We start from the raw sequence: 70,467 nt of genomic DNA, 5'->3' as shown, positions 1-70,467 counted from the left end.
GTTTCACAATTGTAGCCAACCAAGTGTAGTTGCCTAAACAAACTTTATAAAAGAAACTTTATTTGGGGTTTTCAGCATGCCAGGGACCTATATAAATGGATATTTTTAGGACAAATAAACTTCATTGGAAATCTGTAGAACAACAGGCAGAGCTGGTGGGTTCAATTAAACATGTCATCAGCTTAGAATCCTTGCATTGCTACAAGATATCCAAGTCCAGTCCCCCTTAAATTCCATTGACCCTTATCTGGTGCCAATTCAGTACTGATCATTAATTGACCAGATTCTTGTGTATGAATAAATATTCCATGCTGCAATTTTATGAATGTATCTGATTTTTTGCACCTGACAAGATTTCAACCAAATATTTTAAGTAGCTATTGGTTGATAGGAATAAAAACATCAATGAAATAACATCAAAAATACCAAAATTATATTATGGTAACCGACTAAAAATATAGTTAAATACAAAATATGGTTAAATACAAAAAAGGCTACAAGTGTTTTAAAAAAAGAGCTATTCTATTTAGCGCTATTCTAAAATGGCTCAATAGCTTCAGTGTTCAATAGCTTTCTGGTTTTGTAAAATAAGAAGCTATTGCTATAGGCCGACATTTGCTCCAGTTTAGAAGATGACTCAATTTAAATGATATTAATGTATTCCACTCCAAATAGATCATTGTGTACCGAGTATGCTTATTAAATGTGTTCCTAATGAAGGCAAAAACAGAAAAGTAGGGAAAGAAGGATGGAACAAGACCTCTTGAGGTGTGCTAACAGTTATTCATCACAAGATACAAAGAAGAGGAGCCCATCTTGTACACCACCTTTCATTACCTTCTTTGTGGGTTAAAATAGGGAGCTTCTTCTATTTTCTGGCTTGAATCACAACCTATAGATAAAGCCCTTGAAATAGAAGTGCTGGTCTGCATGTGTGGTGAAAATGGAAATAGAGAAAAATACAGTAGCTTGACTGTAATCTTTCCTCCTTGCATGTGGTGGTACACAGCTTCTCTGAATGCCAGATGATGACAATAGAGTGTACTAGAAGAATGCATGACTGATCAGCTAGAATAAAATTAGGAATGCACCACACATTGCTACTACCTATGTATATTCCGATATGTCAGAAATCCAATGATTTTTGTCATAACAAAAGGGGTTATATATTTGCATTGTTTTGACATAGCAATTTGCATTCTCTTTTGAATACTTTATTCAAGACAGAACAGTCTATTTTTGAACAAATGTCTCTTCAGTCATCTGAGAATTCGAGTGCATTTAAGGAAAATTTTTGAAGCACTCAGAAAAGAACTAGGCAACAATTATAGAAAATTTAAAATTAGCAGTAGTATTAAAGTCAAGACCATTTATTGTTCTTAGATGTCAAAACATACCTCATCAAAGTCATCAGCAACTCTTCTTGTGAGAGCCTCTGTGATTTCTTGGGCAATATCTTGTTGCTCAGTGATATCTTGCATCATGTCATCAATTTTGTCCAAGTCCCTAAGGATAGAAGGAGAAATTCTTTAGTCAATTTGTATATACTGTAGATAAGGATGGCACAGTAGATTCCAGTAAAATTCTGAAGTTTTCATAAAAATGAATAATCATCAAAACAAAAAGCAACAGCAAAATAGAGATTTAAATTTTGTGGAGGGGAATATTAAAAGTCTGGGAAAATAGCAAAGATATATTATTACAGTAAGTTATCTACTTTAATAAAACACTTCAATAAAATGAAGCATAATGAATAAACTCCCACTCTTTATAAGCCATTATCTGGGCTTATTAGGGCATTTAAAGGGCCAGCAAAGATAAGTTTAGCCTATGATAAGGTTAACATATTCAAGTTCCAAATTCCATAAGAGCTTTAAATTCTATAAAAGCCTTTAAATTGCTTACACAGTAGTGAATAGAATAACATAATAATATAAGCAATTGCATGCAAAAGAGATACATAAATAAAGAGCAATCCCAATCAGTTTTCAAGCAGTTTGCCTATTGGAGATTTGGGGAACTCTATTTGGGAACTTAAACATGGTATCCTAGAGAGGGTTAAGCCATAAAACAATTCTGTTTCATGCTCAGAACATCATGAACCATTTCCAATTTTGAGGATTAACTTGTGGAAAGTCACTGTACTATTTTTGGAATGGCTGAAGTGGCAAGGTTTACAGAAGGACCCAAATGTTCAGAAGATTTATGGAAGATTCTATTTCTCCAGCATGTATGCCTTCTAGATGTATAAACTTCACTTCCCATAATTCTAAGGAATTATCACTGTAGCAGAAGAATTTTGGAATTTGAAGTCCATTTAACTTCAGGTATATTCAGTTTGGAGAAAGGTAGTATAAAAGGAAAAAAGATGCCTACTGATAGAGCCATGCAGAAATTTCAGCAGAAGCAATATGTACAGTTTGCTGTAATCTATGGTTCAGGCCACACTAATCTTACCTGCTGTACAGAAGGTAAATCCAAGAAAAGAATATAATTTTAGATTAAAGTTTAACAGTAAAATCCTAGCAACTTTATCTATATGTGAAGACAAACATTAGCATCATATACAAGAATGATAAATAGGAATAAGAATCTCGATTTTTATGTAAGAAAGAAACCCACAAAATAGGTGTAAATGTAAGAGTTAAGCTTATTTTCTGTGGAGGTTGACAACATTTTTCACTTACATGTTTTCATGTACTTTTTTCATGGCCTGAGCAGCATAGCCCATATTCTTGAACACTTCTGTATTTGTGTGGGAATTTTCAAGAGCCTCGCGCTGGAATTCAATAGTGGAAAGAGTCCCATCAATTTGGCTCAACTGTTTTTCATACCTCTTTTTTCTTTTCAGTGCCTGCAGTGCAGCTGGTGAAGTAAGAACAAGGAAAAGTATCTCATAAGCCAATGCAAAATGTACCTATACGGATGCTTTACTTCTTAACATCAAATCAGAGACAGATTTCCACATTTACTGAAGCAAGCAGTATTTATTTAGCTTCATTGAAGCTAATAGAGGATTGGAAAACCTATCAAGACACCCAATAGAGGGCACCCAAGTTAAGGAAAGCTATACTAATCTCCAAACCATTTTCAAAGCTTACTACACTAGCAAAAGAAGTTGGTGATTCAAAGCAGGTTAATTGTTCTTCCTTCTGAAAGGGACTATTATATTAAATTTTTTCCCCATTTAATAATAAAATTACTGCTATAAATCAATCAGCAATATCTTTGGCTGGACAAGGTTAAACGTTAAGAGATGTGGTCTCCACCATGTATTTTTAGAACAGAGGTCCAATATAATCTCTTCCCATTGGCTATAGTGGCTCAAGGCATCAGGTTACTTTTAAAACAAATGGAGGGCAAGAAGAATCCAAGATCATTTTGGATAGCAAGATGAGTAGTATATACATTTAATTAATAAATAAATTTCCTTATTAGGGCTGATTGGAATTGTGTTAATCAACATAGCAAATTTAGTAACAGCCCCCCCTCCCAATTAAAAGAAAAAGACCACATGTGATAATGGCCATGTATGAATACTGAGGCATATAGACACAGCAAAAAGAAATAACAGAAGCAGTTTGTAACAGATTGAGATATAGAGAACGCTGAAAATATCTTGGATATATATTAGATCAGGAGTGCCAAACTCGATTTCATTGAGGGCCACATCAGAATTGTATTTGACCTTGGGGGGGCATCTTTACATCACTCATGTCAGGGGGCACCTGTGATGGCCCAAGATGCACAGTTTCTGTATGGAACATCTTCTCTTTGCTAGAAAGTTATTTTGAATTTTTTTCTCCATCCTATAAAAGTGATCATGACTGAACTCTTCCTCCAAAAGAAGCCAAACTCTAGCATCATGGAACATCTCTCTTTTTTTTTGGGGGGGGGGGTGTTTGGAACATACTGGTTGGAAAAGTACAACAGCTTATGACAAAGACTGGTGTGCAGAAATGTCAACTCATAAAATATTTCGATGGTCTTTTTAGAGTTGCCAATTGCCTCCATTCACATTCAAAACCTGGAAAGATGAGTTAAATGTGACTATAGCTATCACTAAAAAAAGAAGAATCAATGGAACTACTAGGTTTATAGGGCCCTAAGTATGAGAATTCCAAACTTCAAGAATTTTTTAGTCATATTGGACCAGGTAAACAACTACCACATGTCCTGAGGTCATGTCACATTTTTCCAAAGCATTACAGTATGTAACTTGTGACTTCAAAATATGTAGAAATAAATGGTAGACTACTTTAAGTTGAACACATCTGTAGTTCTTTTTAGAATAGACAACATTCCCTGATCTCACATATTAGCTCCCCAGCTATCCAGTCAAAACTGAATAGTCAGAGTTACATGACAATGAGATGGGGAACCTATAAATTTAATAAATAAATAAAATATTAAATAACTTCCTAATCATCTAACTGAATGAGATTTTGGTAATTTTGTCACAAAATGTATATTGCTGGAAATAAATTATTCACCATGATTTGGGTAAATATAATTTTAGAAATTGTAATTGGACACAAGTGTCATTTTGTGAGAAATTGCCACTCCCTGTTCTGAATGGATAGGAATATACAGCTACTTTGCTTTTATGCAATAAATACTATCCTTAAAATTTCCAAAGTTTAATACCAGTTAATGAACAAATAAGCACTGCAAAATCAAAAACTGATCTATTGAATTCAGAGTAATAAGTGTGATCTACACTAGGGATGTCAAACTCAAGGCCCAGGACCCACAGGATACTTAGATCTGGCCTGCAGACTTTGCTGATATTGAGAAACACTACCCTAAGGGTTTTGATAATACCACTACTTTATTTATATGGTAAATGTGTATGTCTTGTTTATTGGACCAGCAACATAACCAAGCCCTAACAGCTAGATTTGACAGTACTGGAAATAAACTTACATCAGAGAAACTGAGACTCGAAAAAGAAGATCCCCACTTCAAACAGTCAGAAAAAGTAGAGAGCCAGATAAGGAGAATCATAGACTAATCTGAAATAAACATAATGCCACAAATCATAATTGTACATAATTTTGTTTTAAAAACAGTGCCATGATTTCTGACCATCTGAAAATCTTTAATTTTTATAAATATTATAAAATTATAAAATGTTATGATTTACATTATAAAATTTAAAGATTTTCTCTCTCTCCTCTCTCTTTCTCTTTCTGTCTCTCTGTATCTGATATAAACTTTTCCCTTAAAAACAAGTATTAAGCAAGCACAGGATTTACCATAGAGATTATATTTATAGACATTTTGGGTATTTCTCCAGTTAAGAGCCAAAGAAAATAAGATCAATGGGGTTTTTTCCCACAAATAATTCCATTTAATAAAACTACATTATAACTATAATTAATGCTTTTTTATCATGATATAATAGAAGTCAGATGCCAGGAAAGATACATAAAAATTCAGAATTTGATTAATTTCTGCAAACATGGCAAAACTTCCTAAATCCCCATAATATTTAATTACTGTTATTTGTTTAGTACTATAGGCTGCTTTATCTGCAAATACTCTAAATAATCTACATTTTGAACTGATGGGATTAGAAAAAACCAAATACAATAACATAAAAGAAAAGCAAATAATCGTAACAGTCTTCACCCAGATCACAGTTACAATAGTATTTCTCACAATAAAATCCATACTGCAGAGTGAAAACCCTTATGTCAGTCCCTAGGAAATAGCCCACTTATCAACCATTCTGGGAGGACTGCCAAGACACAGCAACAGGTTTTCCAGAGAGAAAGGACAAAAAGCTCCTTTCCATAAACAGACCTGGAATTCTCTAATTTCCACTATTATTTGCAAGTTTAAATTGCATTTATTTCATGCTTTCCTAAAACTAACTAAATAGAATACTGGACATCAATGGACAAACGGTTTTTAATTTTACCTATGAAAACTGTATCAAGTGAAAATTAAGCTATACCTTGAAAGGAGATTCTGGAATTTTGTAGTAAATAGGCCTTGTTCCTGACAACCAATGTTTTTATAAGTAGACACAGAACCTCTTTAATTATCTAATTGACTTTGAATATCTAATGAATATCTAACTGAATTTGAAAAGCGGTGGATGGACTATAAATCTCATCTATGAAAATGTTTATTCCCATGATGCTTATGTTGTGATTGTCTCATATGTGCCCCATGTACAGGCTCCTACTCAATTAGTTTGCAAGATTATTCGTGATTTAAATATTATTACATAAAGGAAAACTAAAATGATCATGATTGAAATTATAGTTCATCCATAATTCAAAAGTTTTTGTTTTCAATTATCACCAAAACTAAAAAAAAAAGTTCTTTCTTATTTATTGATTTATTTTTGAAGACATTTTGCTTCTCATCCAAGAAACTTCTTCAGCTCTGACTGGATGGTGGGGAATGGAAGGATTTATACTCCTTGCAGATAAGTGGTCATTTGCATTCTTTTTAGAGTGCCATTGAGGCCACTTCGAGGTTTATCTGTGTGCTTAGAAGTGCAAATGGGTGTGGAGCCTTCTTGGTACTGCTGAAAGGATTGTGTTGTAGACTGGATGATGTCCACATTTTGGACAGAGATGACCACTGGTTTAAAAGAGGTGTCAAAGAGGCCATCTATGTCAAAATTGAACAGCCTTCTCTCAACAGATGAGAAGGGATTTAACATCATCTATCTCCAGTCTACAACAGAATCCTTTCACCAGTTCCAAGAAGGCTCCACACCCATTTGCACTACTTAGATGCCTCAAAAATAAACCTCCAAGTGGCCTCAATGACTCTAAAAAGAATGCAAATGACTAGTTGTCTGCAAGGAGTAGAAATCCTTCCATTCCTCACCATCCAGTCAGAGCTGAAGAAGCTTCTTAGATGAGAAGCAAAACGTCTCCAAAAAGAAAAAACCAGAATGTCAGTTGCCTCTCTAAAAAGCACCTTTGGGACAACCATGACCTGGATGACTCAAAATTTTCATAGACAACAATAAACAATATGTCCATTTTATGTCCAATTATTTTCTCTCAAGACTAGGGGAAAAGTGGCAACTAGAAATATTTTGCTATACAGCTTTCTACTTTGCAATCTCTGCTTTTGAACATGCAGCCAGGCTTGTTCTGTAGTAACTTGAAACTCTCTACTGTTACTCAATTTCAAATAGTAACAACTCATGGCAGTGTCATCATACACAATCATCATCAAGGGATTTGCAACACATTTATTCATAGCTATCTTGCTATCACCACTGGGGCATTTTCCTAAAGTTTACCAAAAGCACTTGACTATGCCTCTTAGGGACAAAACTGTTGATAGTATTCATGAGAAACACAATAAGTATCCTATAACAGCACATTTTCCTGGATTTCAAAATCATCTAAATTGTCTTCAGATATTCAAATCTTTGGAAGTATGGAGAGGTATTAGGATATATTAGGGCTCTGTCCATTTGTGTCATTTTTGACACAAACGGAATTTAACTTTTTGTCTGAATGTGGGGGCAGGGTTCTCAGACTGCAGGTTGGCAATGGCAACTGTCGCTGGGACTGGGCTGGGCTGGTTGTGACATACTAGGGGTGTGATGGCAAACCTATGGCACACATGCTGGCAGTGGCAAGCAGAGCCATCTCTGTTGGCACACGAGCCGTCGCCCCAGATCAGGTCCACTGCACATGCCTCCCGCCAGCCGATTGTCAGGTATCTGCTGTGCATGCGTGGGACCGGGCGCACAGGGGGAGATACGCACACATGCACAGCGGCATAAGAGCGTGGGGAAGGCTCACGCATGCATGCGCAGGAGGGCAGGGGCATGGGGGACATGCACAGGTCACAGGGAAATCACACACACATTGCATTATGGATGCAGGCACACGTGCGCATGCACATGCACACTTTGGGCATGTGACAACGCAAAGGTTAGCATCACTGTTCTAGGGCACAGGTGTAGGCTTGCCAAAGGGCAAAAATGTAGGGAGATGGGTGCAGTGAGGGATTTGGTCGCAGTCCTTTATCTTAGAGGCTCAGGGCTGGAAGGGACCAGGCCTGGCATGGCTTGATTAAAGCAGGTACTTAACAATTCACAAATCTAGATTAAAATGGCCATAAGGACTGCTGAAATTGCAGTTGTTAATTGATACAGTCATGTGATATCTCGCTTTATCACTGCATGACTTAGTGATGGAAATTTTGATCTAAACTGCGGTTGTAATTCAAGGACTACCTGCTTTTTGAACTTTCTCACATTCTTCTATTTACTGATGCATTCGTTTCAATAGAGAGTTGCACAGTCAATCAGATGTTCAGACTGGATGTGACATTTTTGTTCGCCTATTGAGTCCTTCCCAAAGGCGAATAGGAGGAGATGTGGATGTTTGATGATAATTAAAGATAATGTTGAACATGTAAGCTGTTCTAAGTAAAGCTGGAAATAAGTTATGTAAAGGGGGTTGGGCTCTGTCTGCACCATACATTTAGAACTGAACAAAATGGAACCAAATTTGGTGTGGAGAGAAAATCAGCAAAACAACAACCGCTGGACTTTGGAAAAAGACATAATAATCCTGAAAAAAATTCTCTATGGGAGACACAACTGGGCTGTGATGCAGAATGATGGTCCCGGCATTATTTAAGCCCTCCCCGTTCTTCCCTCCAGGTCATGTGACCCAGTGAAGTTTACATGTAGTGCACCCAATGCTTTCCAGTATATACATACACAGAAATGCATATAGACATAACACAAAAGTGATAACTGAAAAACACATACACGTATATATTATTTTGTTACACAGACAGCTGACAAGGCCAATGCACATAAAGGTGTCTGAAAAAAACAATGTTCTGCATATTTTTCCTACCTTTCTTTAAAAACAATTCTGCTGTAGCTTTAGCATGTTTTCTCATTTTATATGGTAGAAAACATACCTGATCATGGTTGAAGTGGGTTTTACAGCTCAAAAAAAAAAAAAAAAAAAGGACTCGAAAGGAATGAAGGAAACTTGGAAGTCTTGAATCCAAGACTTTGCTCGCTTACCCTGCCCAATCCTGAAGATTCTCTTAAAAGAGTTTTTAAAGTCAGGCCCTTCTGAACTAGGACACAAACTGCCACAAGGAGTGAAATATCTCAGACTTCCCGGTACACAATTAGAATTTTCCCTCTATCCTTAGAGGGCAAACATTTTATTTGTCAATGCAGGTACCATCTATCTCTCTGTCTGAATGACTCTGGCCAGTGTACAGTTAAAAACCAACCAAGCCTGATTGTTAAAACTAAATTGATTTTATAATATCCAGTGTCACATAGTTCATAGTGGGATGAAATGTAATCTAAAATTAGAACTCTACAGCTGTTTTTTCTGTACTTGCCGATCCATTCTTGCTACCCAATAAAAATAGTTTCAGGAAGTGTGTATGAAATTTATATAATTGTATATATTATAACAATGCCTTGCAACAATGCTCTCCTAGCTACCTTCAATATAACAAAAGCATTGATTCTACTTTATTGAAAAGCTAAATAAATCTATTTTTTATTAAAAACTGTACACGTATAACTATTTGTTTAACGACTGTTTGAAGTAACAATATCACTGAGAAAAGTGATGACTTATGACTGTTTTTCACATGTATGACCATTGCAGCATCCTTATACTGCCCTGGGGACCATAACATTGCATCTTTAGACTACTGCTTTAGTAGCACAATGTAAAACACAATGATTTATTTCAAAACATATCTATTTCATTTTTTTTTCCTGATTGCATTTAACCACAATACAAATATACAGATGACGTTTTTTCTTTCCTGCCCCAATGACTTTGCTATCACCTCATGAGTGAGACAGCCCAACCTCATTCTTAATCATACCCATGTCAAATCAGTGCTTTTTCCCCAATTTCAACATTATCTTCAAGTTTTTTTAAAAATGTTAGGCTTTGCAGCCCTTTACTTTAAAAGAAGATTGATGAAAGGGGCAGGGTAAAAAAATTATATAGTATGGCAGGTAAGTAAATAAAGCCCCACTCCATTTTCTATATGTTACACATGCATTTTTACATTCACCACATGTACAAAAGAGGCAGACTTTCAATTCTGTGATGGCAGCTGCCATCTTGAGTTTCTCAATATACCCCACTCCCACAGATGTCTTATCTTGGAGGGAGTTGTTTAGTTCCAATGATTTGAAACAGAAAAGGGAAATGTAATGATATATTTAGTATATAATCTTATACAAATTACTTAATTCTCACACAAGTGACATTTTAAGCATTCATATAAAATTTCACACCCGAATCCTAAAAACCTAGATGGTTCCATTGCTTCTACTTTGTTTATACCATGAATAAATGTTATTTAAAAAGAATGTTGGAATACCTGAAAGTCCAGGTTAGGGACAAATGTCAGTTGGAAATTTATCTATGTCAGGGGTCTTCAAACTTGACAGCTTTAAGACTTGTGGACTTCAACTCCCAGAATCTTTCCTCCAGTCATGTTAGCTCAGGAATTCTGGGAGTTGAAGTCCACAAGTCTTAAACTTGCCAAGTTTGAAGTCCCTTGATCTATGTGGACACTAAGAGTCAAAAACAACTCAATGGCACATAATTAATTGAGAAATACATCCTACTCATGAATTGGATTTGTTAAATCACAACTATCCTTACATAAGGATCCTTAACAAAGGCAGCATAAGCAATGCCCTAAACAAGATCAAAACAAACTTAGGTGTGGTAATTACAGTAGTAGAAAACCTTAAAAGCTTTATTCCAAAAACAAGACATTATTCTGAATACAATTAAACAAAGAGAAAAAAAAATCTATTACTGTAATTGCTGAAGTCAACTTATTTATTTAACAATCCATAATCAAACCTTCCTAGCTGGTATTAAGTGCACATACAAAGCAATCTTGAAAGAGATAGAAGCATTCAAAATAGCTCAGGGGAAAGGTGGAGAAGTCTTGTGGAAGTTTCTATTCCTGGGAAATAAATTGGGGGGGGGGGGGCAACATAGGAAGGATTTCTGGTAATAAAGCCCTCAGGTTAGCATTGAAAAGTCTTTTAATGTAGGGGTGGTGATTACCTTTAGAATTAAGCCCAACAATGAAATATCTGGAATGTAAGAAGGGGGCACACAAGATCTTTAAACTCAGTGTTTAAATTTATTTCACTGAGGCTGATATCCCCTATGAGATGTGAAAACAAAAAAGGAAACATTATACATAGGAAAAAAAGCATTTTCATCCTGGGTAGAGCCACACATTATGATTGTCAAAGGGGAGGGTGAGTTTCAAATATAGTAACAGCCAAGTCCGAACTCACTGATGGAAAAACAACAATCTCCAGCCCTAAATTATAACTTTGTTCAGTCACGTGAACAAAGCCAATTCTTACTGTGACACAAATATCTTTCAACAACTGCAGCCAAAATGTAAAAACTAAGTACAAGCAATGCAATTCAAGCACCAGAATTAAAAACGACCGTGACCAACCTCCAACTTCTTGCAGTGTATTAAAAAGAAACCACTGAACCAAGTTGTAAAGTTAAAGTCTTTCACCTAGTTAAGGAAAAAGCTCCCGATGCAAGATTTTGCAATACAAAGTCACTTTCTGCCTTTCCCCATACCAACCCAACAACGATACTTTTTAAAGTCGTGGACAACTCCCTAAAGCCCAAGAGTTCGAACGATGATTTATCCGATGAGGCTTTTTGTACAAGCTCGAGGGGCTCGTTTCCTAAAGCCCAAACATCTCAGCGATCTTTATCACCTTGATTTGCCAGATTAAGGCCTGCTTCCTGAAGAAAACCTACCTCGCTTGTCTCGGGTGCCGTGCTTCTTAGCCAGGGCCAATTCCTTGGCGACCCTGGCTTCCAGGTATTCCTGCTTCTTGGTCAGCATTTCTTCCGTCTCCCGCAGCCGCGCTAAAGCCTCCTGCGGGGTGGGCCCCCCTTTCCCCTTCCCCTTGGAGTAGCCAGACCCCCCGCCGCCGCTCTTGAAAAACTTCTGGATCTTGCTCATCTTCGGTCCGCCGAATCGCCACCGTCTTAATGGAAAGCGGCCTGAATACCTCCCACTCTTTCGGGGGGGTTTTGTTTTGTTTTCCCCCCGAGAACTAACGAGCGGCGGGCAACTCTATCCGCATTCCCTAATCCGGTCCGGTCGCGTAAGCGGAGAAACGCCTAAAAAGGAAGGAAGCTGGCGCGGCTCCTAAGACCGACGGCAGGTCCACGTGACCCAAGCGCACCTGCGACAGGTGTTGCAAGCGGAGATGTGTCTCACCCTTTCTCGAGCGGCAACCGCGACCGCGGAAACCCTAAAATGGCTCGGGAAGGAAGCCGCACGCCCAGTAAAAAGGAGAAACGGTGACTTTGTAAAGTGGACAGTCTGGACTTGCTCCCCCCACTGGAACATGCGTCCCGAACTGTAACAAACTCCTGTTCCTGAAGTTTGGATAAATAGTAATGTATTTTCAGCATAGGTGCAGAAGCATGCTGTTCCAGAGTTAAGCAATACTTAAAAGAGAGTTTGTATAGTTTATTGTAGTGTATGTTGGAGGTGGTGACCCTTGAGAGGTGTATGAAATTTAATTTTAATGTATGACGATTAGTGTGCATTCAAGTGACAAAGTTATTCTAAATCTAAGTCTTTGCTGTAATTCACAGAAATCACAGGCCTGTTTCAAACCCCACCACTGTTGCATTTTTACTGTGAAACTTTGAACATGGGGTTAAAGTCCAATGCACATTGTAACTAAAAGTAAAACTTGATTGCCATTGGGATAAACGAGATTAAAAGCATTCAACTACAGTCTTTAGTGAAATACTAACTGAAAAGTTAAAGATTTATGATGGGTATAACTTTCTTCACCAGTTCTTAGTAGGCTGGTAGATTCTGTAGATTCCACACAGGTAGCTATGTTGAATCTCTTGTGAAAAAATTACAACACGCTTTAACATTATCTAATACATAGCAAAGTCCAGGAAGACTCTTAGAATTAATGTGTTTTAAAATGCAAGAAAATTTATAACATTTTATAAGAACTGTAGCAGTGGAAGGTATTTTAAGAATTCAAACTGAATCATCCCAAACAGATGGCTGTCCAGCTTCTGTTTGAATACATCCACAAAAAAGGAACTCACAATTACCAAAGGTATTTTTGTCTCTCTAATACTCAACTGGAATTTTCCTACAAGTTTATTATTCCATATGCTATGCTTTACAATAATGAAAAAGAGTTTCTGATGTTCTGTGCACTTTGAAAAATGTGCTCTATAGTTTTCATTAGATATTACCTCTCCTGGACATTAAAAAAGAGTAATGTATTTCAATGACATTATACTGCTTTATAGCGCCACTTTAAGGAGTTGAGTCATAATGTAGTTCTTTAAAGTAGCAACATATGTTTAGGCTCCTTTAATGCACAATAGAGAACTGAACAAGAAAAATGAACAATTTTTTCTAAATTATTTTCAAAGACTATATGGTTCTAAAATGCATCCAGTTTTATATTACTTACTGGTCCACTGATTCTCTACTTTTGTGCCTTGACAACTTATTTCAGGAACTTCTCTAAATCTTTCTAAAAATATAGTATATATAGAACTGAATGCAATAATGTTCAGCTGAAAGTTGACTAGTACATAATATAGAACTCTTCCCACTTTTTACAAACTACATTTTGTCAAGGCAGCGGCTTTGCTGCTGATTCATATTAAATTGTGATCAACCACAATCCCAAATTCTCCCCATTCCCGTCTCCCATATACTATTAACAAGCCAGTTATTTGCTTTATTAACAAAAACAAAAACATATGCACTTTTCCTGAGTGATTTTGAATGTTTATTAAATTTTATTTTTTTAGTTCACAAAATAGAAACAATCCGTAAGGCAATGGATTCTTGTTGCATCACAAGTTCATTTCATAGTTTGTCAGAAGTGAACGAGAGGCTTCTAAGTAATCCTAAACTGAAGTCCAGAATGGGAAACCGAAAAATCTCCGGAAGGAAACAAAATCAGTTCGCTGTTGTTGCTGGGATAACTACATGGAGTCACCGCACAAGCTTTACCCTTCGGTTGATGTCAGGGGCGATCCCGCCTCTCATTAGGTTCAAGCAATGGGGAAGGGAAAAGGAAAGGGGTGGAATACAGACTTCAGTGTTCCCGGAAGAAAGTGGCGGTGTGCACATGCGCCGTTGAGAAACATGGCGGAATTGGAAATCGGGCAGCATTGCGGGGTTGAAGAGTGTAAACAGCTCGGTAAGAGCGTTTTGTTTGGAGGTTTAGCTAGGAGACTAGGAGTGATCGGCCGGGAGCAACTTCGGGATGGAATTGGACCCACATAAGTATTTCGAGGGCTCGCAACTTTTACCGCGAAACATTTTTGCCTCTGAATTGGCTACTTGTCACCGTGGGAATTTCAGCGTCAAACGATTCCCACACTTGGCTTGGTGTTTCTACCTTCCCACGAGAGCTAGTCGAGTGGAGGCAAGGCGATCGGAAAGCCGAGGGCTCTTTCTATGAATCTGCCTGCTTGCCTGCTGGTTAGATGCAGCTGAAGGGCGTTTGTGGTTATGAATGTAGTGAAAAGCTAATTTCTTTTTTTAAAAAAAAACCTTACAGGAATGACCACACGTGTTTTTTTTTTATTTTTTATTTGTCAATTGCTTACAAGATAATAGGTATAAGTAAAAACATAGTTATGAATACATGGATACATATAAGAAAAATGAAACAATATAAAAGAAACAATAGGACAGGGACAGTAGGCACGTTGGTGCGCTTATGCAGGCCCCCTACAGACCTCTTAGGAAAGGGGTGAGGTCAATAGTAGACAGTCTAAGGTTAAAGTTTTTGGGGTTGGGGAAAAAAACAACAGTCAGGTAGAGTATTCCAGACATTGACCACTTTGTTGCTGAAGTCGTATTTCCTGCAATCAAGTTTGGTGCGGTTAACCTTGAGTTTGTATGTATTTGCTCTTGTGTTATGGTTGGTTGGTTGAAGCTGAAGTATTCTTGTTCAGTTCTCTATTGGTTGAAGCTGAAGTATTCATTGACTGGTAGGACATTGCAATGTATGATTTTAAATACTATACTTAGATATATATATATATATATAGTTTTCACGGGTACTTACATGTATGGCATTCAGCTTCGTTCGAGTATTTTCCCACGTCATTGTAGTTGTGCTTTTAAAGTTGTAGCAACGTTTCGGCAGAATCTCATCTGCCATCATCAGGATATATATATATATATCTTCTCTGAGAAGCACAGAGCCGAAGACACAAGCCTGAAGATGATGAATGAGACTTCATCGAAACGTTGCCTAGATACTTCCAATCTTATGCGGGAGAAAACCGAATAACCAAAGATCCACATACTAATACCCCCGAGAACCTCAGAATATATATATAATATATATATAATATATATATAATATATATTAGATATATATTATGATTTGATCTCTTTTATACTTGTTTTAAAAAGTCCTTAACAAAAAATAGATGCGTGTGTAAAACGTAGAAATAAGGAACCAAGTGAACTCTGCCTATCTTTAGTACACCCAAAGGAGGCCTTTTAAACAGACATGTATTCGCAGTTCTAGCCTTAAAAGTTTCACTTTGCTTCCATCTTTAGCTTACTTTAGGTGGTATGAAAAACCCATTTTTTCTACCTATTGATAACTTTAACTCTGATCTACTGAAAATCATCCCAGTCATTCAAAAACAAAGCACTTGTGGGCCAGAGGTTTTATGAAAATTGGACAAGGGAAGAGTTTTATTCACACATATTTGACATTGTAATCCTGCCTTTCTGCAAAATGTTCCAAAATTAGTTTACATTTATCATAACATATTGTTCTTTAGTATTATTTGTTCATATTAGTATTTGTCTAGTGTTATTTTGTTTCAATATACACTTTTATACCGTATTATTGAAAATTCTCTTGGTGTCTTATTAGATTCATAACCTGCACGCTCTTCAAGAAAGTTATACAATGCTCCCCATAACAACTACAACCCTGTGAGAATTTAACACAGGGACTATACAGCTATTGAAAAATTATGTTCCTGTAACTATAAAAAGATAAAATTAGGAAACAAAAGTGACTCTTATTAAACCATGCAAGATGGAAACACCAATTTACCTTTCTTTTTTTGTTGTTATTTAAAAGTTTTAAAGACAAAACCACAATCCACTGCAATTAAATTAGTAAATTGTATTTCAATAAGGGTAGCATACATGTCACTGTACTGTATTCTATGACATTTTAAAAAATTATATTACATTTTTTCAACCTCATTTCCAAATGCCAGTATACTACTCAGAATTTATGACTGAAACCTCTTTAAATCCAACAAATTAAAAACAGCGTGCTTAAGAATACCTAGTTAATTCTGCAGTTTGGCCTCAAGTTTATTCCATTTAGCATAGAAAATTGCCCAGTAATGTGTTCGTATGGAATAGATCTTCCAACTTACGTTTTATCAGTATGATAATTATACCTATCTATTTCTTTTATATTAGATTTTCTCCCTTTTGTATGTGATGGCTGCTCAGGAGTCTTCTGGTAATTATATTATTAATTATTAAGGTATAGTCTAGCAATATAGACTATTTTTAGAGATTTGGGATAGTATTGTAAAGAAGAGTAGAGAAAATATATGGAAATGAGAAAGGAAAGAATAAATTTTAAGTAGTAAACATTACATGATACTGTTTCATTTCAAGTGGAGTTTAAGAAAGACTAAGTCACTCTTTCATAAAATCCTATTATTACTCATAATGATGGCATTTTCTGTTTCTGTAAAACTTTTTTTAAGCCTTCAACACAGAAGTCTGTCTGCTCATGGTTGTTCTGAGGTAAGCTAATAATTCAGAATTAATTTGTTGCAAGTTATATTTATGAACATTTTACCTAGTAAGAGAAATTCATATTCTTTATATTTGTTTAAAAAAATTTTGCAAGCAAAACTTTCTTATCCAGGTTGTCGTATTGCTAAATTATGCCTGCAAAAAAAGGTCTCTTAGATTATATAGTTTAGAAGAGCTGACCAAGTGAGGACATTATTGTGAATTAGACTGTGAACATAGTCTGTTTGCAATGAAAGTAATATTTTCTTTCACTGCAGCAGTTGAAAACAGTTTTCAGCTAAGCCTCAAAATATTATGTGGTACAGTGGTTAGAGTGCAGTACTGCAAGCTACTTCTGCTGACTGCCAGCTATCTAAAATTTGGCAGTTCAAATCTCACCAGGCTCAAGGTTGACTCAGCCTTCCATCCTTCCGAGGTGGGTAAAATGAGGCCCCAATTGTTGGAGGCAATATGCTGGCTCTGTAAATTGCTTAGAGAGGGCTGTAAAGCGGTATATAAATCTAAGTGCTATTGCTATTTTTCTAATCCCATCTTTGGGGAAGAACAAATAGTTTGAAGGTCAACTATTACCTGGCTTCCTTTACTATTAATTATACTTTCCTGTTGACCAGTTGATGGAATTCTAGCTAGCAATTTGGATAGACAGAGCACCAAAGGGAGACCAATTGCCAGAGTCAGGGAACTGCTCCAAAAAGTAAAATGGTAAAACCAAAGGTTTCAAGTAAATAGCTTAACAGTAGTGAGGTTATATATCAATCCACAGTGTTTTACAGCACCCTCTGAGCGGTTTATAGTGTCAGCATATTGTCCCCAACAGTTTTACCAATCTTGGAAAGATGAATCAATCTTGAGCCCCATTAGGATCGAACTTCAGGCTACGTCAGTGTGCTTGCAATGCTGCATTCTAACCACTGTGCCACCAGGATTTGCAAAAGATGGTTTGCAAGATACCTGTTTTTGCTATGTAGTTTAGTTATGGCTTGTGTCTACCCTACAAAGAGCTATTAAGTCAAGTTGTACTCCAGGTTTGTAGGACAGGTATTCAAATTATTTTGATGACTCTTATATATCCAGGAGTTCACAGGGGGAGAAGGAGCATCTAAGCAAAGGATTAACTGGTATAGTTTGGCATTATATCTAAATTTGAACTAGCTACTTCCTCTCAGGTTGTTGCCACCAGGTAGTTTATTTTAAATAGTGTACATTTAGTTTAAACTACGAACTTTTATAATTTCAATATATAATTTGATCTTTGAAATAAGATTTTAAATGGTATTTTTTAATTCACTTAGGCAAATCTAAAAAACAAAAATATGAAACTGGATTATCACAAATCATTTCCATGCATGTATAAAGGTTGTGATGGAAGAGAACTTGTACCCGTCTTATGCGCTTACTGTGAAAAACAATTTTGTTTAAGGTGAGCAAAGGCAATGATCTGAATAAATCTTATCTATTGTTCTGTAAAGTATCTAGTGAATATTTGGCAGTCTATTATTTCCAGGCACCGTCATCAGTCAGACCATGAGTGTGAGAAATTGGAAATCCCTCAAGCTCGTATGACTGGCACTCGGCAACTGATTAAAGATATTGTAGGTAAGTACAGAAGGATTTTTTAAAATATTGTTAGAATAGAGCACATATCCAGTGATCCATGCCCTCTAGCTGAATAAATCCTGCTTCAAAAGTATTGCAGAGGCTAAGCTGCGTTCTGTAAACTCAGTTGACTATAATGGGAATTTGAAGCCTGTCTTCTGAACTGAATGTAGCAAAACAGTACTCCATTCTTCATACTTCAGTGTTTACCTTTTTTCCAAGTAGGCCCAGAGTTATAATCCCCATATAGTATTTACAATATAAATAAGGATTACATTGGAGGCTGGAATTTGTTTTCCAGCATGGCAATTTCCCGCTTCTTTAAAAAAATTTAAAAAATGAAAAGAAACACATGGCACTCTGGGAACTTGGGTGTCCATGGACATCATGCTCCCTATCTTTGCTACATATTGAAATCTGCAAGAATAGATTATAGTATAACTCAAAGCCTTTTTTCATTAATGATACTGCCGTTCCACAGTATTTTATATTAAACACAGTAACATAAAAGCTTCTTTTCTCCTACTAAGGAATTCCTAAGCATCTCTTCCTTTAGATTTCATTGCTGTCACTTCTCAATCACACATGTTGAATATTGGCAACTGTCAGGATTTGAAGATCAGGCAAGAGACTGCATCTTAAACACACAAGAAAGGAGAGGCAGCACTTTGTTCCAAGACAACTGCCCACAACATTTTGAAAAAAAAGAGGGATAGGTAATTCAACCCAGTAAATGTCTGTATATTTTTAGATTCTAAAAAAGAAGTGACTGCAATTAAAAAATGCAGAGGAGCCAAGAACCCTGAAACAGCTGCGAAAGTGGCCCTGATGAAACTAAAAATGCATGCATGTGGAGAGAAGTCTGTTCCGCAGGTAAATCATGCTTATGGATTAAACAAATACATTTCTGAATAACTACAGTATTCATTCTCTAACATTTTTTTCCTAATCCCTCAAACTTGTTTCAAAAGTGGTAGGGGGCACTGTTGCTTGTCTGTAAGATGTAGAATAGAATTCTTGATTGGCCAAGTGTGATTGGACACACAAGGAATTTGTCTTGGTGCAAATGCTCTCAATGTACATAAAAGAAAAGATACATTCTCCAAGAGTCAAGAATCATAAGGTACAACACTTATGTAGATTTTCTGAAGTGAAGAGCAAAGATGGAATTTGTCTTAAAATTATAGCTCTGGGGTGAGCAATTTATTATGCACTGGTGGAAAAATGCAAAAGTTCCTTTTAAAGCAATAAAGTAAATGGAATATGCAACTAGGAACTATTTTAACACTGCACCTTGTTTTCTTCTCTTATAGACAGACAGAATATATTTCCAAGTATTTTTACCCAAAGGAAGCAAAAATAAAAGTATACCCATGTACATTTGCAGCAAATGGAGCATTGGAAAAGCAATAGATTCTGCAGCCTGCTTAGCAAGCCTTAAAAATGACAACAACAAAACCACAGCCAAGGTAAATCAATTGAAGCAATATTGTGGGAATTCCAAATATTTGGATTTAAAAGTGATTAACTTCCTCCCCTTCCAATTTTCAGAAATTAAGACTTTGCCACACAGAATCTGGAGAAGCCCTGCCTTTGGATCAAACAGTAGAATCGTGGATAAACTCTAAAAAATCGCCGCTGTATAATGGTGGGAATGTAATCCTAGAATATCTTGATAATGACACTGAATGTTTAGCAGATCCAGATTCTTATCTATAGTAATTATGGAAAATATTGCTTTTGTATTTATTGTATCAGATTTAACTTTTTGTTTTGCTAGCTCTATGGTACAAGAGTGATTTTTCCTAAGAAATGAAAATTCACTTTAAAAAGAAATCTGTATTTAGTCTGTTGTTTTCTGAAGTGGGCAAATACATTTGTCATACATGTCATCTCCTGTATCGAAAAATAGAGTTCAGACTGACAGCTACTAAACTGAAAAGTCAACCTGTGGTGCTTAATCTGTGCTGCTGCATTCCTACATGTAGGTTATTATCAATTTAGTATTTAAGTACAGCAGATGATTGTGTTATTTGCCTGCTGTTTTCTGAACCAGATAAAATAAATGAAGTTGAAATAAAATCGCAACAGGGTGGGATTTATTAAACATAGTGGAAGATTATGTCACAAAATTTTGCCTATTTACTATCTCTTGCTACAAATAGTCTTGAAAAATAATTTTTCAGAGTTGTCTGAAAATGTTCTACTGTATAAATGTTGTAAATAAAAATTTTTTATCAAATAATGATAGGAACTAAAACATTCTCAGCCAGAATGGAAATACCGTACATGATAGTTTTGTTAAAGAGTACTTCAGTAAGTATTGCTCATTCTACTCCTGTGATCCAGCTAATGGAGAGTGACTCACATATACAGTTTAGATAGTAGTGGTGCTTTATTAATACAAAAGCAATTTATAGAAGCCACATTCTTCAGTAACGGTTTCAACCAAAAAAAGTTTTAATTACACAAATTCTTCAAATATATTTACTGAAGATTCTGACAATGCCTTATGTAAAGTCAGTCAGTCATAGATGCTCTTTTGGAATTTTTATATTTATTTTGAAAACCATTCTGTATTTATTTATGGTTCACTTGCATATTTAATTTTGATATTCGCTGGATTTGGGATCAATTAAATGGTTCAAATGTCAATAGGACATTATGATTGTGTCTTACAATTGTATCAACTATTAACAATTTAATCTTTTTCAACCCTGAGTTTTATTTGTCAAAAATATTTGAAGTAATGTAATTAATGTTTTCAGATACATGCACTACTATGACAGTCAATTTGCAATTCTATCAGCTATGGAAGTAGAAATGTTTCTGTTATAAGCTGTGTGTAGTCATACAAAAATCTGGAACAACCAAGCCATTTTTTTTCATATATTATAATGTATATTTTACAAATCATGTTAAAATATCATGTTAAAATATTCCAATATATTTTCTCTTTTTATGAAAAAGGGGATTTGGAATTTGGTTTGGTTGATAGGTGATATTGTACATTAGCTGTACAGTTATGTTTGGCTAATCTAGTACACAATATAAACATTTCAATGTTTCTCAAAGAAGGAAAACAAATGAATCACAGTATTGGGCGTTGGACATATACCTGCGTGTTCAAAATATCTTTTAAACATTAAAATAATAATTGCTCATGGGCAGTTTGAAAAGACATCGTGTTGAAATACATTGATAAGCAAGGTTAATTACTTTGAGTTTTATATTTATTAAAGTAATATAAGACTGGGGGGGGGGAGGAATCATGGCAAGTGTGTCCAGCAGCTCCTTTTTGACGACGAGACAATGCCCAATGCTATTTTTTCGTAATTCTATTGAAATATTTTTTACAATCAAAAGAATACCGTTCTCTCCTTCTAACCGCCCTTTATCTCCATTCCCTAATACACTCAGCGACCCAGTCCAATTTCGAAACAGAATGAAGCAATTAAAGGCGCAAATTGCTAAAAAGAAAACGGACCTCTATCAAAACTGCTTTTATTTTTTCCCTTCGTATTTGCAAACAAAGTACAAATGATCTACTCGCCTATTTGGTGTGCCCGATTCAGGCTGAATCGAAAGGTAAACATGCCCGAATTTTATGCAGCTACGCAGAGCCCTCGGCTAAATACGCGTAAGAAGAAAGATTCATTTTCCGGGGAAGGGGCCGTGGAATTTCGCCGCGCCCCCACGAACATCCGAACTCTCGGCAGCCAATGGAAGCACGATTCTTCGCACGAGCCCGGCCTCGCTCTTTCAGACTCGCGCTGCCTGGATCATTATCAGACAATTTGCAATGGCAGCGCAGGAGCAGAAGGGACGGCTGAAGACCTTAAGTCTTTGCAGCGCCTGCGCAGTGGGTGCTGCTGAGGCGGTGTCTAGTCAACCGGCTTTGCCAGTACCCGGTAGCTGCTGCAAAAAATTGGCCTCCTAACGGTAAGTCCCGGGCTGGCGAGATTGCCTGTTCTAAGCGGGGATCTGATTTAATTCTAGGATTTTTTTTGCGGGGGGCGGGGGGTCTTTTCTCCCAACTCTATTGCTTTGACACAGCAGCTGGTAGGGTTCGGAATCGATTGCGTTCCAATACGTTGATAACTCCCTTATCACGGTGTCATGTATGTTAAGGTCGAGCTTTGGGTCATAGAAAATCCGACGCTGGATTTAATGGAAGCAGGAAAACGTGCCCGCCCCTCCCCCGACAGATCCATTGAATATGCAAGGCCGGAACTTTCAAAAACCATAATTGCAGCTCAGTTCTGTTTAAACAGCAGCCAAACAAAACAGGAAGTGATAATCCTAAACCGCCCCCCTTTTTTAAAAAAAAAAATTCTCAAAGCTACAAACGTCCTCGTTGGATCCTGGAAACTGATTTAGCATAGATGCCCCACCATTCCTTGTATAACTGTCCCCTAAAGGCTTGAATTTTATTTGAAAATAGGCACTGAGAAAGGACTGTTTGATGTGCCACTTCTACTTTTAAAGAAAATGTACACTAGGCTAGATCAGGCAGTTAGGCAGTAAATGGCATTCAAGAGCACAAAGGAGCTTCGTCAGCCAGGAATTATCTCTCCAAGATCACTTACTCTGCTCCGAGGGAAGATCAAGAAGTATTGAAAGAAGAGGATCATTAGTCCAGTTCCACCCTCTTGCTGACCTTATGCGGGCAGGGGAAGGTGAAGACTTACTGGTAAATGCTCAGACATGATTAGTACTTGGATGAGGGACCACTAGGAGATCCCAGGGCTTTATGCTAAAATGGAAAATGCAAAAAAATGCAATTCTGAAAAAGGAAGTGGCAAAGTATTTTATATTGTTGCCAAGAAAACAGTAAAGAAGACTATGCCCATTGATAGCCTTGCCACTCCCATCCTGTTGTACCATGCTACCCGCTCATTTCCTGGTAGCTTTCCTCTGCATGGAACAGCAGGATGGATAAGGCAAGGCAGACATATCTCAGAACCATAGAATGTGGGGAAGCTAGAAATGGGGGATAAAGGCAGAAAAAGGTCATGAAATCCAGTCTGCAAACTTGGCTGGAGGAGGAATATGCCTCCTGACATAGTGGGAATAATCTCTGCTTGAAGATAGGAAAAAAGATGCTCCAGTGAAGGTAAGGTGAAAAAGCTCCATTTTCCCAGAGATGCTCTTTTGCCATTTGGTGTTTTCTAGTTATAATTAAGGAGGAGGGCAGGCAAGTACTCCCAGAGCAACACTAGATAGAAGCTAATCAATCTGAAGCAGAGAGGCCTTTTCTGATGCATATAGGGAGTCTACTAAGCGCTAAGGAAGAGGTCAGACCAGTTCTTCCCTATGGCCACTATCATGGTTCACCTGCTGGCAAAGGATAAGGATAAAGTAATGAGCCTTTTTATGCATCAACCTGTTAAGAGTATTTATATAGTTTTTTAAGACTTGCACCTTTAAACATAAATAGAAAAACATTTCATATTCAGTAGGTTTTACTTCTAAGCAAATACGTGTATATTTTTTAGCTATGACCCCCAAATTCTGGAACAAAACAATGCTTGAAAGCAAACAAAATCCCTGAACTTTTAAATTAAAAAAACTTCTATGGAAGATACCAGGCAGACCAATGTTAATTTTTATTTGTATATCATGAGTATAAAATTTGTGTAAAATTTGTATATGTAAGTATAAAATTCGAACAAGAGAAATCCAGAGTATGAAGTTAGTTTTGTAAACAGTAGTTTACAACTTAAAAGTAACTGAAATATTAAATTCTAGGTAGGTAAAGATGGCTGATCCTTGGGAAGAATGCATGAACTACGCAATTGCTTTAGCAAGAAAAGCTGGAGAGGTATGTATAATTTACTTTCTATTGGGATCAGAGGGGATTTTTAAATATCATCCTCAAAAATGGTTTAAATGTTCATAGTACTGATTTTAAATTTATCCTCTGCAGCTTGAAAATTGTGGCTTGTCACCAATAATGAATAACTGTATTAACATATTTCAGTACTGCTGTAAGAATTATAAAAATAATGAATTGAGGGACACCTGTGTCAGCTAGGCCCTAAGTTGCCATCTCTGCTTAAGAATATTAACTTTTCTGAGAAGTTGTGCATGCTCAAGAACCTGACTTGTATTTCTTTCTATTATCTAAGCAATACAAAGAAATGAGAGTTTTACAGAGCAAACTAGAGATCACATATACTTTAAAATATGAAAATAAATACCAGGTTTAGAAACCTTAAATCATGGTCAGCTTATTAAAAACAACCAATTCATCTATAAAATTGTGTACTTCCTATAGGCCCTCATACATGTATGTATTAGTTATGCATGACACTTGAATATAATCTGAAAAGGGTTTTTCCATTTTCTACATTTTTATTCATTACAAATGTTTGTACCCAGGGATGGGATCTTACCGGCATGACACCAGTTCGGTGAGCGTGTGCGTGCAGTACTTGTAAATCAATTTCTCCTGCAAGCAATAACCTGCTGACATGCAGCACTCAGCTGTGCCGCGCAAAGCAACTAAGGTTGCTTTAGCAGGGAATAAAGGACAGCCTAGTACCCGGACGGGTAGGTGGGCCAACCAAAGCAAAGATCTTTGGAGCGAATCAGTTCAGTGTCAGCTGCTCTTCGGAGCTACCGGTTCTATAGAACCGGGCTGAACTGGTAAAATCCCACCCGTTTGTACCTTGTAAAATAAGAATTGAATCTGAGTCTTTTAGTATAATTTTTCTTGCTGCTTCTATGCCTTGCTCCAACAGACAAGTTTTAACTTAAGTCTTGCTGATAATTAAGAATATTATTTATCATGTTCTGTTTTCAAAATAATCATATAAAGATTTTTCTGCACAGGTAATCCGGGAGGCATTGACAGAGGAAGTAACTGTCATGATTAAAAGTTCTCCAGCAGATCTAGTCACAGTCACTGATCAAAAAGTGGAAAATATGATTATATCTTCTATAAAAGAAAAATATCCATCACACAGGTACAGCATGTTATATGAAGTTAATTGCAAAAGAGAATGCCTTTAAAATGCAGGTCTGATTTCAGCAAAGGTACCCATGAGTAGGATCTTGGAATTATCAATTCACTCATTGAATTTCATAATAATGTGAAGTGGCTGCAAAAAACGCAAATGCAATTTAGGCCATGTTAATAGAAGCTATGATAGAATAAACAGATTCCAAATCAGATTTCAATATAGTTCCACTATGTGCTACATTGATCTGAGTCCATGTTGAAACCCAGAGATTCCATTTAAAAAAGATTCAGAGAAAATCTTGCAAAGAGTGGCAGCAATAGTAACTGGGTGGCTATAAATCAAGTGTTAAAAGGAAAAAATAAGGAAACTGGATATACAGTGGTCTTTGACTTACAACTGGTCACTTAGCAAAGTTATGATAAACCCTTCCCAAAAAGCTACTTAAGACCCCATGTTGACATATGACCCCTGCACTGCACCCATAGTAATTCACTCTGATAACCAATCTCAGGGATGTTCCAATATCCCCACGTATCTTCCCCCATCCCACCTCACCAAGTCCCCATAGGCCTTGGACTGCTTCCTCTCCCAGAGAGTTCCTATAGGCCCATGATGGCAAACCTATGGCACGCATGCCAGAAGTGGCACACAGATCCATCTCTGCCACACACAAGCCGTCGCCCCAGATCAGATCCACTGTGCATGTGCACATGCTTCCCGCCAGCCAGCTAATTGTTGGATATCTGCCACTCGCACGCAAGGGACTGGAGGCGCATGGAGGTCATATGTGCATGCACAGGGGGCGGGAGGCAGGGGTCATGCACATGTGCAGGGGCATGGGGAGAGTCATGCACGCATTGCATTATGGGTGCAGGCACAGATGCGTATGTACACTCTCAGCATGTGATGACGAAAAGGTTAGCCATCCCTGCTATAGGGCCTTGGCCCCACTTCCCACCCCTCATTATCCATCAAGTACTTATCTTTTGAAGATTCTGGAGCTCCATATTTCACATTGGGGAAGGAGAGCAGGTTACTCCCTGGGTCCATGCAACTGCATCCCAGAAGCAGCCTGCCAACCTCAAGGAACTGTGACTGCTCCGAAATGGCATCCTCTTCAGGGATGTTCACTGATTAGCAATGGAAATTCTAGTCTCAATTACTATTGCAACTCAAGGACTGCCTGTATTGTTTCCCAGTTACATTGACTATTGGCTATTGTGATCTTAACACATCTGGAGGATATTAGAGTGAGAAAAGCTGCACCAGACTATATGCTTCTAAGTACAGAAGTATTAACTACATGGACCAATTAGATTTTCAGCAAATTTTAAAATGATTCAAATGAACTGATGGTCCTAAAAAAATTAAAATGACCTAAAAGTAGTTTACTGGATAAGTTACGGCTTTTGAAGATGTAGTGTTACTTTACATGTATACATGTATACAATATACGTGTATATTAAATATGAATTTACAATCTGTTGTCTGTCTTTGTATATTATTGTTCATTCTAGTTTTATCGGAGAAGAATCCGTTGCAGCTGGTGCAGGAAGTATTTTGACAGACAATCCCACATGGATTATTGACCCTATAGATGGAACAACTAATTTTGTGCATAGGTACTTTTTTCAGCTATCACTACATATTACTTAAAGGATGATCTTTGTTTTTGTTTTGGCATGAAAATGTTAGAACATGTTTTTCAGTATTTTCTAGAAAGAGGGATGTCTAGAATAATTTCATCCAAATTTTACTTTTCTAATTTCAGTAATTGCTTCTGTCCACATCTTACAAAGACAAAATATTTCTCTTTTTGATCTTCAAGGTTTCCCTTCGTAGCCGTTTCAATTGGCTTTGTAGTAAAGAAGCAGGTAACTGGTTTTTCATTTTTATTTTAACTTCTAATAGGAAAAATGTTTTCATTGCAACCACTTCCTATAATGTAAAGTTGGACCGTTAAAGATCTATAGATGTTGCATTTCTCTTATCACAGATGGAATTTGGAATTGTGTATAGCTGTGTGGAAGACAAGATGTATACTGGTCGAAAAGGAAAAGGAGCCTTTTGCAATGGACAAAAACTCCAAGTGTCAAAACAACGAGGTAAATCTTTTTCATTTCTGGTTTCCATGTTAGGGTGGGAATTCATTTCACATAAGCTCCATAAGCTTGAGGAAGCAGAGGGCTGCATTAGCCTATTTCACACCAATTATGCAATTATTACTATATCCTATTTAGCAGCTCTCCACCTTTTTGATTTGGAATTCTTTTCATACTTAAGGCTTGGAAGCAGTCACTGCCCAAGTCACTTCACAAGGTGGTTGTTGTGAGGAAAATGGGGGAAAAGTGTGCTGGATATGTTCGCTGCTTTATTTTTAAAATAATAAAGGTGGGATACAAATAAAATAAAAAATAAAGGATTTGCTTGTTTACACTTCTGCGTCCCCTTGTTGCTGATATCAACTTGCAGTTGAGAAAGGTTCTTTCTACTTTTTCACCTTTTCTCATTTTATAGGACAAGCCTTTCCTTTGAGGTTTGTTTGTTTTTTACTGGACTTGCTGTACCTTGACCTTTCCCATTGACCTTCACTTTTTAAATTTCTTTTTATTCTAAAATTGTAAGGTCACCATAGCCCTTTCTGCTATTGGCTTTCTTCCTAAAATCAGTTTGGTGTAATGGTAAAGGTGAAAACCACAAGGCTTCAGCCTTCAGCACAAAAGCTGGTTGGGTGATATAATTCTTCTCTCAGCCCTCACAAGGTGATTGTTGTGGGGAAAATAGAAGGAGGAACGAGTATTATGTATACTCACTGCCTTGAGTTATATGTATATAAAAGAGCAGGATAAAAATACAATAATGTCCTCCAGAAATCCACACAGGCTTCTTTTGTTCTTATATTGCATTGAGAAATTGCCCTGAGGAATATAAATTCTTAAATATGCTTCCGTAATTTACATTGCAAATAATTTGAGAACAGAGATGAGCTCATCTAATAGTAGTCAGCCAGAGAAGTATATGAAGAGTGAAATATTTCTATTTGTTCTATAACTGCCCCACTTAGTGCAAAAAGATTGATCAAATGCCCTTGGACATGGAGCTTACTCTGTATGTTTTCTCTTAGCAGAGGGGTGTCAAACTCACGTCGTCACATGACATATCAGGACTTTTTTCCCTTTCCCTAAACCGGGTGTGGAGTGTGGATAGCGCATGATACATCTAGCCCATGGGCTGTGAGTTTGACAACCCTGTCTTAGCACATAGTCTGTGCTAACTGGCACTAGGTGTGCTATTCAAGCAATCTGCTTGATACCACTATGCCATTTCATATAATTCGTCTACTTTTTTTAAAAAAAAATGAAGCATTATCAAGATGTTCTGTGCCTGTTTGCCACTGAATTGAAATTTTCATCAAAAGAAGGTGGATTTCTGGGAAACAGTACAGAGCATATCTGACTTGGAGAATCAACAGGAGAATCAACTTGGAGAGAACCATATATCTGAATAAAATGCAACCTCATTGTTCATGTAATATCTGGAGGGTACCCAAGCTCAAGTGTCAGGGCTAGATTGATTGCTCAGAACTTTGTGGGACATAATTATTTGTATTTTTTAACAAAGATTTACACAATATAGTTTGTTTTCTTCTTCATATTCAGATCATACATGTCTGAGTAAGCATTAAGTGAGCCTGGGAGAAGACTGCCTTTTTCCTCGCCCTTCTAGACATTAGACAAAAAATAAGTAACAATGTGCTTTAAACAATATCGTATATTAAAATTGTTGATTTTGCCTTTTTTAACAGCACTGATCAAATGTAAATGAATGGATGCAATTTTGTTTTATTTTGCAGACATTACAAAAGCACTCTTAGTATCAGAATTGGGGTCCAACCGTGATCCAGAAGTTATCAAAACAGTTCTATCTAATATGCAGAGGCTCCTTAGCATTCCTATTCATGGGTACGGTATCTTTCTTATTTTGATTTTATTTGCATTTTTATAGAATTTGAAACATCAGTACAATGCAGATGTTTACAAGAAGATGAGAATGTCCCCATTATTCTCTCAGTTCACACAAGGATCCAAATTAGTACCTCTTGATTCAATACATTGTCCCAGACGGTATAAGCAGAAAGCAGGCACTATACAGTAAAGTAAAAGAATGTTGATTGTAAACCTCACCTTACTCTTTATGACCAAGGAACTATGTGACTTTGTACCCTAACTATGAGTGGCAATGCTGGAGGAAAAAAAAAGGATTTAGGCGAGGAGTTAAGAAGAAGAAAGGTTATGAGCCGCGGTGGCGCAGTGATTAGAATGCAGTACTGCAGGCTACTTCTGCCGATCACCGGCTGCCAGCAGTTTGGTAGTTCGGGTCTCACTGGCTCAAGGTTGACTCAGCCTTCCATCCTTCCAAGGTCAGTAAAATGAGGACCCAGATTGTTGGGGGCAATATGCTGACTCTGTAAACCACTTAGGGAGGCTCTAAAAGCACTGTGAAGTGGTATATAAGTCTAAGTGCTATTGCTATAAATAATTTCTGCAGAGGTGTGGCTGTTTGTGGCAATGCAAAAGTTGCCAATTTTGAGATTTGTGTGCCAAATGTCGCTGATTTCCAAACCCACTGATAAATCACCATTTAATGCATTACCTTTATTAAAGAATCTGTATACAGTCATAAAAATATATATTGTGCAAAGTCTCAGAAGGTGATTGCTGAAGGTAAGGGAGATAGTATAAAAGGGAAAGTGTTAATGTAAACATTTATAAGGCATTTGAAAGAAAAATAGCTTCAATTCAACAGGAGCAATCTGTTTAAAAATAATTTAATCTTGACCTATCTATCCTGGTAGTGTGTTTTAATTTTCAACCTCAGCCGCTTAGAGTTACCTTGAAGTAAGATAGGCAGTCTATAAATTTTATAAATAAGTATGTTGTTGAATGTCATCAGTTCAGAGGTAGTTGCTAGAAACAAGGACCCATGTCCACTGAATCATGAAAAGAGATGTTTGGATGTTGCACTTAATTTTCAACATTCAGAAGAATTTGTTTCTTACTCTTTATGACGTGTGTAGCTGGTTTCCAAATGCACTGACAAATTACCATTTAATTCATTATCTTTATTAAAAGAATCTGTACACAGTAATACAAATATATAATGTGAGTCAGTATTCTAGCTGATTGAAAAAGGCACATATTGAATAATTAAGATAGGATGATGTAGTAGTGTGCTGTTATGAAGATTAATGAGCTGATATTGGCTACATCCAGATTTAGGTACATGCAGTTTATTTTACTAAATTCTACTCAGTTCCCCAATTCAGATTTTGTTTCTGTGCTTCATCAACCCAAATGATTAGTCATTAACTTAAATGCCTAAATATAGGTTGCAGTAATTCTGTTACCTGTTTTAGGATTAGAGCGGTAGGGACAGCAGCTGTTAATATGTGCCTGGTCGCCACAGGAGGAGCAGATGCCTATTATGAGATGGGAATTCATTGCTGGGACATGGCAGGAGCTGGAATTATCATTCTTGAAGCTGGGGGAGTGCTGCTCGACATCTCAGGTAAAATATGTTCAAAACAAATGACAGCCAGTTTGTACGGTTAACAATTCTAACTAAGATTGTTAAAGAACTTGAGCAGTTAAGTATTTCCCACTCAGGGATACAAACCTGAGAATTTCTTTGTAGAGAGTGTGAGAATAACAAAACGTTCAGGATACACACACGGGTGGGATTCTACCAGTTCGCACCTATTCACTAGAACCAGTTGTTAACATTCTAAGCAGTTTGGAGAACTGGTTGTTAGAAGAAATTACTGGCCTAATCCTATAAGGAAGGCAGGAAGGAAACATTTTGGTGTTGCTTACATAAACTGCCTCTCCGTTAACCCTGTCTCAGGAATTTCTCTGGAGTTTTTTTTCCTCCTTTGCTGGTACTTTGCTTGTGTGCAGTGACCATTCAAAGTTACAATGGCACTTTAAAAAGTGAGTTATGACTGTTTTTCACACCTACGACTGTTACAGCATCCCCACAGTCATGAGAGGCCAGGCAAGGAGACATGTGTCTTGATGTGAGTGATGTTGAGTTGACCACGTCCAGTCAGTCACATGACCACCAAGCCATGGCCACCAACTAAGCCACACCCACAGAACCGGTTGTTAAAAAATTTGAATCCCGCCCTTGAATACACATCATCATGCAAATGTTGCAACTTCCATATTTGTGTCAAATATCAGGAACTAGGTACATCAGAACAGCATTTGCATGATGACATCATAAGGTTTTGATGCAATGCTGCTAATTTTTACTGGTGGTGTACCCTGCTGGGAATCATACAATAAGAATTACCCTGATTTATGTTTTTCCTTTGAAACATGCAAACTATCTCAGTTCAAAATACTAAATGACCCACCACTGCTTTGCTAAGGGGCAAAACAAAATGGGAATTAAGAAATTGTATCCACAGTAATACATCTTCCATTGCAAGGAAGATTTTTCTAGAAGCTGTGCCACGTGAATATGGCTCCTATGTAATTGATATGTAAGACTTTTCCGCTTTTAATTTGTAAAGCTAGTTCTCACACTAGGATTCAGTGCCTACATAGAAACTTGGTGTTGTTAACATTTCATTCAAGACTGAAAATGTATTTGATCATCGTTTGTACTGTGCTGCAGGATTTTGAACTGTCCATGAGGTTGTTCCTTGTCTTGATTAATTGGACTTGTCCAGAGAATCATTATGGTATAGTAGAAAGTATTGGACTACAATCAGGGAGGCCGATTAAACATTTGGAGAGCCAAATTAATTGACCGTAAGCCATGGACACTCACTGCGTTACTTTGGGCCAGGACAGTTGTTGGAGAAAAGACCTGAGGGCTGCTTTGAATTTGAATATAATTTGAAGTAACAGGCAAATATAGTTTAGGAAAATAAAATTTAATTCCTGAAACAATACTCAGTTTGCATCTCTTAGGTCACTTCATCAGTCAATCGGTAGAAATAAGTCAGATATATAGACTTGTGTGTTCAATAGACATACGTGTTTGTTTTTCTAGGAGGACCATTTGATTTGATGTCAAGAAGGATCATTGCTGCAAATTGTCAAGCAATAGCAGAGCGGATAGCAAAAGAGATTCAGATCATTCCTTTGCAAAGGGATGATGCAGTGAATTAAATATGCTATGACATGGCCTCTATTTCATAAAGAACTCCTTGAATGCTCACCCATTGTACCTGAGTAAATATATCCATCTTGATATGTCAAAACCTGCTGCTGAAATCCTTTCCCTCTCCAATATTTTAAACATTTCTTTTATTATTTATCGTGCGTGCGGCACATTTTAAAATGTCATGCTTTCTTGTCTCTGACAAGGAAATAAATGGGATATGGTGCAAAAGAGAATTCATCTATATAAATAACAGTTCAGAACAAGTTTGACTGTCTGTATACTTCCATGTGACATTTTTTCCTTTGTATATTATAGGGGAAAAGAATAAAATCTCTAGCCAAATGTCTTAAGAGAGACAATTTCATTTAAAACAGAAATGAGTTTTTAAAAGAATTTGTTGCCACAAAATGTAGAAGTACGAAGACTCATTTTGTAGTCTAAGGGACGGCATTGGTCATTATATAGGGATTGGGGAACCTTTAAGGGCAAGACAGACCAAAGATGCACCAATGCTTTTTCCTCTTTCCCCTTGCAGTTGCCATTATCAGGCTGTTCTTTCTCCACCAACTTGATTTCCTTGCTTAAGTAATGGATGTACTGTTTTAAATATCTATGGAACAACATACTGGGAAAATTCACTGCTTGAAAAATCCTCCTCACTGATGCTTCCTATTGATAAGGGAAAAAATGCCTTCTGCTAACTTTCCGTTTACATATTTTATTCTTGGTTAAAAAAAAGATTCCATAAACTGCAATACTAATTATTGAGGGGTATATAGCAAATACAATGGCAGAAGAGAAAATATGACCGAACTAAATCTAAAAATCTTACTTACCATAGATTTGAGTAGAATAAAGCAACAGTATTTTATATCAGATTAAGCCACTGTGAGTGTATTTTGGCCTCTTAGAATGGCAACAGTCAAATAAGTGTGCTTTTAATATTGAACTTTTATTGAATTAGGCATCTTTGTTTTATTTTGGTATGTGAATGTATGTGTGGTTTGATCATTTAATTCCAGTTTTCATAAACTGGATGATTTGAAGTAGATATTTAATCAAAAGTTGGATTCATTCTTAGAAATACTATGGTAGGTAAATAAGTATTTCAGGTGTAGCAGATTGCCTTGCAATGTACTTAAAATGGGTAATTCAACATGTTGTATAAACCTGCATGTATCAGTGACATAATATGGATCTTGACCCACAAAATTGTGATCTATTTATATGTTTTTAAGGTCCCACAAGATCTTCATTTTCTAATAGGCTAACAAGCTAGTTCTTTCGGGGATTACCCTGTAAGAATGTTTGCAGTACACTTGAGTTTTTTACTGTAAATCACTTGGTAAGTGCTATATCCATTAGTAGAGAAAAAATATAATTGAAGATGTAAAGAAGCTTTACAAACTTTATGACATCTAGAAGGTTGGAATTGTATTTTGATGTTTGTGGTGTACAGGACTCAAATTCAACCATAACTTTGACACAAAGATTTACATGATAGAATAATCCTGATATACTAATGGCATATTCCCAAATTGGTGATAAATCATAAATGTAAGATTCCAACCTATTTTATTCTAGGAGTTTGCAATGGAATGTGAACAGACAATCAACTATCCAGAAGTCCCGATGTCCCTGAAATAAAGTAAAAATGTTTTAAAAATTCAAATGGCCCAAATCTCCCTAGTTTAGAACTGTTTTTAATTGTTGGGAGTGCCTTTCTTACAAGTTCATGCAATGTTATCTAGCCTTGAAAAAGGTTCCTGATTTTTTTCCATGCATATTTTTTATCTTCTTGTGTTTTGGTTAGAAACTTTATTATGTTAGTCCTCTCACTTTAGCTATACCTATGTATGCAAGCTCTGACATATTGGAAGAATGATTTGTTCCAAAGCAGTGATAAGTTTTGTTTTCCCAGCTCATTTTCTTTCAAGTTGTGCGAGCTTAACCTCATTGTCAAAATAAACTGTTCTTAGCCTAATCCCCATTTCCTGTTGATTTTACTTGCGTATCAATCTCTGGAACTGGCTTAACTCTGGGTATCTTGGAATCCACTTTTGTGAATTGCTGTGTGGAAACAAGATTTGGTAAAGAACAAGCCAAATAGGAATATCTGGACTTCTGCAAAATATTTGAGTTGAGAATACTATAATAAGTTGATTTATATATATAAAATGTAAATTGTTTTAAAATGTAAGGTCATAATATGTTTAAAATAAGGACCAGTTTTATCAGTTATAAATTATTTCTAAATGTTTTTTCTCCTTCCTGTTCTTTTCAGAAATCTACAAGCTCCAGCTTCTATCTAGCAATTTATCAATCTTTTAAAAAAATTAATTACAATGGTTTTCTTAAACTATTCTTGAAGCTGTGCCATCTTATCTCATCTTCTAAATATAATTGCTGGAAACAGCACTACCATTATACAGTATACACTGTTGCCCTTTTTCTGTAATCAAATTATTAGTTACCAGACAATGCAAAAAGATTTACACATTGGCAAGACAAGAATGAGAAAGAAAAAAAAGGAAGAAATGGATAGCCCTTCTTATTTTCATTTAAAAATACGTTCTTTGATTTATTAAATTGATTCCCCAAAACTGGACCAGTTACTCCTACTTAAGTCAGCCAGTAGAGGGACTCATTTTACTCATTTCAAATAATTCCCTTTGCTTTCCTGATGAACTAATACAGTTGTCCTATATATATAATACATTGAAGTATGTCTTCTGCTTTTCAGTTTGCTATTCTCAACTGAGAATGATAGTTTCTGTCTTGCCTAGATATTTTATGATTTCTCATAGACTAAACTGAAATATTTGCCACTTCTGGTTGATTGCGAGATGTAGGGGAGCTGTAACTAGCAGAGCAATTATCCAGAAGAAAGAGAAAGATTTTTTTCTCTAGTTTTCTGAGATTGGATTTTTTCCCCCACTTAGGGATTTACACAACAATCTCTATATATTTCATGCCACAAAATTATGGAAAAAGCATGCAATCAATTACAGTATGGGGCAATTAGGATTCGGGAGCGAGGGAATCACAAAAAGGTTTCCACTTTTGCAGTATAATAACAGTGATTTGGTCCCAAAAGTTTCCTAACCCCCAGATAGATTCTCAAAGCCAACACACTATGGTGTGTAGTTTTATCAAACTGCTTAACTGAATTTCAATATGAAGAACTTATTGTCAAGTGTTATTTTAAAAACCGAAAACGTGTGTGTGTGTGTGTCACACTCAATCTGATCTATTCAATAAAGTTTTTGTGCAATCGCTGATGCATGGCTTCTCATATGATCTTTCCATTCTACTTCTACTTTACCTGAATCAGCAGTGTAATGAAACTTCAAAGACTGATGTGATTCTAACAGTAACAGAGCCTCAATTGTCAGCTAAAAAAAAAAACCCAACAGTTTTTATTTTATTCTGTATTGGTTTGATATCAACTTGTATACTGGGTCCCAATGCAGATGCTAGCTTTAAGAAGAATATCAGTTCAGCAACTATGATTATTGAGAAAATAGTAATCCTTTGATAAATAATATTGTGATTAAGATGTTGGACTTATTTCTCTTCAATCTTATTTCAGTATGGGGTTATTTATTTATTTATTTATTTATTTATTGCATACAAGCCTCATAGTTAACATGGACATCACTTGAAGAATAAGAAGCAGGAAAATGTAACCTGGGAATGAATTCTCTTACACTCTTTTGTAGATCCTGGTACAAATGACATCATTCAAGATGTATTCCTGGAAGAAGAGAAAAAGATGCTAGTAGGAATTTCATGTACTCAGAAGTTCCTACTAAATGTACTATGATTAACATCCATTTAAATGTACTATGATTAACATCCATTTAGATCAATTTTTCATCTTCTTCCCATCACAATAAGAGTACACTACAATAAAGCAAAATGATAAACCAAAAAATTTCCAAAAGCTGAAACTAAACCTGGATCATATTGATAGGAATTGTGCTGATCCTACAAAATGAGAAGCAAACACTGAACCACTATTGCAGTGGCCATAATGTTTGCAACAATAATACCAAGAGATCAAGACTACAAAAGTAGGGATTTAGTTATTTATTTAAAATGTTTATATTACCATTCATCTTAAATCAATCTGTGGGTGGCTCCCAATCACCAATTAAAACAACATTGATGGAAACAATATAAGTACGCATATCAATTAAAACCATCAGTGTTAAAAACCTGGCACCAAAGTTAAGCTTTCACATATAGCCCCTTGCTAAATCTTCTTGCGCATCTTACCCTACTCAAGCACTTGAGGGAAAAGCCAGGATGTCAGTGCTTTTTGTAAGGTTTGGAGGATAGAGGCCTGTTGAACTTCAAGAGGGAAGGTATTCCATAGGGTATGAGCTACCATGGAAAAGTCAAATTTCCTAGATCTCATAAGATAGCAATGTTTTAAGGTGAGGCAGTAGAAGCAGGCCCAATCTATCTGATCTGGAAGGTCAGGTAGATGTCCTTAGCAGTCCTGCAGATAACCTGACCCTGTTCCATATACAGCTTTAAAGGTAATAATCAGCACCCTGAATTGCATCCAGAAGGAAACTGGGAGCCAGTGCAGCTTGCACAACAGAGGTGTTTCGTGGGTAAACTAAGGGACACCCATCAGTGCACGTGCTGCCATATTCTGGACAAGCTGTAGCTTCTGGATGGTCTTCAAGGGCAGGCCCATGTATAGCACATTGCAGTAATCCAAAAAGACTGCACTTTTGGAAGAGCAAAGCTTTTTTCTTTTAAAATGTGCTAATCCTATTTTGCAGTTTAGACTACAGCTTTCAAGGGCTTCCGATCTTAAAATAACAGAAAACCAAGATGCTGATTTTCAGCAATAATGATCAGAAAAACTCTTGGCTTGCTGTCAGGATTCCAGTGATTGCCTCGAGCCAAGCTTCAAAAGAATCCAAAAGATTTATTAGGAGCAACATGTCGGCATTGACCCATATAAAGCCAACTCTGCCACATGTAATTTAGGGTGACCTATGACTGTTTCTCCCCCCCCCCCCTCCGGTATGACATAAATCAGATTCTCCAAAGAACACGGACTAGATGTCATCAATCACATTTTCTAATTAAGGATTTTCATGGGCAGAAGATGCTGTAGCCTAGGCTACAACCTTTGTAAGATAAACATGGAATGTGCTTCTGGTTTTAATTGCCGTACTTCTCCTTCAGGTTTTTCTCCCTCCTGCTTATGGCGACTCAAAAACAGGCATAGGAATGCTTTACGAGTTGACATCTAGGGCTTTTCAAAAGGAGGTTGGGGTGGCATGTAATGTTGGGGACAAGCTTTCTTCCACATGGCATTATATAGATTGCATAACAGCCTGCTGATCTCTATGTGCTTTAATGGCTATCCACTTATGCAAAAAGGTATGTTAGTCCATGGCTTACAACCATTCGTTCAAAGTTACAAGGGCAGTGAGAAAAATAACCCATGACCAATCCTCACAATTATAACTGTAGCTGTATCCCCATGGCCACATGATCAGAATTCAGGCACTTGGCAACCAGCATGTATTTACGATGATTGCAGCATTCTAGGGTCACTTGATTGCCATTTGTCACCTTCCTAAGCCAGTTTCCGAAAAGTAAAATCAATGAGGGAAGCCAAATTCACTTAACAACTGCGTGATTCATTCAACAATTACAATAATTTACTTAAAAAGCTTATCAAAAAAAGGTAGTAAAATCAGGTGCAACTCACTTAACAAAGCCTTGCTTAACAAAGTAAGTCTGGCTCCAAGTGTGATCATAAGTCAAAGACTACCTGTATTTCTCCTCCTCCAAACTAGCAAATTATTCTCAAAAACATTTAAGTAGAATAGATTGTTTCGAATATGAGTTTGACTTTGAGGTTACAGTTTGAAGAAAATGCTTCTTATCCCTCTGCCCCAGAGTTGTCATTGTTTAATTCTAAAAATAGTTGAGTATAGTTCATAAAGTGAAAAAGAAGTAAAAAGCATTAAAGGATTGAGTTCACACAAGCCATAATTCACAGCTCACACTGCCTGAGTTCAGCATTGAACAACTTTTGCAGGTATAGCTAAAGAAACCTCAAATCTCCTTGGTTTGTGTTAGTGTATTCTGAATACCCCCCAATTCCCAGCATACTAATGTGGATTTAATAATTAACAAAATAATACTAAGATAATAACAGAAAATGAAAACAATTGAAATGTTATGTTAATATGTGGCAATGCCATAGGAACAATGAGGTATATAATGTTTCTTCTAAATTCAGGTTTTGTGGGGCTTTATATGGAACTAAATAAATTAAAATGCAGGGTAGACTGAAAGAAACTTACCAACACCATATTTCCATCTACTATTTTTCTTTTGATAGTAGTGTGGTTGTCATTCCACTTCTGTGTGTGAATGAGGGTGTCATTATCCTTTGTTACAATGCTCTAAAAATACACAGGAGGTTATGGGGAATATATTTTCTTTCTCTCTCCTTGTTAAATGAATCCTTTCTTTCTTCCCCCATACATCCCATTTTTCATTAGCTGACATTTAACTTATTGGTATCCCACCGTTATTATTTTTACAAATAACTCAAGGCAGTGAACATTTCCAACACACAACATTTCCTTCTTCCTCCTATTTTCCCTATAACAGAGGTCTCATTCTCGCGGCCTGCAGGCCAATTGCGGCCCACAGGACGATATCCTGTGGCCCCCACCGTGATATGAAAGTATAATATTAGTGTATAAATAAATATAAAGTATAATATAAAGTATAATATTATGCAGCCCAGCCTCACCCAGACTCTGCCTCCAGCAGCCCCCAGGTAAATTGTGTTTGAGACCCCTGCCTTATAACAACAACTCCTTGGGTGAGTTGGGCTGAAAGAGAGCGACTGGCTCAATGTCCCCCATCAGGCTTTCATGACTAAGGAAAAAGCTGAACTCACAATCTTTTGCTTTCTAGCCCTACTTAACCCTAGACTGACATTCTAGTAATTATTCTGCTATATGGCAAGTTATTCTATCTCTTCTTAAACATGGGAATAAAAATTAGAAATGTTTACCTTAGCCAGCCTGTTATCTATTGTTCTTTCCTCAAACTCTTGGTCCAGTTGGAAGGAGATCTCATTAACTGTAAATATAGTTTCTGTTCTGATAGTGATGACATCTTTGTCCATAGTGATGATTATTTTGGGTTTGGCTAGAACACCCAGTTGTCTTTGGGCAAAACCTACTCCTACAGAATGCAAAATATGAAATATTGTCCAGTATTTTAAAGGCCTTCTTAGAAATAAGTCAGGTTAGAAAATGGCAACTTTTGTTTTTATTTGCATTTCTTATTTCTTTGGTTTATATGCCACCTGTTTTCTAAGAAAGAATACCTATCTTATAGAAAAACAACATATAAAGTTAAAAGAAATACAAAAAAAATTAAAAGATGAGTTAAAATGACTGTAAATAAAATGAAATGGCACATTGCTCATTGGTGTAGCAAAGTTTCTAAATTTTCATAAACGTATTTTAGTGAACCATAAAAAACCACTTTATTTTCACTTAGTAACAGTTAAATCTTCATATTTTCCAAATCTGGTATGGGATTACAGGTTTGGTTAAATAAAACATATTTTTTAAAAAACAAAACAAAATGTTCTACTTCAAACAGAATGTAGAAGGAGGAATTTAGACAATCAAGATTTGGGTTTTAGGATAATTTTATTTTGTTTAGCGGATTTGATTAGCAATCTTCCAATGAAAACAAAGATAAAATATCAAAGACACACGGTATTCTTCAGCATGATAGGTGTTACATATGTTGATCTACAACTCCTGACTAGCTCTTATAGGTCTAGTCAAAAATACTCCTGGAAAGGACTGAATTGGAAAAATCAATGACCATTTCAATTAAGGATGATGGATATTGCAATCCAATTTATTCAAGGAGTACCAGATTGGAAATTGCCATTTTATGGAGTCTTAGAAGTAATTATTATAGCTCTGTTTGGTTTCAAACATTTTTTGAAGAAATACTTTAGACCTCCTTACATAAGTGCAAGCCTAACACCTCCCAGCCTGCCAAAAGAGAACAAGTCCACTCTCTTTTTAAATGGCCAAAGGATGCTATCATGCTTCTTAGTCCTATTTTTTGCAGTTTAAATACACCTTGTTCTTTACTGTATCTCATAGTATTTGTTCCAATGTTCAGAAACAGATATATCTGATATTCCCTTGTAGGCAACACACTTTTAAAGGGTAGTGATTAAAATGTTGGCCTGGCACTGGGAAGACCCAAAATCGCAAGTTCATTGACTTTGGAACAGTTCCACATTCTTACTTTTGTCAATCCAACATCCTTCACATTTTTATGGAGAAAAATGGGAATGTGGTGCATTATTAATGCTACTGTTTGCTGCTGGATAAAAAACAGACTATAAATTTAAGAAATAAGTAAATCTGGTTATCTCTGAAAATTTAGGTTTTTCCTGCAGTGCGCTTGCTTACCCAGTTCTTTCATATAGTCATCGAAGTTTTCACTCAAGATGAGTTTCCAGGTTCCCAAGAACTGCTCCACCATCATTTAATTATGATGTAGAAAAAAAACTGTGAACAGATCTGTGGATTAACATGACAGAATGTTCAAGAAGAATGGAACACTTTGGATTGATGTTCACTATGCTAGCTGCATCATAGATTCATGTGAAGATGTGTTATTTGAATTTCTCCAAGGAACATCTCAGCTTTGTACTATAATGGACTAGAAGCAGGGAGAAATCAGTTAGGAACTAAGGCCAACACAGGACCCATTCCATTACTAAGATGTATAGTTTACAATGGACAAATAACTGTTTATTTATTTTCTATTTCTTTCCCAATATATTCCAAAGTGTGGCGATGAATCCTAACACTTCGTTGGTCAGTATTTCTAGGAAGAATCCTGGCTATCTATGTGGGATTTTTGGTATTGGTGAAGCTGACTAAGAGTGGAGTAAAATATGTCATTTTTCATCCTAGCTTTCTCAGTAATCCAGGATGGCTGGGCAACTGTACCAAACTGAACAAAATGTGTAGATTCCAGTCACTATTTTCCCAAACTATTCATGGCAATGCTGATGATTAATTTAATGTTGACTTCAGATATTGTCCTGCCACTGTAGTGCTTTATTTTTATAGTTGTCATTTTTTGTAGTTCTGATTTCGTTCACATTTAAATGATTATTATTTCTTACTGCCTTGGAAAACTTTGTTTGAAAGAACCCTTGAAGAATGAAATGAAATGAAAATAGTACCTACAGAAGTACTGTTATAACTTGTGACAGGACAAATAGAAGTTCATACCACGCCACAGTTTGGTTTTATTCCAATTTGTTGAAAAAGTTATAATGGTTCAATATTATGCACAAAGCAGGCTAATGCCTATTTTTAGCAGCAGGACTTTCCATTACTTTGGTAGTCTCAGGAAGTAAGTTCAACACAAACAGGATATTGCATTGCATTGGCTTCTTATCGTTAAGTAATTTGAGTCACCTAAGAGACTAGAACTTAAAGTAAACAGAGATTTCAATAGCCTTCATTTATTTTTAAGAGTTACATAGCAGACAGCAATTCAGTAAGGCAGGGTGTTCCCATCCCTGCATTTCAGGAAAAGCATTTTGCCTGGATTTCTAAATAATGCTTCTTTATCAGAAATTGACTTTATCAGAAATAATGCTTCTTTATCAGTGACTGTCCTAGTCCAAAAGAACAAAGCTATCCTGCAAAGATTAAAAAAAAAAAATCAAGATGGCAGCCCTAATCCACGCCCTAGCTCTTTTTGCACCTACTGACGCATGTAAAGGAAAAGAGCTTCAATCATGGGTTTGTGGCTCCCATCTTGACTTTAACCACACCCTGTTGCCACCCCTGCAGAAAGAGAGCAGAAAGAAGGAAGAATAAGAAAATTGGCAGATAAGTGGGTGGAAGCCAGTTCATTAAAAGCAAGTCCTAGTCATCAGTTTGTGTTTTGTGCACTAAACTAAAAAATATTTTTCTCCAACTTACCTTGCAAATCTCACAATGTTACCCTTTTGGATAGAGAGATCAAATTTAGGGCCTCTTGTATTTTTTTTAACTGTAGTGTACATCCAAAAGAGGACATAAGAACCTCGGATTTACAGAAAGATCACATTTTTAAAAATGTAAAATATAAAAAAAATATACACTATCTCATAGACCAGGAATAGACTAAATGCCTGACACTCAAAGCTACCACTGCTCTTTAAGTCCTAAATTGCTCACCAAGATGGTATTTTGACCTTATTTTTAAAACTTCCTTCCTTCTTCCCACCCTATCCCAAGATAATTGGTACGCTCCTTCAAGGGAGAGTAGAGAGATTCTTAGAGAATATGGCCATCAAATGTGAAAGTGCTCCCTGTACTGTAAATGCTACTTTTTGGCGGAAATGATGGTGGCCCAGATGTCCTGCTCGTGACATTCAAATGGTATCTGGTCAGAAAATACTGTACTGGTTCAAGAGGCTAGTAGTTTGACCAGCCCAACTCTTACATTCTCCTGAAAAAAATGTTTCTGAATAGAAAACAAGAACATCTTGGCATCTTCTGCATGAAATAATCAAATGCAAATTACACAGCAGAAGAGTAAGAAAGGGTAACACTTTTTTGTTACCCCTGCATGTCACTATGATTCAGGTAATCAATTAGCAAAATTGTTATGAAAGTTTAGGGAGTGTAATCAGACGTTTATACTTGTCACCCAGACCAGCAGGGGGTGTCTTTGTATTTTCACAGAACGAAACAGCCAGGATTATACTTGACAAGTAGAACTAAGGTCTAATACAGTGTGCAAAAAGGAAGCTAAAGTTCAATTTATAAAGCTGACTGGCTTGTCTGAAGACATAGCAAAGAACTGTGTGAGTTTCTTTAATGATATTGTTGGTATTTCCAAATGTGTTACAATTTTAAGAAAAAGTCTCAACAAATGTAATGAGTATATAAACGAAACACTTCATCATGATTGCTCACTCTTTAGGGAATTAACAGATTTCAAACTCAAACAAAACTCAAGCTACTCCAAAAGGATCTGCATACTGTAGACAACATTTTGAATAAAGAAATTGCAGCAACATGGATCCGTGAGAGGAAAAATGATCCATAGTTGTGTGGCATTATTATTAGAAAAACCAAATGATTTTTTAAAGTATGCAGTTTTCAGGTTTTTCAAAACTCTTCATCAAATAATGTTCATTTTTAAAATGTGGGATGGGAAGAAGCAGAAAGTCCAAAAATCAGAGCTAATGCCTTACTTACATAGTTTGCAATTTCATATCAAGTTTAAGATGCATAAATATCTTGACATTGCAAAATATCAAGTTATACCAATGGCATGGAAAAATACCATTCTTGCAGGGTATTTATTCTTACAGCTTATAAATACGTTATCAATGAAACCTTGAAATATTTAAATAACAACTGTATACCTATTTATTCAGTAAGTTCTCAACAAGTGCTCATAATAACAACCCATTGTAACTAAATCTCCTACTTCAAAAAAGCCTATACAAAGGAATGTGGGTGTGGAATAAAGTCATAATATTAATTCAGTGGAATCCAACATTGTTTTGTAATATAAAGTACAAAAAATAACATTTAGGATTACGGAGTTTTTGAAATTCAGTCTCCAAGAGGTTCTTCAAAGCACACAGAAGTATGAATGTAACATTTTTTTCTGGAACTCTGTAAAACTGTATTTTTTTCCTTGGATTTATTTTTTTATTTATTTTTTTTATTTATTTTTTGTCAATTGCTTACAAGATAATAGGTATAAGTAAAAAAACATAGTTATGAATACATGGATACATGTAAGAAAAATAAAAAAAATAAAAGAAACAATAGGACAGGGACGGTAGGCACGTTGGTGCACTTATGCACTCCCCCTACAGATCTCTTAAGAAAGGGGTGAGGTCAATAGTAGAAAGTCTAAGGTTAAAGTTTTTGGGGTTTGGGGAAGAAACCACAGAGTCAGGTAGAGTATTCCAGACATCGACCACTCTGTTGCTGAAGTCATATTTCCTGCAATCAAGTTTGGTGTGATTAACCTTGAGTTTGTATCTGTTGTTTGCTCTTGTATTGTTATGGTTGAAGCTGAAGTATTCATTGACTGGTAGGACATTTCAGTGTATGATTTTATATACTATACTTAGATCGGACTGAAGGCAGTGTAGTTCTAGGTTTTCTAGGTCTAGAATTTCAAGTCTGGTGGCATAAGGTATTCTGCAACGAGTAGAGGAGTGGAGAACTCTTCTTGTGAAATATTTCTGGACTTTCTCAACTGTGTTAATATCAGATACGTAATGTGGGTTCCAGACTGATGAGCTGTATTCGAGTATTGGTCTAGCAAATGTTTTATGTGCTCTAGTTATTGGTGTAATATTACCAGAGAAAAAGCTATGTAAGATTAAGTTAACAACTCTTAACACCTTTTTGGCTATGTAGTTACAGTGGGCTCTAGCACTTAGATCATTAGAGATCTTTGGTAGCTGCAGTTAACTTCTATTCCTTAGAAAAGATGCTGTTTTGAAGAATTGCAGATATCAATATATTTACACAATTAATTCTTCCAAGTTATTTCCAAACCTCTGCTCAATTCTACTAATTATATGATGCAGTTTTAAAATGGGTAATTATTTCAGAAAAAAACGTTCCAATCTTTCCAACAATACACTAATCGTAACTATCATCTGGAAACCGCGATCCTCCAGATTTGTAACACAACTCTCAATATACAGTACATGCCAGCCAGTATAACCAAATGGATTCTGGGACCCATCTTTCAGCAACACGGCTAGGTACATTGAGATGCAGAAACTAAAACAATTTCTACTTTTTTGTGCTGGCTGCTTTGTCCTTAATGAAGCACCAAACTCCTGAAAAGTACATTTCTCAGCAGTTAAAAAAAAAAAGAGCAGGAAAGTTCATTGTACTCAAAGGAAACCTGTCATTATTCTGCCATCCTATAAATAAGATATGAACAAAATGGTGAAAGAAGCAAGCTTTTATCCTATGCACACATTGTGTTTGTACACAGGCGCCTTGGAATCAATCTTGACTCCTGGTGATTGCCTAAACTAGAGCAGTCCCTGCATTTTCTTGGCGAGATTTCAGAAGTGGTTTACCACTGTCTCCTTTTTAGGGCTGAGGGAAAACGATTGGCCCAAGGTCACTCAGCTGGCTTTATGTCTAAAACAGGACTAGAATTCATAGTTTCCAGCTTTTTATCCAGATGCCATAACCCCTACACCCACCTTGCTCTAATTTGTCCACCTATATCTGGTATGTAATAAAAATGTTTGGATTATTTGGCAGAAGTAAAAAAAAAGTTTTCATTTGTACTTTGATCTATGCCTTTCTGCTAAAAAGCAGAGCACTGGAAATCATAACAGCACAAGGTGCCTTCCATCTCCAATTTTCTCACTGCAGGCTTCCTGACATCATTCATCTGGTTCAGTGATTATGAACCACAAATTGCTGATGACTGAGGCAGCAACAATCATGGGGCATTAATCTGGAAGAATTCATGGCAAGATGATTCATTCATTTAGGAGCTTCAAAGGAAGTCTGCTACAATGTTGCCTTTCCTCCTAATTATTTTTAATTAAAAACAGTGTCAGATACAAAACTGTTTTAGCATAAAATCATTGTAGCCAGGAAAATGGACACCTGAGTTGGTGTTATGCTTCAAGCCTAAGTCAAAAATATGGTATTTACTTTTGCCATATATTTCTGCTGTTTTACCAGCTTCTCTAAAATCAAGGTCATTCCTGTTGAAAACTTATTAAGGATGTACAATGCTGCAGGATTCTTAATCTCAGATATTATGGAAACATGAGTCATTATTCCTATGGAAATAATGAACAGGATATGCAACATCCTCTCTCTTATTTTGAGATATTAACACTAGTTAACCACAATTCATGTCAGTCAAATATGGATAAGCTCTGGTTTGTGGCAAGTAAAAATACAAATAAATACAAAAAAGCAAAAACCCTCTCTAACAAGCACAGATTCAGTGATTTCACAGAAAAGTTAAATTAATAAACATTGAAGTCTGTTTTCTCATACAGTAAATTGGCCACTAAAGTAGTCGCTTCTTTGTCCCCCAAAGTCCACATTACAATTCAAGATCTATATCACACCAAGCAGAGCAAGATTTGGGAATTTGTGGCTCTCTACCAGATATTTTCAGGGTGGCGATAAATCATATGAAAACAGTAAAACCATATAATAGTAGTATAAACAAAGAAAGAAAGGGGAAAAAAACAGTGGTCAGGACAATTACATCAATTAAAATGTCTGGGAAAACAAAAAAGTTCCAAAACAGCTTCCTCAGCACAAGATGCACCTCCATCAATTGGTGTGTCTACCTATTACCAGGGATGTAGGAAGCAGCCTTATTCATTTTTATGTCTGCATTTATAAGACCTGCAATGGAGATGGCCTGTGTGCTGGATCTCCACTCCCTGAACATATCCGTTCATATTTGGCGTGCATAAGCGCACCAAAACGTGCCTACCATCCCTGTCCTATTGTTTCTTTTTTTTTTCTTATTCGTATCCATTTCATATATTTATGACCATGTTTATACTTATACCTGTTATCTAATAATTTTTGACAAAATAAAAATAAATAAATAAATAAATAGATAAATAGGTAGATAAATAGATAAATAAATAAATAAATAAGCCTGATTAGATAGTGTAGGCATGCTTCAGGTCCCTGCCCTGAAATGTTAGCATCTAGTTAGACTTCAAAAGTGTACCTTTTCCGATCATATGCACATCTTATCCCAGGCAATCCAGTAGCCTTTCCCCAGCCTTTTAGCATTCCAGAAGGCCCTTAAGACCTGGCTTTTTATCTAGGTGTTAGCGAAGAGTGAGGGTGCTTAGGGGTTAGTTGTTGGTGCATTCCAAGTAGTGGCAGGAGTATTGGGTTTTGGTTGTATTTTACAGCTTTATGGGTTTTATAGCTTGGGTGGTTTGTCATAATTGTGAGCAGACAGAATTGTTTTTAGATGGATAGCAATACAATCTTTAAATAAAAAAGGGATTCAGTTTTTTAAGCATAGCAGCAGTGTACTTTGACATTCATGGTGCAAGTGAGTGGCTACAATCTGGCATTGTCTTAGGAAGGGTTGTCTACTAACATGGAGAGAGGTTTGTCTGTTACATTCCTTCCTAATATATACCTACAGCTATCTTAGCTGGGTTGCAAAAATCCAGATCACCACCACCAAATGTGGGGTTTTAATCTTTGCTACCACTTAGTGGTCATCCAGATTGTTGCAGTCTAGGTATAATGGCCCTGGAATATTTTCAGGACTTTTGTCAGAAAGCTCACATTTAATAAGAACTGTTAATAATGAAGAATAATAGGATAAGTAGTTTGTATTAAACTGTAGCTGAAAAATGAAATCTTGCTTCCCTTGTGGGGAAAAAAAGCATGCAATAGTTCAAGCGAGGAGCCAGAAAGCGGGGCGGAGGGAATCATGAGCAAAGGTCACTTCTTTTCTAAAAATAAATATGGTTTCATGAATACAGTTCCCAAAATTGTATTTTTACTAAAGGTCAGCCTGACTGAGAATTCTCTACATGCTATCCAATCACAGTTTGATTTAGGCTTTCATGACATTTTATGCAAAAGTGAACTTTTGATATTCATTTTCTAGTAATCACATAAAATGTATAATTCACAAATCAGTAGAATTAAAGTCTATCTTGAAAATAATAAAGACATAGAAACACTTATTTTAGAAAGGGGTATGAGAATATAATTGGCAGAAAGGCATTCCATGAACCCCATACATGTTAGCAAAAATTCACATAAATCCTCCTAGATATGCATGATCAAATATTTGTAATTTCCAGGGATATTTGCAAGATCTTAAGAAAGCTTAGTGAGTTTGAGCTAAAATGTATGGCTCTGTCATGGTATACCTTTATGGTGATTCAATAGGAAAGGGTTTAACACATCTCTACAATTTCCAAGGTGGTTGGAACAATTTATTGTATTTGGGATGTACAACTCCTGAAGCAACAAATGTGTTCTCCTTTCTTCATTGAATGCTTTAAATTTTTAAACAATAAATTTATGCCTTTGAAATAACAAATTTTGTCAAAACCAAATGCCCCATATCAGCAGTTATGATGTTCTTAACTGTATCAAAATTAAACAAATATTTTTAAAGTTACTGTTAATGACATTTATGACTCATGAATTAAAGAATTGGAACACAAGTTTGCAGTTCTTGAAAATATTAAAGCTGCTTCTGTGGATATAAAATTAAAATGGATTCATTTCAACTGTACTGGACACCCCAAATTTTAAAGGATTTAAAGGATTAATATCTGTTGGTAATATTAAAAAATTGAGAGGCCATTGACTGATGATTTGGTCCTGTGATTCACTAAAATCTTTTTAGAGTAATATTTTAATACACATAGAGATGAGGAATTTTTAGTCTAGAATATCTGAAACTTTGGAAGGTAACTATTTTTGAAGAGTTATTAAGTTTGAAAAATAGTAATATTCCTGAGATTAAGGATTGGATTCAAGAGATCTGTGATTTGTTTTTGAAAAGATAGTCTTATCCACTAATCAAAAAAATAACTCAGTGTATTTTTCAATGGCATAGGTTTCGATATTTTGTAATCTTCCTCTCTTTTTTGTCTTTTGTTTGTTTAGTTTTTCATTTATTTTATTTTCTAGTGCTTTATGTATTTTTTCCTATTCTTTCTGTAAAACTTATAATATACTATACTTTCAAATAGGCACCTATAGCTTTTATTTATACTTATTTCAGAATGCAAAGGCTCAGACTGTGAATGCAATCCTGAAACAACTTTCTCATGAGTTGGCCCATCAATAGTAGTAGCCCAGATACATTCATAAGGAAGTTTAAGTTTGAATCCTTACAGAGTTGGAAGAGATGTTGGAAATCTTCTAGTCCAACCCACTGCTTAAGTAAGAGACCCTATATCAGGGGAGTCAAACTCGTGTTGTCACAGCGGTGTCACATGACATATTGGGACTTTTTTCCCCTTCACTAAACTGGGCAGGGGCGGAGCCAGCACTTGAAGCATCCAGCCTGCAGGCCGTGAATTTGACATCCCTATCCTATATCACTCCAGACAAGTGGCTGTCCAGTCTCTTCTTAAAAGCCTCCAGTGATAGAGGGCCTACAACCTCTGAAGGCAAGCCATTCCACTGGTTAAATGTTCTCAGTGTTAGGCAATTTCTCCTTAATTCTAGGTTGCTTCTGTCCTTGATTAATTTCCATCCACTGTTTCTTGCCTTGCCTTCTGGTGCTTTGGAAAAATAGGATAATCCCCTCTTCTTTCAAAAGTATCCTTCTTGAAAGAGAATTTTGGTGATGCAACTCCTACAATTTAAGACATCCTTGCAAAGATTTGTTTCCTAATGTTAGGAATTAATGTATTTGTATATTTGTATATTAAGGCAGTGCTTAAGAGAGTAGAAAAATATTCTCTAAAATTGCTATTTTAAAATTTGATCTTAGTAATAATACAATTTTCCTTAACTGATGTTATTAACATTCCAACCAATGGGGAAATCCATTATAATTGGATTGTATGTTTTTTTTAAAGTTTGTACTAATTATTTCATTTGTTGGGTTCACACTGCATAAACCATGCTTAACAAACCACAATGACTTTACACAACATGCTAAACTAAAACCAAATAAAACATAAATTAGGATTGTTTCAGAAGAAATGCTTCAAACCTCACATAAGCATAGTGCCTTTCTTCTAGTCATTAAAAACCCACTCATTAAAATGAATGCAACTACACTTTTCTTTCTTCTGAATAAAATGTTAAGCCCTTTGTTGTATCAAACAGTTTACTGAATATCTGTGCTCTTTCAGGATTAAGCAAGTTTATAATTCACATAGATATAATTAAAATACCTACAGAAAGTCTAAGGATCCTATTATCATCACAATCAAGTTAAATAGTAATAGGAAGCATATGTTTGACTTGTTCACTGCATACATAGAATTCTTAGAATTCTGAAAGCTTTAAGATACAAAGAGTTCTCCAAACGTTATGTGGAAATAAATCCCACTGAAGTAAAATCCCAGTGGAATTGACAGCTGCACCGACATGCATGGGATTGTGCTATTCATTGTATGTAATTATAATTTTGCAGCAAATAGTTAATTGCTAGATCAGTGCAGAGGTCAGTGCTTTTTATGCAGTGAATTAGTCATACTAAATACAGTATAACTGGAGTGGGGTGCAGGGAGAGAAAAAGTCACAGAAATCACTACTGCTGCTAGAACAAATAGGTGCTGGTAATACAATGCTTTGTACAATGGCTAATAGCACTATGACCCACTAAGGAAAAAAAATCTGTTAAATCAGAGCCATTAATTGCCTGTGTGACTATTGGCTAATAGCAGAAAATCACGTGGTCAAAGCTTCTTTTTAAAGGCATGAGTGAGGTTAGTAACAGAAGTGGTGATTACATTGAGGTTTGCAGGAAGGTGTTTAGAGTGTGTTGTAAGACAGTCCTTCACAATGTGTGAACCGTTTTTGGGAACTTGGAAACTAATTTCAAGTGAAAAGTTTGATGACTACATGAAGGAGCTGGGTAAGAATTATTTGTTGAATTTAGTAAAAAGCTTTGCTTTTGCTGGATAATGTGTTTAGGTAGAATTTTTATTAGGTATGTAATTATTAGTGGACTTGTTTTGCTATAAACTTGTGACAATATAGCTCCTACTTTCTTAATGGTAATGTGGAGGAAAACCTGTTGCTTACATTAGGTTAGCTGTGCTGGATTCCAGAGTAATCCATGTTATAATGTATGTCTGTTAAAATGCAAACTGAATGAATTTTTATCAGGCTTCCAACTAATTTTTGAATGTGCAAACTCTGTTAATAATATAGCATGGATTAAATATTACAAAAGCATGCAATCATGTTTAGGTTTTATATAGCATTTGTATCCAGGTTATGTACCACAGGAGTGTGAAGGGCTCTTGCTACTTGTTTACTTAAATGTTTATTGTCTGATATTTTCTCAACATTTGTATCAATGTTCTCAATGTATGTTAACAAAATACTCCAAACAGAAGAAGCTCTGATTGGATGCTCCCTTATATGAAAGCTTATGGTTTTTTCCCCTCTGGCCAAATGTGAGCAAGGTTTGTGATGCCTGGCAATGGTTGGCTGTGAGTTTTGAACTAGCAGCAATGTTCTTATCAAGACATGCCTGCTTTATATTAATGATACTTCAAAGAATTGGCCTGTATTGGCTTTGCATTGTATATCCATTACCCTTTTTAAGTAGAATGCTGATCCCTTATTTAACTGGTGAAACTAATGTATGCAAATAACCTATTCCCAATATTAATTATATTGTGTCTAACATATTTAGAGATATCTTTATTCCTATGCTGTCTCTCTCTGTGTGTTTGTGTGTGTATGGCAAAGGAATAAAGATACCCTCAAGTTCAAGGAGGCCCATAGTTTTATCCTGGGACACTTACATTGTTTGCAAAAGCTTTGTACTTCATTTTCTGGCTAATGGCACTTCTAGCAGTAAGTGATATGGAAGACTTCTGGGACTGCTGCTAACTTGGAATAGACAATATGGCAATAAAGGGATAGTTTTCTGCATCTCTTTACCCTCTAGTGATTGTATTTTTTGCTTTTTTCAGTCAGCAGGCTTCACTTAAATAAATCATAGCTCAGTACTGTGTGAGAATTAAGTTTCTCTCTAGGTGCCTAGGTTTCCCACGTGCCTCTGCTGCTATTCAGCGGTGGGATTCAAATTGTTTTACCACCGGTTCTGTGGGCATAGCTTTGTGGGCGCGGTAGGGGAAGAATACTGTAAACTCTCCAGTCAGAGGTAGTATTTGCTGGTTCTTTGAACTACTCAAAATTTTCCCTACTGGTTCTCCAGAACTGGTCAGAACCTGCTGAATACCACCTCTGCTGCTATTGTTAAACAACCTGGGGTACAGTCTTCTTAAATATTTGTAGAGGTCAACTGTTACAAAGATTATTTCTTCAAATGAAATAATGCAGATCTGGATTATATCAAATTAGAGTAAGGAAGTTAGTTTATGTAATACTTATTTCAAGAAATTATATTTGCCTCCAATTTTTTGAAAAGAAAATTCAGTGGATGAATTACCTTCAATGGATGTAAAAATGAAGGTAATATTTGGTAAGGAAGCCATTGAGTAAAGTGCTTTTTTTTTTTAAGGTTATGCTCTGGACAAACATAGAAAAAGCTGTTCTATTGCCTTAGAATGGAGGGAAAAAAACCCCACCTACATTGTCCCATCACCGTGGAAGCACTTTGATGTGTTCTTGCAAGTCATAACTTGCAATCATGTTATGCATGAAGCAAGCACCAGTTAAACTTCTTGATGCTGGAACAGGATAATTTGCTATCACAGTAGTTGCCATCACTTTATCTTATAATTCAGGTCTATATTACTTTAAGAATCAGAAAGTTCCCCCAATGCCCGTTTAGGGAGATGTGTAACAGCCTGACTTTTGATCTGAATACTTCCCAATAATGTATGACTGCCCAGTGCAGAAAACAGGACGCTGTATAGGACCAACCAGATCCTGACATTTTTTTTCCAAAGGTTTCTGGGAAATTATCTTTCTCAATCTGTGACAGCCTGGGTAAATACTGCCCTGGATATAAGGAGGGCTTTTAGTATTCCTCTCATTAGTTTATAGTTTGATTCATTTAAATATAATGTTGATGGATTTGAGTAATTGTATTAAATAATGATGTTGCCTGAAAGGAAAAGCCATTTTATGCTATTTGCTAGCTATTTGTTAGCTAGATCAACTGAAATCAAACATATATTAAAGCTAATTGATGGAAACTGCTTTGGATTTCATATACAAAATATACCAAATAGTTGGGAGAGAATAGAGATTGGATTGGACAGTTGCTATATTATTTTCAGCCTAGTTTATGGCAGACAGTAGAGTCACCTAACTCAATTTACTACATAATTCAAGTTGGCCCTAAACAAATATCCAGCTTGCACACCTTGCCCTAAAGCCTGTCTAACCTCCAGCTGAATTTTTCTTCAGAGAAGTTCTAATCAAAGGCAAATCCCATCAAGATAAAAATGACTGTAGAAAAGGAATTCTTGTGTTTAAACTCCTTACTCTCTTATTCTGTAGGGGTTTGGCTAAAACCCATCTTGAATCAAGTCTTTATAAATAGGTTTTTTTTTTCAATTCAGTCCTCAAGGTCAAGAAATTTGTGATAAATTCATGTTTTTTGGTTTGATTTGTAGGTGTGGGCTTTGCCACTAGGAAAATAGCTGGAGTGGCCAAGCCCAATATAATTATCACCTGCAGTGGGGGTGTTATAACGATCAAGACTGAAAGCAGTTTCAAAAACACTGAGATTTCCTTCAAACTAGAAGAAGAATTTGACGAGATCACAGCAGATGACAGAAAAGTAAAGGTGAGTTCCCTACTTTCCCTTAAATAATTTTGGTTGAGTACATTTGGACTCCTGGAAATGTGTTGTGGACCTTCTTGGAAAATGGGAACTTCCACATTTATAAAATGATGAACGTTTGGGACATGAATACCATCTTAATGAGTTGGCTAAGAATTCTAGCAAGCTTAAGTTGGGAAACAAGGGCTTTAAGCTCTTTCATCCTACAAGATATTCCTGTTTTCCTGATTTCTGGGGAGGTGACATCCAAGTCCAACAATGGGCTGCAGCCACATTTTGTTAATTAAGAAGAATATGCAGTTCACTTGAAGATCTAAAGCACTGATGATGTTTCTCAAGCTCGACAACTTGAAGATGTGTGAACTTCACTCCGATAATTCCTCAGCCAGCCACGTAGCATGTCAGTTTCCTGCTGATTAAATTAATGGTTTTAGATATAAAATTTGGACACTCTATAAAACTTGGTGGATGCCAACAAAGGTACAGGTAGTCCTCAACTTACAATAGTTCATGTAGTGACCAAAGTTGCAATGGCAATGAAAAAAGTGACTTATGGGCATTTTTAATAACCGTTATAGCACCCCATGGTCACATGGTCAAAGTCTTGGCAACTGACTCATATCTGCAACAGTTAGTCCCGGTGTAATGTGATAATCATTTGCCATCTTCTGACAAGCAAAATCAACAAGGAAGCCAAATTCACTTAACCACTGTGTTACTAATCTAACAGTTGTAGTAATTCACTTAACAACTGTGGCAAGAATGATCATAACGTGGGACAAAACTTACTTAACAACTGTATTGCTTAGCAACAGAAATTTGGGGCTCAGTTGTGGTTGTAAATTGAGGACTACTTATATGTGTATTTTGAGCCAATTTGGTATGTTGACTAAGGCCCCAGGCTAGAAATTGAAAGTCTGAGGTCTAGTCCCGCTTTAGGCATGAAAGCCAGAGGACAGTCAGTTTCTCTCAGTCCAACTCACCTCACAGGGTAGTTGTTTTGGGGGAAACTAGGAGAAAGGAGTATTAAGTACAGTTCATTTAGTGATCATTTAGTGACAAGTTACAATGCCACTGAAATAAGTGATTCATTACCATTTTTCACATTTACAGTAATTGCAGCATCAATACTTGGCAACTGGCATATATGATGGTTGCATGTTCCAAGGTCATGTGATTCACCTTTTGCAACCTTCTAACAAGTAAAGTCAATGGGGAAGCCAGATTCACTTAACAATGTGTTATTAACATCTGCAGTGATTACTTAACAGCGGCAAGAAAGGTCCTAAAATAGAGCAAAACTCACTTATCAAATGTATGGCTTTAGCAACAAAGATTTTAGGTTCAATTGTGGCCATACCTTGAGGGACATACCTGTATGTTTGCCTCCATAAGTTATTTATTATTTATAGAAAAGAAAGGCAAAATAAAATGGATGCCTCTGAGATCATGATGGGCCCAGATTTCAAGAGTTTTAGGAAAAAATTATGTACTTCAAATACATCTGAAGAGATTGAGAAGACTTCTGTAGTATCCATCAGCCCTCCAAGGCTGACCAGATTAGGAAACTAATTCCTAATAAGACCAGAATATACTTTATTGAGATAGGTTATAGTAACAAAATGTGCTTGTCTTTTACCTTACTTCCCACTGATACCCCGTAAAGACAAAGGAGCCAGCGGTAGCCTCTTCCGGATACTTCCCCCTTTCCTAGAATGGAAGGAATGCTTCTGAATCTTCTGTTTAAGCCATCTACATGGCTCCCAACTTATATGAATAGATATTAGGTGTTCCATACTATATAAATATATGTTGTTTCTGGCTGTGATTATTTTCTAGCATTTCTCACCATGCTAGTAATTTCATTATTTTTTTAAAAAACCATTGATTACAGATTATTGTCTTACTGACATGCACATTGTGCATAGTCTGAGGACTGTGTTATTTTTCCTCAATTGATTCCTCAATTGATTCAAATGCTGCATTTTCTTCACTAGGTTGTAAAACTGACCAGATAATTTTTCTTGGCAGAGTATTGTGACACTAGACAATGGCTCACTCAATCAGGTGCAGAAATGGGATGGCAAAGAAACAACAATAACAAGAAAAATAGTGGATGGTAAAATGGTTGTGGTAAGTTCATTTTTGGTTATAAACATTTTGGATGTATTACAGCAATAGAAATTATAAGTTTATGAATGAATGTTTTTTCAAAGGGGAAAGAGTAAAACAAGTAAAGATATTCTATTTTTCCTATTCTGTGGAAGAAAGATGTGTCTTATTTTGGTTGGTGAGTAAAGAATTCCTTAAAATTAATAAGCAAGTTAATACAGAGGGACAATATTAAAGCTATTTTGAAAGTAGAACAGTATATCTTGCGTTATTTTTTTAAAGTATTTAAAGCAGATCTCATTTTGAGAGCACTATTTCAGACTCTACTACAACCATTGTTCAATTCTCAATCTGAGAATACAGTCATATTGGCTCAAATTAAAATAAAATTGCAACAAACATACTTTTTACTGTAGGATGATTTCAAAATGAATCAAGTTTTAAATAATATGATTCAGTGGCAGCCCCTAGCAATGAGTTGACTGGAAACGAATGGCCCTAGCTGTGGCCAAATGGTGATTATACATTTATAATCTATAATTTTTACAAGAGCAGAACAATGGATGAGATTGAAAAGTGATATTGATGGATGTTGAAAGTCATTGGAAATTATGCAGCTATGCTGTAATCTCTAGTGGGGCATGCAGGGAAACTCTACTCTTTTTTGATATTTAAAAACCTTTTCCATAGGCATCATCTACATGCTTCCAAAAAGACAAGTGAAAAGAAAAGCCTAGTAATTGAAATGCTGTCTTGATTATAACAAAGAAAAAGCATTCTAGCAGACAATTTCTCACTGAAAAATAATTGTAAATACTCTTCTAACTAGAAAAGGTAATGCCAACCTGACATGTATGAGTTATGGCAAGAGCAGTTTCATGAAGATGAGAAGTCATTCAGATTTCAGGATGAAGTTGGCATGCAGGCACATGTGCAAACAAGACAATTGGATTAACTGGTCGTTTATGTGACAACACCAAGGGAAGGGTCCTAAGCAAATGTGTTTTCAACAAAAATGTCCAGTAAGGTATTGTCGACTTGCACAAGCTATGAACTGTGGAAACTCAAAGGTGTCTTAAAAACTATTGCTTAAATATTCTGAATATTTCCTTGCTAACCTTCTCAGTCCTTTGTACAAGCATAATTTAAATTATTTAAAAACACTATATTAGTCCATTGTTAAACAGAAAAGTAAGTCAAATTCTCTTCAAGCAAGCCAAAAGAGCAATTTTCAAATATTGGAAATATTTTTCTGGTCTTTTTGGAGAGAATTTGTCTAAAACAGATTTCAGTGGTCAAGGATATAAGCACATATAAGCAGACTTAAGCAATATGAATCTCATTCCCTTGGATATGATTTTTTAATAAAGCATCATTGCCTAGGGTCATGCAATGCACTATGCCAAAATTGGCTTAGCATGTTGCATCTATCCAAGTCTTCTTGGCTTACTTGATAGCCTTGTACTTCATTTGGATAAAGGGATACTTGATCTATTTACTGAAAAATAAGTGTATTGCTGACATGATATAATGGTGATATTCTTGTACTTTTTTCTTTCTAGGAGTGTGTTATGAACAAAACTGTCTCCACTAGAGTGTATGAGAAAGCATGAAAAATCCACGTTGTACAAATTAGAGGTATCTCAAAGCAAAATATGAAGTTTGATTCAGGGAACAGACAGAGCCTGTTCTTCAAAAGCTGAATTTGACAGGCCAATCCCAATTACTTTTGTACCTATTTCAAAAACATTATGGTTATTCAATAAAGTGTTTATCTTGAAATGAAAAAGTTTCTGGCTTAATTGTGGAAACTGAATAAGGATCAGTACAAATTAGATTTTCAGGTTCTGTTTATGGGATCAACTAACCCTCATTTCTCCTCACATTGAAATATTCAAAAAAAACCTGAAATAGGCTAAAGTGTAACTGTCCTGCCTCACCGATTTTTTTGTAACGCATACATTGAAAAGTTCATTGTTTCTCAAGTGCTGGGTTTGCTGTTTTGCTTCCTATAGAAAGATCAATTTTTTAAAAATGCTGGAATAAGTATACAGTCCACGGCTTCAAATGGGTGATTTCAGGAATAATCTTTTTGGAAGCATAATTTGTTAAAACAAGTTTCTAGGATTCTTCCTGAGAATAAATTAATGTCTTTTGGGGAAAATAGGAAGGGCAGACGTTGCTTGTTATGCTATTTGGGGCACAGTTCCAAGAATTACCCATATTGGTTATCTTAAAAAATGTTTAAAGCAGGACTTCTAAAATCTACAAATTTCATATCAAAGTTATGCAGTGGACTTGGCATAAAGTGATTTGCTATAAAAGACATGGCAAATGTCAGCATAACTATATTCATTTACCAGGACATTAGATTGACCTTTTTCTCAGTTGGTATGCTCGCTTCCTCAGAAAGCATTGGCTGTACAGCTTCTAGCTCTCCTTTCCCTGATCTAAGAATGCTTAGGTATTCCAGAAACAGTCAGAAATAAAAGATGGAGTTGGTGTTTAACTTACAAGAATCAGTTTTCCCTTCAAGTATTTTGAGTATAAAAAGGGAGGTGGGAAAGGGAACACACCAGAAACCAAGACCAAATGCAAGAAAGCCCCATAATGGAGGTCCAAGTGCATTCCATTTTTGTTCAAAATCATTTAAGTTTTTTTTTAAAGTTATTAGGAAATACATTTTGTAAAGCAACTTATGAAGCAATAATCTAATCTGTTACTCAGAGCAGAGGTCATGCTTCAAATGAACACATACTGATAGCTTTACAACAAAATGACTCAACTTCTCCAGCCAACATTATGACTATCAAGTATGTGCAAATACTAGGAGTTACCCATCCCCCATCTTTCATCAAAGACAGAAAGCTCTCTGTGTGTGTGTGTGTGTGTATGTATGTATATATGTATGTATATGTGTGTGTGTGTGTGTGTAGGTCTAGGTGTGTTCGGGTATTTTCCCGTGTAAGATTAAGAGTATCTTGGCAGCGTTTCAGCGAGGTCCCACTCGCCATCCTCAGGATGGTGCTTTCGGCTTTGTGCCAGTGCAAGCAGTGCACTTTCTGCTGGCAACTGCTTGCACTGGCACAAAGCCGAAAGCACCATCCAGAGGATGGTGACTGGAACCTCGCTGAAACGTTGCCAAGATACTCTTAATCTTACACGGGAAAACACCCCAACACACCTAGACCTACATACCTGTACCCGTGAAAATCTACGAATATATACATATACATACACACACACACACACACACACACACACACACACATATATGTTTTCTGAGGTTCTCGCGGGTATTTGTATGTGGATCTTTGGTTGTTCGGGTTTTCTCCCGCGTTGCCTAGATACTTCGAATCTTACGCGGGAGAAAACCCGAACAACCAAAGATCGATCTATCTATCTATCTATCTATCTATCTATCTATCTATCTATCTATCTATCTATCTATCTATATACATACATACATACATACATAAATACATACATACAGGTCTTGGTGTGTTCGAGTCTTTTCCTGTGTATGATTGAGAGCAACTTGGCAACGTTTCGACGAAGTCCCACTCGCCATCTTCAGGCTGGTGTTTTTGGCTTCATGCTTGTGCAAACACAGCACAAAGCCAAAAGCACCAGCCTGAAGATGGCAGTGGAACCTCATCAAAATGTTGCCAAGATGCTCTCAATCATACACAGGAAAAGACCCGAACACACCAAGACACCTTGTATATATATATATATATATATATATATATATATATATGTATGTATGTATGTATGTATGTATGTATGTATGTATGTGTGTGTGTGTGTGTATGTATGTATAATATATATATATATATGATATATATATGATATATATATCAGATGGTTTTCAAGATTTATTGACCCTGAAAAACAGTAATAAATATTTCTGTACAAAAAGAGGTAGACTTTCAGGAAATAATAGCATCTATTAAAGAATGTATCTTTCTTTTGTCACCCTACTGCCTTCCCTTCCAACTACCAGCCCTTATTTTTTGTTTTCTGTCTTATATCTGCATCAGTGTGGGAGGAGTATCATTTAGAGCATCATATAAACACACAAAAAACAGATGACTTTGATTTAGGGCTTAATTATTTTGATCAAAGTTAAAGGCCATTTAAAGGTCTGCCTAATTGTACTTCTTGACACAGATTATTGTGAATATGTTGGTTTAGATGTGGGCAAAGACTAGATATCTGGGTTTGTTACAGAATCTGTTTTCCACATTGGCATTATTGTCAATACTCAGTGGTAGGTCCACGCTTGCAGGTTGACAATACTTAATCAAAGCAGATTCTCATAAGCACCAAGAAATGGTAGGGCAATGATGCCATCACAAAAGAATCAATGGACACTTGTTTAACATCATGGAGGAAGGAGTTGAAATTTTGAAAGAGATTCCTTAGGTTAGTTTCATTTCCAGCTACTTATGCACAAGTTTGGTCTAATGGATAAGACATAGGCTAGAAAGCAAGAGTCTGAGTTCAAGTCCTGTCTTGGCCATGAAAGCCAGTGTCAGGACTCCAACAATACAACCCCATTCAAATCATACATCTCTAGCCATATCTCTCAGAGTAAAAAAATATATATATTTATTAGGAGTGACCATGTTGGCGTTACCTGGGAGCAGCTGACTCTAAGACACATCATTCATTTCACTCTTGACCCTGGTCTTCCCCTCACCCCTTGGATGTATATTCTCCAATGGGACACATCGTTAGCTAAGAGTCATCAATCATGCTCTCCTGTAATAATCTTGCATGCCAACAGCTTCAGCTGCCTAGCAATTATCTGAAGCATTTAAGAAATGCACTACTTTCCCCCACTTCCTTTCTGCTGGCAACTAAAAAGACCACAGAAGTATTTTTAGTTGGCAGCCAGCTGGGTGACTTTGGGCCAGTCACTCTGCTTAATTCACAGAGTTGTTGATGTGGGGAAAATAGGAAAGTGTGTTGGATATGTTCACTGCCTTGAGTTATTTATTATAGTTATAATAATATATATAAATAAAAAATAAAATAATTAAAAATAGGTATAAAATAATAAAAAACATCTGGAGGCCACCATTGAGAAGAATCTACAGCAGCATTTCTCACTCTTGGCAACTTGAAGAGGTATATAATTCAACTCCCAGAATTTCCAAGTTAGCTTGCTAAGGGTGAGAAACATTGATATATATAGTGTATAGAAAATCAGTGGAGGAAATCAAATACATATTTCTTGTATTATATCTTAATGTTGATATGGTACTCCAGGGCAGGCAAAATAGGGAAAATGACTGTCAGATCTTCTTCTTTAGCAGATAAAGCCTTCATACTTAATAAGAAGTAAATTCTGGAACTTACTTCTGAAACATACATTTCACATTTTTGTCATTTTAAAAGATAAAAGCCTTGGGAGCAGTATATAGAGAAGGATTTGGTATTTTAGTAGATTATAAACTGAATGCAAGCCAAAACTATATACATGTACATACTTAATCTCCCATCTTAAGCTATGTTAATAAAAGCAAAGTCGAGATCACTGGAATAGACACCTGTTATTCTGCATTAGTCAGGCTGCTTTGAGGGTCCTGTCTTGTGTTAGACGTATCTTATGAATGACAAAAAGAAGAATATACATAGAGATAAGTGATTGGGATGATCGGGGAAAAACAAATCCACTAAAGAATTTCTAACTCTAACATACTTAGCAATGCTTATCACAATCTTCAAATAACTGAAAAGGTATCTTGAAGAAGCTGATCCCCAGTACTCCACATAACAAGACTGCAACCAACTTCCTCCCCGAGGTGAAATCAAGAGACTGACTAAGGGAGGGGTGTAAAACTCACGTCGTCACAATGGCATCATGTGATGTATCATGACTTTTTTCTCCTTTGCTAAACCGAGTATGGGAGTGGCCAGCGTGTGACACATCCGGACTGCAGGCCATGAGTTTGACAGTCCTGAACTAAGGGGCAGGAGCCTCTTCCATCTCTTGGAATCATAGAAGGAACCCTCAGAAGTGAGCTAAAGCAAAACAACGTAACTGCTTCACTTTGCTTTTAGAAGAGAGGGAACGTGTTACTTTATAAAGCATTAAGCTTGTAAAGGATACTTCAGATATTCCTTCAGTGAAGCAAGACATTGTGCCTTCAAAGTTTTGCCCAAGTCTACTAAACATTGGGATAAACTTCTTAGCAGGAAAGAAGACGGTCATGAATGGAATGGAATTTTCTTTGGTTGAAATAGAAACAGAAGTTAGAAAAGCATCTCTTGTAGGTCCTACATTCCTAGTTGTACACAGGGCTGGGCTGAATTACCTCTAAGGCCATTCTGTGATCTGTGTTAAGCCTTTTAGATTATTGTGGTATCAGAAGAATGTGTCAATATTATGTACAATAGAGTAGGAGTCGCCAACCTTTTGGACCTCAGGGACCATCAAACTCATAATTTTAAACCCCAGGGACCACTAACTGATTCTGTGGGCGTGGCCTAATTTGTGGGTGTGGCTTGGTAGTCATGTGACTGGGTGGGCATGACTTGTATGTAAATATTATAAATATTTAAATAAATATTGAATTTTTTATTAAAAAAGAGCAACTTTTACCCAAAATCAGGCAAAGCAGGCAGGCAGATTGAGTTGCTCACAGAATCACAGATTCATTCAGTGATCTATCTATCTGCCATTGGCTAGCTCAGTCTCTCAAATTTGCTCGCTGCAAGTCTGCACTGAATAATATAATGTTCAGTTCTGAGAGAGGTTCAGCTGTGCTTAAAAGCAGAGCTGAAGATCTAAAGACTAGCTAGAAAGCAAGAATCCAACAATTTCCTGCTTCCTAGCTAATCTAAATCTCCCAGCACATCAGAACAGATGATGGTTGGAAAAAGGAAAAAGAGCTGTTTAACAGGCAAGTTTGCCGAGTAAGGAGTGAGTGGGCAGGGAGGGTTCCCGCAGGCCATGTGGGCTGCGCAGCCTTTTGTTTCTGCGCAGCCTGGATTAATTGCTTTGGGGGGGTGCTCTGGGGTGATGAGATTTCTCTGCAGCCCACCAAAATTTTCTCACAGCTCACCAGCTGGCGACCGCTGCAATAGAGCACTATACTTTCAACATTCTGAAATAACTTTAAGACCTCCTAGTATGTTGACATTCTGATAATGCAAGGAATTTGGGAATCAGTTTCTTGCCTATAGCACACAGCTTTTTTCTTATCCTAAACACTACTTCATCTGTATTTATTTCCTTAATGGCTACATTAAATTTATTCCTCATCCTCATAAGACAGTGTCATAAGACCTTCCTGAAAATCAAATGCTGTCCTTCCCAAGAGCACTGTGTTGCATCTGTGCTCCAGCACAATAGGAGCAAATTCATGCCCATCACCCTTCCTCTTTGTATTATTGCGGAGGAGTTGGTGGCAGGCAAATGCTGCTGGTCTTGGTACTAGCATGAATGGTATGGCACAAGGGCCCATTGTTTGGCCTCTGGAATTGGCCTTCTGAATTGGGAGGTGCTGAGCCTTGCATGTCCTAGGTCTCTCTTTAAAAGATGTGGCTGGGATATTACCATTCATATCATTCATCTGCCTCGTCCTAAAAATTGCTTCTGTCATTGCTCTTCTCCCAAGGACACACGACCAGCAAAACTATGTGCAACAAATTTGTGGGAAGCTGGAAACTCATCTCTAGTGAAAATTTTGATGATTACATGAAAGAATTAGGTGAGATTTATCTTGATTTGATTTTTAAAATGTTGCAGATTATCCATTGTTGATTTCTCATCAGAACTTAATTCTCTTCAAAATAAATATCAGAAAACACAAGGATTTTTAAATTTCTTCTTTGGTAATAGCCTTCATAGAATGTATTACTTAGCTTTTATTATAGTATTAGATGAATATGTTACTTGCTGCTACTTCCAAGTTATTATTCATGATGGAATAAGGAAAAACTTCATCTGAGTCCATTGGAGCTGGGTAGCTAATCAATTTAAATAATCCTAAATTTACTGATAGCCAGTTTTTACTGTAAATAAAATTATTTGCTGTACAGAAATTGCAGGAATATCTCTATTGGCAGAATAAAAGCCTCCATCAGTGAATGCTTTTAACTGATGAAGTCAGATATCTCAAGAATATAATTTAGTTGTTTATTTTGTTCATAGAACTATATTTTAAGGAAGCTTAGTTGGATTAAATATGAATATTTGCTGTTTAAGTGTTAAATATGAAATATATATATATATATATATTTCTCCCTGATGCACATGCACTGTATGGATACAAATGCACACATCAATACAATACAATTATATTGTATTGTTTTTGAACATGAAGTAAAATATTTAACAAGAAAGAACTATGTGAATTACCATTTGTTTTACTATAGAATGTTAATTTGGTTTGTTGTACAATCAGTATACTTAAGAAGATCTGCTTCCAGACTACTTTTTTAACCTATGAAAATGCAACTTTGAAAAAAAAAAAAGATGATGTGTGATGAGCTTACCATTGGGTTGCAAATATCCACATGGCTAATAAATGGCAGTTGAGCATTAGACTTTTCTATATCTTTTTGCTGTCATCAGATAGTCATCTGGATTTGTATAGCCCACATATGCTTTATTTCCACATCATCAAGAAGTACTTGTCAATTATATACTGGTCTTGTGAAAGTTATAGATGTTAACAATACATAAGGTAACATAAAATAGGTGGTAAGCTGAAAATGGAAATAATAGGGGATAAAGAATTGAAAATATATGTGAAGATGAAATGATTCTGACATTGAATTAATGAATTGAAATATGAAAAGGAAATTTATCTAAATATTAGTCAAATTGATAATAATTTGAAGTGATATTAATTTAAAAAATTGAAAGTGTAACCATGACTATATATAAATATTGTTATATGAAATCACATTGCTCACATGAAGAGATGTGTAAAAAATAAAAAATAAAAAACTCTGGGGGAAAAAAAGAAGTACCTGTCATACCGAGCAATTATTCATCTTCGTAAAGGCATCATCAGATAGCAAACATCAAAGAAAGAATGTGGTTATCATACTGGAGGTAATATGTGAAATACAGTAAGTTTTTATCCAGTGCACACACACCCTGTACACATACAGTTGCACACACCTAGTGCAGAAGACTCAATAACTAAAATCAGATCTTGCATGTTGATGTAATGGTAGGTGAAAGTAACTTTACGAGATAGGAGGGATAGCTCCAGACTCCACAACCAGCATGTGGAAGATGCTTCAGCCCCGTACAAAAGAAGGAAGAGTATGGTTAATGTTTCAAAAGGGACCCTAGTTTTCTGGAGAGTAAAAGTAAAGAGACATACCTTCAGTATTGCAAGAGTCTGTTAATGTGGCAATAAAGATACAGTTAGTACTTCTGGTTGTGCTTCCTCACAGGACTGAAATTTCTTCTGGAAACTGACTCTTTATATAGAGAAAATATCACAGAAAAGCAGTTCTTCCTGCTTCAGCTTCCATTTTTCTTCATTTAATTTTATTATTCATTTGATGCTACTATTTTAGCTTTTCTCAACCAGGTACACCATATTGGTGCACAATTCCCATTGTCCCCTGCCAGCTGTTCCTTACCATCACTGTGGAATATGGAAATTCCATCCTTAGGGAGGGTATGTCATTCACAGCAATGTATATTTGTTTTACTAGGAACACAAATAAATGCTGTTATTTAAATATGAATTTAAATATGAGTGCAGGTAATTGAGATAATTGGCATAAATGATTGCATAATACAACCCCCCCCCCTCCCCATACACTTTTTGTCAAATGAATAATGAATGACTACTGTTTTCTTGGTGTTCCATAGGAGTGGGATTGGCGACTAGGAAACTCGGTAACTTGGCAAGACCTAAGACCATCATCAGCATGAAGGGTGATGAGGTCACAATCAGAACAGAAAGTACCTTTAAAAACACACAAGTCACATTTAAGCTGGGTCAAGAATTTCAAGAAACCACAGCAGATGGCAGGAAAACCAAGGTGAATAAGCTGTTGTTGTTTTTTACATTTTATCCGAGGTATTTTGATGCTCTTAGGAACAGTGTAAGAGTTTCCGATCACAGAGGAAATTAATGTGGGTCTTTCAAATAATAGTTGACTACTTTCTACCATATTTCCTCAGAGTTCAGTCCTGATGGTGGAAATTCTTATTAAAGTGTTGGATATGTGTAAGATTTATTTTGAAAAAAAGGGGAAAAAAGTCTTGTAATTGAAAATATAACTTCCTTTTTACTATAATATTATATGTTGGCTGCAAAAATTCAGATGACTACAAGAGGGCTGTATGGAGGTAGAGAAAATGGATTTTGCTGCCAAATAGTGGGCCCTTGGATTTTCCACCTCAGGTTAGGCAGACTTACATAAAACTATGGCTTTGATACAAACAAAATTAAGAAGGGCCTCAAAGAGTATACAAACACTGATCTTGAAAAAGCTAAGTAAAACTTGGATGATGGGCTACCAAAGACACAAAGAAGAGGCTGTACTTCCTGAGAATGCTCAGGAAGATAAATCTATCTCAGCGTCAATTTCTGTCCTACTACTGCAGCACCATTGACAGTGTTCTGATATATCGCATTCTTGCATGGTATGGGAGCAGCTCTGTAGCAGACAAAAAAGCTCTACAGAGAATCATTAAAACTTCCCAGAATATCATCGGGCTCCAGCTACCAGCCCTGGATGACATCTTCGCATCTTGCCATTTGAGGAAGTTGCACAACATTCTCAGAGACTCTTCCCATCCTGCCCACAATTTTGTGAACTGTTGCCTTTTGGCAGAAGATACAGAACAATTAAAACTCCGACCACACGTTTTCTGAACAGTTTTTATCCCAGAGTTATAATTGCACTTAACAATGAACTTAAGGACCATCAGCAGTGAGCTGTTGGACAGTATTACTTGGTCTGTTGCATGGATGCTTGCATGTTTTTAGGGGGCAGGGAACTTTGGTAGATGGGTGTGTTTGGGGATTGTCATGTGTGTGTGTGTGTGTGTGTCTTGGGTCTGGTCTCTGGGTGTTATGTGAATTTTGTTGTATGTGTATACTGTGTATATTCATACAATGACAATAAAATATTATTATTATTATTATTATTATTATTATTATTATTCACAAATAATAATTTGAAGGAGATAAAGCAAACAAGGCCCAAACCAAAAGAGGCATGTGAGAACTGAGCATAAATCATGTGGATGATAAAGCAGAAAAAAATAGGTAAAGGAATCATCAAGATATACTAGAATATATATCAAGGGTCATTTGTTTGTGATTCAATAGCAGAAAAATAATTGGCATCTTATTTCTAATAAAACTGTAGCTATTTAATATACAGTAGTAAAGCTCAAGATTGCAAGTGACTATGATGGAACAACCCACAAGCACAATTCAAAAATAGCAAAATGGATATAGGGAACAGCTTGACTGGTGACTTCATGGACTCATCTATATTGTTTTCATATCAACAATACACAAGTAGTTTATCTGAACTTTCTTCCAGGGTGCATTTTGACTTCTTGGTTGAGTCTCTTGCCCTGCTGTCTCTTGGTAGCCTATCATCCAAGTTTTAGTTAGCTTTTTCAAGATCAGCCACCACTGGACAGCTAAGAACTGCTGTCCAGTGTGACAAACAGGATATTTGTGTCTTTTTTTCTCTCTCAGCTAATTATTCCTAAGTGTTAGAAGATGAAGATGAAAATGATGATAGATGGATATATATATAGATGATAGATCAATAAATCAGAGAGAGGGAGGGGGAGGGGGAGGGAAGAAGGAAGAGAAAGAGAGAGAGTGTGTGTGTCTTATACATGGGAGTGGTTTCATAGTACTTCACATTTTTATTGTACCTAATCTATGTCAAAATGATAACTTTTATAATTACTATTTGGGTCTACAGACTGTGGTAACCTTAGAAAAAGGAGCGCTGGTTCAAGTGCAGAAATGGAATGGTAAGGAATCGACAATAAGGAGGAAATTAATTGATGGGAGAATGGTGGTGGTAAGTAGTTCTTAATCAAGAAAACTACAGGGTGTTCATTTGTATAATTTGTTTATTGCAATCTTAGCAACTTTTGAATGGCAAGGTATATATTTTGATGACAGCTGTATACATGAAAAGGGTACCCTGTTGAAAATACATATTAAAAATTAAAGAATAAAAATGTGCGGCTTACCAGGAAGTGCATTTTTATCTGCTCAGAGAAGAGTTCCTGAATGGATGGATTTGAATATGTTCTTCCATAGTTGTCCAGTTTAAGGCAGATTTTGATTTTAGGATGGTGTTCATCAGTTAAAACATACTCATGAGCCAATTTGATTAAAACCAAGACTACTTTCAAAGGGTCCAACTGAGTAATGGTATTTTCAGCTTTTTACATTAGGCAGAAGTAGCAAATTAAGAAGAAAATTATATAATAAAAGTATGCACGTTGAGATATTTTTCTCAAACTGTCAGATATAAATGCAGTGAAGCTGAATGGTTAGATGGTTAAATCTGATTAAAGGAAGCTAACAGGTAGAATCTGGTACCTCATAATTTAGCAATGGTTGATAACTTGAATGGTTGTAAAGAAAATGAAAGAAAGATTATTTGTAGTTATTATTCATGATAGCTATAGGATACTTACAAAACAGTAAGTTCTTTGCATTATTTCCTAATCAATGTAGTTCAGGGGAACATTGTGTTCCTATCCTGCTTTTTGGCTTTCCTAGTGTAGACTAGATAAACATTTGATTGGTTCATCATTGTTCCACCTTCTTCGAAAGCTAAATTTAAGATTGTTTCACTCGTTATAAATTAAAATTATACATACATGTGCAATTTTTAAGTGACTGGAATAATCAGTTTCACATGTTGATCATTAGCATTCAGAGAAAGTTCCAGGCACATGCTGACTTGTTTTTTGTATTAAATCTTGTGTTCCTTAGAATTAAACAAAGGCATCTTGGATTTTGATCATTGCCTTTTGATAGGCAGCAGTACCATAAGAGACACTGTACAAGAAGGCTGGAAAAGAAACCAAAATTGAAACATATAAACTTGCTAGCTACATTATTCAACGCAAGCTTTTATTATTCTTTTTTTAAAATATGAATTCCCACTTTATATTTTTATAAATATATTGTATAATAGTATTGAGGCTAATCGTGTAATTATGACTTGTCTTATATCTCAAATTATGTTCCCCTTTTTAGGAATGCATCATGAAAGGTGCCCTGTGTACAAGAGTTTATGAGAAAATGTGACAAAACTTGAAGTTTATACCAGATGAGACCAGTTCTCCACATCATTTCCTTGAGTGGCCAAGGAATTGCCATTTCTGTTCCCCTTTCCCCTTTTTCCCTTTTTCCCTTTTACTGGAGAGCAACTAAACTATAAGTATTCATTTAAAAAATAAGAAAGTAGATCACATTTGAGACTAAATAAATGCTTACCATTGTATAAATGTGTAATTTCAGTGAAATTAAATGGTTGCATCTGGCCTTCCTGAACATTTTCTTAATGAGTTGTTCTTATTCCATAGATACACTCTGGTACTACTGAATATATAGTCATTTTACACAGAAACAATTTCTTTAAATGACATGTTATACAGCCCAGGTGTGCTAATCTTCACAACCTTCACAATATAAAATAAAATATTCACCATCTCTTAATGAAAGGCAAGAGTTTATTTATTTTCTCCTAAAGCTGTGCTGTGAACTTGAATCTCACATTAGGTTAAAGTAGTTCTCAGCTTACTTCGAAATGATTTGAAAGTTTCATCCTTATTATGCACAGCAGATAGGAAACAGATAATTAGATAAGCTAACTCTGCTTTATTATAAAGCTACATTAATAGAATCTTACAAGTCTCTTCCCTCCCCTTATCTTTACAGCCCCATAAGATAGGGAGGATCCTTCAGAGCCTTTTGCTCCACCTATAATGCATCCATGGGCTATATACTCCCTCTTATCTGTCAATTCCTGAGGCAGCATCTTTTCACCAGGTCTCTCAAAGTTATTACCACATATCAATACAAAAAGTAGATAACACTTTTTGTGCCACTTTCCTGATTATCAGCTTCACAACAGAAAGGGAAATGAAAATTAGCCCTCTCCCCCACCAAACAAAAAAAATGAAAGGCTTCATACTTTTTAGTCTTACCTATACATTCATTCAATTTCATTCAACATT

General features: G+C 36.2%; 6 protein-coding genes across 12 annotated transcripts in view; 4 read left to right on the top strand and 2 right to left on the bottom strand.

Moving 5' to 3' along the window:
• Positions 1 to 12,257, bottom strand: part of CHMP4C (charged multivesicular body protein 4C) — a 16,601-nt gene extending 4,344 nt beyond the window's left edge. Inside the window, exons 1-3 of the mRNA XM_026706028.2 lie at positions 11,808 to 12,257; positions 2,688 to 2,865; positions 1,398 to 1,506 (exon numbers count right to left, since the gene is read on the bottom strand). Of these exons, the coding sequence (XP_026561813.2) occupies positions 1,398 to 1,506; positions 2,688 to 2,865; positions 11,808 to 12,015 (495 nt within the window). The 5' untranslated portion in view covers positions 12,016 to 12,257. The remainder of the gene's footprint in view (positions 1 to 1,397; positions 1,507 to 2,687; positions 2,866 to 11,807) is intronic.
• Positions 12,258 to 12,297: 40 nt separating this feature from the next.
• On the top strand, positions 12,298 to 20,410 carry ZFAND1 (zinc finger AN1-type containing 1). 5 transcript variants are annotated; one of them, XM_087931459.1, is made up of 8 exons: positions 12,298 to 13,147; positions 16,525 to 16,567; positions 16,821 to 16,860; positions 18,165 to 18,292; positions 18,377 to 18,468; positions 19,220 to 19,341; positions 19,782 to 19,937; positions 20,020 to 20,410. In XM_087931459.1, the coding sequence occupies exons 4-8, from the start codon at positions 18,186 to 18,188 to the stop codon at positions 20,185 to 20,187; spliced, it is 645 nt and encodes a 214-aa protein (XP_087787585.1). In that variant the 5' UTR covers positions 12,298 to 13,147; positions 16,525 to 16,567; positions 16,821 to 16,860; positions 18,165 to 18,185; the 3' UTR covers positions 20,188 to 20,410. The 5 variants fall into 5 exon arrangements, with proteins under 5 accessions (XP_087787585.1, XP_026561811.2, XP_087787583.1 ...); XM_026706026.2 differs by lacking the exon at positions 12,298 to 13,147 and adding an exon at positions 14,179 to 14,254; XM_087931456.1 differs by lacking the exon at positions 12,298 to 13,147 and adding an exon at positions 14,950 to 15,053.
• Positions 20,411 to 22,238: 1,828 nt separating this feature from the next.
• Positions 22,239 to 34,857, top strand: IMPA1 (inositol monophosphatase 1). 2 transcript variants are annotated; one of them, XM_026706029.2, is made up of 9 exons: positions 22,239 to 22,410; positions 24,220 to 24,292; positions 25,306 to 25,439; positions 26,954 to 27,058; positions 27,265 to 27,310; positions 27,433 to 27,541; positions 29,290 to 29,398; positions 30,853 to 31,004; positions 32,499 to 34,857. In XM_026706029.2, exons 2-9 carry the CDS (start codon positions 24,230 to 24,232, stop codon positions 32,615 to 32,617), a joined length of 837 nt encoding a protein of 278 aa, XP_026561814.1. In that variant the 5' UTR covers positions 22,239 to 22,410; positions 24,220 to 24,229; the 3' UTR covers positions 32,618 to 34,857. The 2 variants fall into 2 exon arrangements, with proteins under 2 accessions (XP_026561814.1, XP_087787586.1); XM_087931460.1 differs by lacking the exon at positions 22,239 to 22,410 and adding an exon at positions 23,380 to 23,584.
• A 1,426-nt stretch (positions 34,858 to 36,283) lies between these two features.
• On the bottom strand, positions 36,284 to 42,302 carry LOC113439944 (myelin P2 protein-like). The gene is made up of 4 exons (XM_026706031.2): positions 41,117 to 42,302; positions 39,682 to 39,854; positions 38,957 to 39,058; positions 36,284 to 36,369 (listed from the first exon to the last, which is right to left on the bottom strand). Exons 1-4 carry the CDS (start codon positions 41,190 to 41,192, stop codon positions 36,319 to 36,321), a joined length of 402 nt encoding a protein of 133 aa, XP_026561816.1. The 5' UTR covers positions 41,193 to 42,302; the 3' UTR covers positions 36,284 to 36,318.
• Positions 42,303 to 50,953: 8,651 nt separating this feature from the next.
• Positions 50,954 to 58,035, top strand: LOC113439945 (fatty acid-binding protein, adipocyte-like). The gene is made up of 4 exons (XM_026706032.2): positions 50,954 to 51,278; positions 53,965 to 54,137; positions 56,166 to 56,267; positions 57,809 to 58,035. The coding sequence occupies exons 1-4, from the start codon at positions 51,206 to 51,208 to the stop codon at positions 57,857 to 57,859; spliced, it is 399 nt and encodes a 132-aa protein (XP_026561817.1). The 5' UTR covers positions 50,954 to 51,205; the 3' UTR covers positions 57,860 to 58,035.
• A 5,648-nt stretch (positions 58,036 to 63,683) lies between these two features.
• LOC113439845 (myelin P2 protein-like) lies at positions 63,684 to 69,770 on the top strand. Of its 2 annotated transcripts, none has more exons than XM_087931454.1 (4): positions 63,684 to 63,970; positions 66,100 to 66,272; positions 68,187 to 68,238; positions 69,485 to 69,770. In XM_087931454.1, exons 1-4 carry the CDS (start codon positions 63,898 to 63,900, stop codon positions 69,523 to 69,525), a joined length of 339 nt encoding a protein of 112 aa, XP_087787580.1. In that variant the 5' UTR covers positions 63,684 to 63,897; the 3' UTR covers positions 69,526 to 69,770. The 2 variants fall into 2 exon arrangements, with proteins under 2 accessions (XP_087787580.1, XP_026561672.1); XM_026705887.2 differs by having other exon boundaries at positions 63,699 to 63,970; positions 68,187 to 68,288.
• Positions 69,771 to 70,467: the final 697 nt, after the last annotated feature.

The sequence above is a fragment of the Pseudonaja textilis genome, chromosome 3 (assembly GCF_049901715.1).
Source record: "Pseudonaja textilis isolate UNSWEBS1 chromosome 3, rPseTex1.2, whole genome shotgun sequence".
NCBI lineage: Eukaryota > Metazoa > Chordata > Lepidosauria > Squamata > Elapidae > Pseudonaja > Pseudonaja textilis.
Note: the sequence above shows the minus strand (reverse complement) of the source record. Positions and strands in the feature narration are given on the sequence as shown.

What these genes read in the sequence shown, in the direction of transcription:
- ZFAND1 (XM_087931456.1), top strand. Translation starts at nt 14,981, where the DNA reads ATGGTTGGTTGGTTGAAGCTGAAGTATTCTTGTTCAGTTCTCTATTGG. An exon ending in GGCTGCTCAGGAGTCTTCTG is followed by an intron (nt 16,568 to 16,820) that starts GTAATTATATTA and finishes ACTTTTTTTAAG; the next exon opens with CCTTCAACACAGAAGTCTGT. An exon ending in GAAAAACAATTTTGTTTAAG is followed by an intron (nt 18,293 to 18,376) that starts GTGAGCAAAGGC and finishes TATTATTTCCAG; the next exon opens with GCACCGTCATCAGTCAGACC.
- IMPA1 (XM_026706029.2), top strand. Translation starts at nt 24,230, where the DNA reads ATGGCTGATCCTTGGGAAGAATGCATGAACTACGCAATTGCTTTAGCA. An exon ending in ACAACTAATTTTGTGCATAG is followed by an intron (nt 27,059 to 27,264) that starts GTACTTTTTTCA and finishes TTGATCTTCAAG; the next exon opens with GTTTCCCTTCGTAGCCGTTT. An exon ending in CCAAGTGTCAAAACAACGAG is followed by an intron (nt 27,542 to 29,289) that starts GTAAATCTTTTT and finishes TTTATTTTGCAG; the next exon opens with ACATTACAAAAGCACTCTTA.
- LOC113439944 (XM_026706031.2), bottom strand. Translation starts at nt 41,192, where the DNA reads ATGATGGTGGAGCAGTTCTTGGGAACCTGGAAACTCATCTTGAGTGAA. An exon ending in TAGATAACAGGCTGGCTAAG is followed by an intron (nt 39,059 to 39,681) that starts GTAAACATTTCT and finishes GTGTATTTTTAG; the next exon opens with AGCATTGTAACAAAGGATAA. An exon ending in TAGATGGAAATATGGTGTTG is followed by an intron (nt 36,370 to 38,956) that starts GTAAGTTTCTTT and finishes CTCTTCTTCCAG; the next exon opens with GAATACATCTTGAATGATGT.
- LOC113439945 (XM_026706032.2), top strand. Translation starts at nt 51,206, where the DNA reads ATGTGTGAACCGTTTTTGGGAACTTGGAAACTAATTTCAAGTGAAAAG. An exon ending in TGACTACATGAAGGAGCTGG is followed by an intron (nt 51,279 to 53,964) that starts GTAAGAATTATT and finishes TTTGATTTGTAG; the next exon opens with GTGTGGGCTTTGCCACTAGG. An exon ending in TGGATGGTAAAATGGTTGTG is followed by an intron (nt 56,268 to 57,808) that starts GTAAGTTCATTT and finishes TTTTCTTTCTAG; the next exon opens with GAGTGTGTTATGAACAAAAC.
- LOC113439845 (XM_026705887.2), top strand. Translation starts at nt 63,898, where the DNA reads ATGTGCAACAAATTTGTGGGAAGCTGGAAACTCATCTCTAGTGAAAAT. An exon ending in TGATTACATGAAAGAATTAG is followed by an intron (nt 63,971 to 66,099) that starts GTGAGATTTATC and finishes GGTGTTCCATAG; the next exon opens with GAGTGGGATTGGCGACTAGG. An exon ending in CAGATGGCAGGAAAACCAAG is followed by an intron (nt 66,273 to 68,186) that starts GTGAATAAGCTG and finishes TTGGGTCTACAG; the next exon opens with ACTGTGGTAACCTTAGAAAA.